At 40.2% G+C, this 57,500-nt stretch overlaps 5 protein-coding genes across 7 annotated transcripts in view; 4 read left to right on the top strand and 1 right to left on the bottom strand.

The window, feature by feature from the left end:
- Positions 1-9,624: 9,624 nt before the first annotated feature.
- arr3b (arrestin 3b, retinal (X-arrestin)) lies at positions 9,625-16,997 on the top strand (the record flags this gene model as incomplete). Its single annotated transcript, XM_080415599.1, has 14 exons — positions 9,625-9,729; positions 11,374-11,404; positions 11,548-11,608; positions 11,764-11,808; positions 12,502-12,695; positions 12,814-12,873; positions 12,975-13,051; positions 13,199-13,334; positions 13,487-13,571; positions 13,801-13,873; positions 14,144-14,281; positions 15,024-15,101; positions 16,062-16,111; positions 16,900-16,997. The coding sequence occupies exons 1-14, from the start codon at positions 9,722-9,724 to the stop codon at positions 16,995-16,997; spliced, it is 1,134 nt and encodes a 377-aa protein (XP_080271725.1). The 5' UTR covers positions 9,625-9,721.
- Positions 16,998-18,230: 1,233 nt separating this feature from the next.
- rab41 (RAB41, member RAS oncogene family) lies at positions 18,231-26,250 on the top strand. 2 transcript variants are annotated; one of them, XM_080416917.1, is made up of 8 exons: positions 18,231-18,419; positions 19,942-20,000; positions 20,231-20,284; positions 20,595-20,700; positions 21,697-21,808; positions 22,250-22,343; positions 23,831-23,897; positions 24,763-26,250. In XM_080416917.1, the coding sequence occupies exons 1-8, from the start codon at positions 18,341-18,343 to the stop codon at positions 24,825-24,827; spliced, it is 636 nt and encodes a 211-aa protein (XP_080273043.1). In that variant the 5' UTR covers positions 18,231-18,340; the 3' UTR covers positions 24,828-26,250. The 2 variants fall into 2 exon arrangements, with proteins under 2 accessions (XP_080273043.1, XP_080273042.1); XM_080416916.1 differs by lacking the exons at positions 18,231-18,419; positions 19,942-20,000; positions 20,231-20,284; positions 20,595-20,700 and adding an exon at positions 21,033-21,361.
- A 1,848-nt stretch (positions 26,251-28,098) lies between these two features.
- On the top strand, positions 28,099-33,363 carry stard14 (START domain containing 14). The gene is made up of 6 exons (XM_080415289.1): positions 28,099-28,480; positions 28,941-29,088; positions 29,544-29,647; positions 30,138-30,255; positions 30,362-30,414; positions 31,243-33,363. The coding sequence occupies exons 1-6, from the start codon at positions 28,313-28,315 to the stop codon at positions 31,447-31,449; spliced, it is 798 nt and encodes a 265-aa protein (XP_080271415.1). The 5' UTR covers positions 28,099-28,312; the 3' UTR covers positions 31,450-33,363.
- A 186-nt stretch (positions 33,364-33,549) lies between these two features.
- pdzd11 (PDZ domain containing 11) lies at positions 33,550-37,730 on the bottom strand. Its single transcript, XM_080415288.1, has 6 exons — positions 37,672-37,730; positions 37,138-37,241; positions 36,286-36,426; positions 35,828-35,926; positions 34,773-34,833; positions 33,550-34,603 (listed from the first exon to the last, which is right to left on the bottom strand). The coding sequence occupies exons 2-6, from the start codon at positions 37,228-37,230 to the stop codon at positions 34,569-34,571; spliced, it is 429 nt and encodes a 142-aa protein (XP_080271414.1). The 5' UTR covers positions 37,231-37,241; positions 37,672-37,730; the 3' UTR covers positions 33,550-34,568.
- A 12,390-nt stretch (positions 37,731-50,120) lies between these two features.
- gdpd2 (glycerophosphodiester phosphodiesterase domain containing 2) overlaps positions 50,121-57,500 on the top strand; it is a 16,795-nt gene continuing 9,415 nt past the window's right edge. The window contains exons 1-2 of one of the 2 annotated variants that reach the window (XM_080416106.1): positions 50,121-50,311; positions 55,162-57,500. The exon at positions 55,162-57,500 is cut by the window's right edge and continues 2,261 nt beyond it. The gene's annotated coding sequence lies outside the window, so the exon portion shown is untranslated. The remainder of the gene's footprint in view (positions 50,312-55,161) is intronic. The other variant, XM_080416107.1, reaches the window with a different exon arrangement.

The following is a 57,500-nucleotide window of genomic DNA, read 5'->3' as shown; positions in this document are numbered from 1 at the left end:
TTGCAGCAACACTTTCTTGTTGTTTCATGGTCACTGTGCTGCAGTTGATGAGTAGCATCTAAAACAGGGTTGAGCATGGGTCAAATGATGGCCTCGTACACAAGCCCCCTGTAGAGACATACAGATAACGATAAATAGATGCGTACAAAACAATTAAAACTAGACGCGTCGCAATTCAGGGCAATTGCAAAGTGTGGTTGCGCCGACGCCGGTCGCGGGTCGCGGCCGCCGGGACTCGAGCAATACGCCTGGAGGAATACCGTCGGAGGCTACGCCAATTACATTGTCACGTCACTCCTGAGATCGCTTGCGTTTCATTTTGAGAGGATTGATCCCCCCAAAATAATGTTTTTGCATCAAACGGTCACATTTTGCGCATTTGTGGCGCCCCCTATGGATCAAAGTGGAAATGCTTTTGGGGATTTGTTGAGTAAACCACCTTTGACATGTGATTCAAATTTGGGATTGATTGGACGTTTCGTTCGTGATTTTTGGCCTTTTTTGTAAAACGGGCCCGTCCCGCTAACTTCGGAAGCCATTTACGGACGAACGGTACGAACTATAAAATTTCCGCTTGGAGATGTTTATCGCATGGGTCCATAGATCACGTGTACCGATTTGTGTGAAAATTGGACAAAATTTGAAGGAAAAGGAGCAAAAAGTGTGTTTTGAAGAAAATTCAAAATGGCGGAAAATCTATCCTGACGCAAATGGCGTGGCCTATATGGGGAGATGCATCGTGACCCAAGGAATCCAGGGGTAAAGATGTTTTCATTTTACGACCTACGGTTCAAGAGTTATAGGCAAAAACGTAAAGAAGGCTGTTATAGCGCCACAATGAGGCCGAATGGTGTAATTATTTGTTTAATAATTTTGGACTAAATTATGAACCTCCCCTCCAAATCTGGTAACTCTAGCTGTTACGGTTTCTGAGAAAAAAATACTTGAATTTGACTTTTTTCACTTTTCCATTAAAGTGGATGGGGAAATTTAATGCACTAATAAATCAATATCAATTAAACTATGTAACCAATCTCTTAGCAAAGTACAAGCACACGATTCCCGGTGAAGCCGGTCATTTTGACATATGCCACTAAATTGGGAAAAATAAACTGTGGGAGGAGTAGCGATTGAAAAAAAAGTTTATCTAGAAAGTGGAATAATAAAGTCGGTAGAGTACTATAGTCTGGTTGCCCATTCGGGCAACCACACTAATTAAAATAACTGCAGCAGTGGGGCAGCCACTGAGTAGCCTGGGAGCCAGACGAATCTGCCATTGCAAAAAAATAGAAAATCCTGCTCTAGGCTATTGTCTCGGTCAAGGACTCTGGCTAGGGATGCATGACATAGGATTTTCCACCAATATCGACAAATATTGATATCAATACCTACAGTATATTTCAATGCCAGTTTCCACCAGTAGGGATTACCGTACACCTGTTATACTGTAACAGAATTACTTACAAACTTCTCCTCCTCACATATAAATGTGCTCTGGCTTCACTGTACCTATCAGACCTCCTCCATAAACATCCCCGCTCACAGAACCTGCAGTCGGACCGCATGTCTGAATAGGACCGCAGCGGTCCTATTCCCTGCACCGCAGCATGCAGACCTTTGAGGATATGGCCTTCAGTGTGGCAGCCCCCCAACCTCGAGATTTGCCATTCTTCAACTCTGCACTCTTTTAAGGCTATGTTATTTTTTTTACTGTGATGATTGGTGAAGATGCAGATACCAAACTAGAAAGTGGATCAGTGGAGTGCAAATCTCCGCTATAGGGGGCACGCCCCTACCTCCCTCCATTGTTGTGTCTGTGTGGTGCATGTGCATGTGTGTTCAACCTTTCAACTGTTTTGTTAAATCATGACCGATACAAATAAACTAACTAACTAACTAACACTGTTTTGGTGTTGTGTGCCAATGAAAAGGCACACGGCAATGGAGGGAATGGCAATGACAATCAAATAATGCTTATCAAAGAATGCTTATTATTATGTCTTGTGTCAGTTATGTTTGTACAGGGCAAAAATCAGGGCGGTAATGTAAGTGACAAATTCTGACAATGCCCCACATGTCTGTCCAAACTGACTTAAAATATGTAAGTAGTTAGAGCAGGCAGCCAGCCAATTTCTGCTAAACGGTATGGATCATCATGGGTCATCCCCCAGCTGACGAGCAGTCCATTTTATCAGCACCAGGACAGACAGACAGACAGACAGACAGACAGACAGACAGACAGACAGACAGACAGACAGACAGACAGACAGACAGACAGACACACACACACAGACACACACACACAGACACACAGATATAGACGGGGATGAAAACATAATCACCTGCCGCAATATGATTTTGTTCTCAAATATGTTGTCACTTTGAGAGACATCTGTCGTCTGTGTAGGTAGGTTAACACAAGCTGTTTTTCCACCAATACATCAATGTGGTTGGCACTTGGCACACATCGAGAATAATTTAGATATCTATCCAATATCGATAATGCTTTTTCGGCCAATACCGATATGATGTCCGAGATACTGTGCATCCCTAGCACTGGATACAGGGTACTCCATTATGTCCCCAAAACACATTATGGTTTATGGTTTCAAGAGTAAACTTTCAAAGCGTTTTGATTCTTTTATGCTTGTGAGCACTAACACGAATAGTAAATGGACTGCATTTCGACCCCTCTACAATGTACTTCACATTTACCCATTCACACACAGTGTCTAATAATATAATATTACAAAGAATTATACACATCCTGATCACCAATGGGAATTTCACCTTAATGATAAACACATTCCTTTATTCCATTATTTCAAAACAATGATACAGGTTATAAAACACCATAATTTGGACACTGAATGTAGCTGGAACCTTGCCCAATTCACCAACAGCCATATAGGAAAACTTTTGATTGGTTCAGAATCAAAATCCAGTTAGCACTGTTTCAGTTTGGTAACATATGGAGCACAACAAAGATGTGGTTATGTCATGATGCTGGACAGTCAGCAGACCAGCAGGAGGGCAATATGTCAATCCATGTCAATCCATGTAAAATGTATGTATGTCTAAACTGGTGCAGGCTTAACCGTAAGGGGATTATGTGACCACCCTAACCTCTCACTGCCAAAACCAGCATAATGAAAGAAACCAGAAAGTAAATCAGTTGGAAATATGAGAAAATTTGATTCATTTAATATTTCTTACTGTCTTTTCTCTAGATAGCATTACATTGTATAAAGCTATTGAAACGGTCTGCCTTTGCAATAACAAATCTGAAATAATTGATCTCCACGATCTTGCAGATCACATAAGATTGAAGTTATGAACAACCACCAATATACAACAGACACCCACTATATTCCGACAGTCTTGATTCATTGACAGCACATCTAGACTGTGTTTCGGTAAGCCCGTTAAAGGAGTGTATGTGTGTGAGGGAAGGCAATTTGAGTTGCTCTTACAGCAGCTCAGAGTGCAAAGACCTGTAACAGGACCTGTAAGAGGCTTATTCGTAAGACGCAACAGAAGCCATACATATAACACACTCCAGTCACTAAAGCAATTTCCGAGTTGGAAACCCTTACCTAACCCTTAAGGACAAAGGTTGGTGAAAACAAACAAATTACATTCTATCTTGGAATCCCCATTGATGACGTCATTGGTACTGAAGGCAGGTTTCTGAACTGTCCACAGCCCTCCCTCCTCTGAGACACAGAGCGAGTAGACAGAAATGGTGCTATCTTATAATGAGCATTAATGAGGACCAATTCTAAGAAGATAATATTGAAAATGGGGGAATTGCTCCTTAACTTAAAGGGGAATACCACTAATTTTCAACATTGAACCATGTCATAATATACCTTAGAGCTGTTGTGTGGAAATAAGAAAAAAGTCCCCCCCCCCTTCTATGTCGCCTAGAACTGGAGAATTGATTGTTGGGGTCATGTGATCAGTGACATACGGAAGGTGTACTCTTGTGTACTCTTCACTAGAAGGTGAATTTCCCTTCCAGCCAATTGATTTCTATTATCTACAAGTACAATGTCTTGTGAAATGTAATATATAACCATATGCCATTATAAACTACTACAAGTCGCACTGTTTCAGCTGGAAGTGAAATTCTAGTGAATGAGGCAGCCTAAAGGGCGGAGTGGAGCCAAAGAGTACACCTTCCGTATGTCACTGATCACATGACCCCAACAATCAATTTTCCAGTTCTAGGCAACATAGAGGGGGGGGGGGACTTTTTTATTATTTTTATATCAGCTCTGACATGGTTCAATGTTGAATGAGTGGTATTCCCCTTTAAAGGATATTTGTCACTGTAGTTAAACTGTATGGATGGAGGCTAGACCATTCTAACACAGATAGGCAGAAAGACAGGCAGACTTACAGACAGACAGAGAGTTAGCTCCACAGATGGCACCAGTAGCCAGTTTCCAAGAAGTGCTTAAAGGTATTACACGGGATAACTTTGCAGGTATTTCCCTTGTGACCTTTGGGTCACCCACCAGCTGATGAGCAGGCCATCTAATCAGCAGTCCTGATGCATGCCCTATTGGGCAGCTTTAAGGAGATCCCATGATCTCCATCATTAATTATAGCTGTCTGCAGAGGTGTCGAGACCTTCCGCAAGCCTCTGAACAGGGGACACCCCATTCTTTAGTCTGTAACATCTTAACACTCCAGAGGTGACAATGTTCTCCAAACATCAGATTTAAATACAGTACATCTCAATAACACACTCACGGAGGGTAACCTACCTGCGTTATTAAAGTAGATACACAAATATCCAAATTCAAGCCATGGTGACAATATTTCAATGAAGCGCCCCAGCTCATAGCATACTTCTTAGTAAGTATGAACACAATAACATTTTCTTCACGCCACCCCCCCCCCCCCCCCCACGCATTAGAATGTCCTTCTAATGCGTGGGGGGGGCGTGATTTTTCCATTACTTTTTTCAGTTTATTTTACTTGAAAGTGAAATATCCCTTTAACGTGTTTTAGCAAATATTTTTGGTCAGTTTGTCTTGTGTGATGAGATGTATCAGACACCTGCTGCTATTCACCTTTGAACCAATCTCTATCAACAATTGAACAGAATAATGCTTTAATCTGCTAATCGCATGACTCATCATCAATCATGAATTATCTAACCCCTGCTCATTTTGCTAGGGTGGGGTGGCTCAGGGTAGAGGACAGAGTACAGCAACTTGAAATGGGACTGGTCTACAAGATACACTACACCACAAAAACACCCATGTACCTGTCAAACTACTTCAAAAACACCAGAGGGAGCTCCACAAATCACGTTCAACCCAGATTTGGCTCTAACGAGAGGTTAAACTTGTTCTACTGCTATGCCACCAAAATGTGGAATGCCCTTGGCTACCAACATTCATAAAAAAGTGAGAATCCTTACTATACTCTCCTTCAAAACCGCTCTAAAAGAGCACTTACAGGTGGCTGCAATTCGGAACAGGCCCCTGTAAAAAGTCCAAGCCTATCACCAGAAATGGTGCCATAGCTTTTTTTGCAAACTGCTAAATAAAGTATTCAATCAATCAATCAATCAATCAATCGATAGTGATACACAGTGTACTTACTACCTTGTTACACTTTTTTATTTTTTTTTATTATTACTATTTTATTTAGAGTAGCCAATTATTTTTTACCCCCTTTTTCGCCCCAATTTTGTATGCCAATTGATTCCTCCCCACACACATTTCTTTGTTGTCACTGCTGTTGTATCCTATACTGGCTCACCTGCCAGTGAGGAACCCCCACCAGGAGAACTGGTGGAAGTCAAGAAATAACCTGCAAGCTCGCTGGTGCAAAATGGGGGGCGGCAGCCTCCACACTGCGCACCTTAGCACTGGCCCTTGCATATTCTGCAGCAGAATATTGTGCCCCTGTCTGGTCCTGGTCATCCCATACACACCACGTGGACACCCAGCTCAACACAACCATGACAACCATAACTGGGACTATTCGCTCAACACCACTCCCCTGGCAAACATAGCCCCTCCACATATCCGGTGAACAGCATTTACTCAAAGGATGCTTCAAAAGTCCAAAGACTCTCCCCATCTACCAATCCATGCAGACATCTACAACCCACCCACTGCTCGACTTCCCTCCAGACGACCAATTTGGAAGAACACCCCACCAGCTGACTTCACCATCCAATCAGCTTGGAAAAATTTACGGGAGTCCAAGGAGGTCCCAAACAAACATCTGGTGTCAGACCCCAACCAACAGGTCCCTGGCAGCAACCTCCCAAGGAGACAGTGGTTTACTCTACTCTACGCTTCAATCGATTCAGGACTGGACATGGCCCCTGCTTGGCCAGCCTTCACAAAAGGGGCAGTAGCCCAAACCCACTGTGTGCTTGTGGAGAGGAGCAAACTATGGAGCACATCATAGAAGTTTGTCCTCTCCAAAGACTGAAAGGAGGATTAGTGACCCTCCATACAGAAGACCAGGAGGCAACTGCTTGGCTTAAGGACTTTCGCTAAATAAAACCAGGAGGGCATAGAGCCTTCGGCCTACTCCTCCCACCCAACACTCCCTGGTGAAAGGTGCTGCCCCAGCCTGAGAGCCTTCGGCCTACTCCTCAAACCCAACACTCCCAGGTGAAAGGTGCCGCCCCAGCATGTAGGAGTACGTGCAATGACCAATATCACCCTCTCCACTCAGCTTCCCTCCCCCGAACACGGGCCAATTGTGTTTGTGTAGACGCCCGACAAAGCCGTTTGCACCACGGTGGATTTGAACCCAAAACCTCTGTAGTGGTGGGCAGGGACTTTACCACTGCGCCACCCGAGCGCCCGTTACGCATTTCCCCTGAAGCTGCCACGTGGATAGATTGCTACATGGCATGGCTGAGGAGCCATCTGTCATGCTGGCCACTAAAGCAACCACAATCCAACGAAGTACTTAGTGACTATAATAACATATTTACGCCACTGCTCGTTTAAAGTCTATAGGCATGAACCTCCCACCTTTATTGAGAACGAGCTAATCAGTTTTTGAGCGGTGTAGCCGCTCCTATAAGTGGGGTTGGGAATTCGTCTTTCCCTGTACTGTGATTGGCTGACTCTATTCACTCCCTTTTCGCCGTACCGTGATTGGCTGACTCTATTCAGACCCTTTGCTTTGATTGGCTAGCAAGACGCATGATGAAATAATAACCTATAAATAGCACCACGCACTTCAAAAAATATATTTTTTTAAAAGTGAGCTTCCATCACTGTGATGACCACTGTTGTTTCTAAATAACACCGCTCACTTCACACTGGGTGTGATTTTTTGTTTAATATTTTTATTAGGGAAAATTGTAAGTGCATGGTTACAGAGGTACATAGGTACATTTGTATTCTCTTTTTTTTTGCTTTTTTCCCCTTTATCTCTGTGTACATGGAGAAACGGTAATAGTGATAAAACAAAACATTTGCATGGTATGAGGGTTTAAACTTACTATGTTAAGCACAGTAAAACAGAACAAAATGAGAACGAGCTAATATTTTACAATAACCTCAGGACCAAGAAGTCAAATATGAGTTTTCAGTCAATTTCCTCCAACATGTCCACAACTATTCAATTTACTAGACCTGGCATTTCAACCACAAAATAAGGCTGAAAGGTTGGATTTATTTTATTTTATATAGATTCACACAAGAGGGTTAAAGTGGTAATTTGCGTCATCCATTGCGCATCCTTTAATGACTTTTTTATTACTTTTCCATAATAATATATATTTTTAAATCTATGTGTCAGAAGAATGCATACAATTATTTTCAAATATGCCCCTTGCATGGCCACATAGCACCCCCACGCAGGCTCCGATCCAGAGCCAGTTTTGTGCAGACAGTCGTGGCCCTCCAGACAACCAAACAAGCAGCAAGGACCAACATCTGGGAAGATGAATGGCAAAGAAACAACACACGAGCTCTTGAATGGCTGGACAGAGGGATCATACCAACGGAAAGCCTCGCTAGTGGCCACGACCTTGGCTGGACAACCTGGAAGTCACTTAATGGACTGCGTGTGGAACAGGGGAGGTGCAAAGCACTGATGAAAGCCTGGAATTACACAGCAGAAGACACGTGCAGCTGTGGATCAGAGCAGACAATGTCCCACCTGCTGGAATGTGCCGACGCCCCCCGGTGCAGCCCAGAAGACCTGGAAGAACCCACTCCATCAGCTGTGGCCTGTGCCCGATACTGGCAGAACGACATCTAAGATTGCTACGGACTCGAAGAAGTGAAGGAGAATTTACAAATAACATTTAACATAATAGTTTGCTTTGTTGACCAGGTCAACCACTGGTCGTTGATTGATTGATAAACACACTGTATTATAAACAGATAAACACAGTAAAATCTCTGTGTTCATTTCACAGGTCCATTTTAAAACTTTTAGAGATAAACACGTGTGTACTGTGCTGTGTAGATATACGTATAATGTGCGGTAAAGAGTAGTTATAGACTAAAAGTAGTGGTACAAGCGATAGCACCACTAGAGACTGATCTACGTGCCTAGTGCCTTGTTATCCGTTGCCCTATACTCCACTGTGTAAAGTCTCAGAGGTTAATTGGACCAAAAATGGACACAGACAAAATGGCTGCCATGTAACCAGGGATAATTAAGAGCTGTGTTTGCAACACATATGTAACCCAAACAAAAGCAATTCCTGTATTTTAAGCACTCCTCTTTTGGCTTTAATCCCTTCGAGTCCCATACTCTGATTATTTTTAAACTGGTTGTGGACCCAAAAAGGCAAGTGGGCTAATGAATTAATGAGATTGTCTCTAAAAGAAGCCTCCTCTGACAGGCTGTGTAAGCTGAAGGGCAGGGCTTACAAGGTTGAGAGGTCGCTGTATAAAGGCACAGGTGGCAGCAGTAACTAGCGCTCACACAATACTGTACTACCACACCAGAGTGTTGCGGTGACAGTGACACTTAACGGATTACACAGAATACAACACAGGGAAACTGAGGAAAAAGGTGAGTAGGGCTGACTCTAACAACATACCATGATGATGGTATCTCAAATAACTTTCATTTTTTTTAAATAAAAGTATCATTCAATAATGACTGCATATTTAATATCATATCACCATATGCTATGGCACAGGTGTGCTACTTTTTGAATGGTACAATGATTAATAATTATGTGCACTATACCATGGTGATATTATCTTACTACTGAGACAATGAGGATGGTCCTACACTCTGATGGTTACAGTACCAGTTCATTTAGGATCATTAACAGATAATCTACTGGGGCGTTGATTTCCACTCAAAGATGAGAACCAATCTGAGGTTCACATGTGCAATGAAACAGTTGTAATTCAGTTACAGGAAAAACATAAAACCCTGTCTAAAAACTAACCTAAGCAGACCGACTTGAACTTGAACTTGTATATCCAGTGTGTAACTTAATGTATCCAATTGTGTTCTTAATGTGGACTTTTCATTGCGAGGTCTCACGTGCGAAAATATGTTTTAATCTTCCAGTGACTTCCTGGTTAAAGGAAATTCACATTTCAATACAAATTATAGTTGTAATACTGTTGTTTACTGACAATTCCTATGATGTTCAGTAATTAATTATCAATTAATCAATTAATCAATTAAGTTTTGATAACCATGTTGTTTTTGTCTTTCATTCACAGCCACCCTCAGCAACTTAGTCACAGCCATGGCAAAGTGAGTATTGAACTGATTATTCTTTCAACTCCTCAAATGTATTAAGAAGCGTGTGTGTCATAGTTAAGGTGTCCATGCTATTCAGTTATCCTTTCTAATGGACATTAAATATCTCTAGCATTGAATGCTATTCAGTAATGATGTAACAACTCAAAACTGTCTGCTTTCAACATTTCTAGAAAACAGTTCTAGAAAACATCAAAACAATTACTGAACTGCAACAGAATTAGAAACTGGAGTGCCTATTTTTGATACTGTTATCACATATAGAGGATTATCTTTGTAAACTGATGTGATTTAAATTAGCTCAGTTGTACCCTGGGATCAAAGAGTACATTCATTCAGAAACACACAAAGAAGCTGACTTTACTGTGTGTTACTGTAACTGTACAATAGCAGTAACATGTAGGGTTTATGCCATGCCTTCAACACCTTGGTCTTACAGCACATGGATAAACCCTGATTAAGACGGATCATGTAGATTTGATCTTGGAAGCGCAGTTTAGAGAATCAAGAAAACTTTTAAAAGAGTTGATACTAAACACAGCAAAGTCCTACTTGATCATTTAACTTTAGAGTGTTCAATTAACACTGGGGGGGGGGGGGCACCCCGGTGGCTCACCTGGTAAGAGTGCATACTGTACCACATAAGTATGTGGTAGTCCTTCCCACAGTTTGCCTGGGTTCGAATCTGACAGAGGCTCTTTGCTGCATGTCATCCCCTTTGCTGCATGTCATCCCCTTTGCTGCATGTTATACCCTTTAAGCGAAACAAATGTCTTCACAACATCCACCAACCGCAGAAATTAATTACCCATATGAACACTGGCGCCCCTATTCTGGGCATGTCATACTAGGCAAAACATTCTGCGAAAATAGTCGATCCCCTCTCGCTCTGCCTCCTTTTTTTGATTGGATATTATTTTATTAGTCAGAAATGTAAACAGATGTGGTACAGTAAGACATTAAAGCTAAAAGGATAACACAAAAAGGGTCCTGGGGACCTGTTTCCATTGTGGTCCTATGTATTCAATTTTCATCAACAAAATTAACATAATAATACATATCAACAAATACAAACTCTATACTTTCCTATCTCTCCCTCGCTGTCACTCTCAAGAATAAATAGATGCAGAGGGGAAAACAATGAACACTTGGGATTTAAAGCGCAGGAAGCAGCAACCTCTACAAGGGATTACTGGCTTCGTTTTGTCAGATCATCCACAAAATAAATGGATTACAATACACAAGGCTGAGCCAGAATGGCAACACTATCAGCTAATATAATTCAATGTAAAACCAACAAACTTCCTACACCAGCAGTATGGAGTCAAGCATGGAATAAACGGTTGATGCACAGTGAGTGTGAAGACTAGTTTATACTTATCAGGCTTGACATAATACTCAATCAAAAGAACACAGGGACTTTTCTCCTTGAAATGTTACATAAGTGCTGAGTTGTGTACAGATTAGACAGCAGCAGGTGCCTTGCTAGGCCTAGGCACTAATCCATGTCCACAGAAATGGGTGGAGTGAGGGGTCATCCTGACCTTTAGTCCTAATTGGAAGTGAAGACTGGCAGCAGTGTAACAGGTGTCCCTGAGATGATGTTTTAATTCCTTGACTGTACTTTTTTCCTCACAGGGTTTACAAGAAGACCAGTGGCAATGGCGATGTAAGTGGCCTCTCTAATGTAATCACTTGAGGGAATTTCTCTGCTTTTGGAAGGGGTGCAATTTGTAGCTCTGGGCAGCAGCCTGAAATGCTAATGAATTTGACTCAGGAGTAATCTTTTTCTATGGCTTTATTTTCTTTTAGATCGCCTTGTACATGGGGAAGAGAGAGTTTTGTGACGATGTGGACAGTGTTGAAGTAGTCGGTAGGTAGCCCTATGCTTTGAATGTGTGTGTGTGTGTGTGTGTGTGTGTGTGTGTGTGTGTGTGTGTGTGTGTGTGTGTGTGTGTGTGTGTGTGTGTGTGTGTGTGTGCCTGTGTGCACGCGCGTGTGTAACATTCTCTCTTTTCTTATTGGCAGATGGGGTAGTTAAAATTGATCCTGCTAATCTCAATGGCAGAAAAGGTACGTATATCCAGTGATGGAAGTAAAAGTATCAATATCGCACTAAAAAGCTACAAGTAAAGGTCCTGTATTCAGAATTTACTTGTGTAAAAGTACAAAAGTAATGGCATCAAAATATACTTAAAGCTGCACTATGTAACATTCCGGATATGAAACCGGTTTCCAGCGAAAGTGCTGACATTTTTACCATTTATCAGAGCCTACCTGCTTGCTCAGGGGATAAATTGAATATTTGTGTCAGATCCTGTGTCTAGGTGAGACATGACCTTAAACACGATCTAAATGTCTCAATAGAAGAGCAGGGAGACAAACTACATCCACCCCAACCATACAGATTGAATAAGATTACATTATATTCATTAAAAAAAGTTAATAGTGCCACTTTAAAGTACCAAAAGTAAAAGTACTTTATATGCAGAATGTCCCATTTTTCAAAATGTATAAAGATCTTTAGAAAATAGTAGATCTACAAGCTCATAACATGTCACGATACAATTCTACCAAGTAACTTGTAATTAAAGTTTTCAAATAATTGTAGAACAATGTACATGTACTTGAGTACATGTACTTAGTTCCTTTCCACCCCTGCTTATATCCCATTCACTGATTTAGGACACAAACACGAGAAAAACAGGATTTGAACTCCAAATCCAAACCAAGACTAATGTGATCCTGTGTCCATTGCCTCTGCAGTATGGATATACCTCGCTTGTGCCTTCCGCTATGGCAGTGACGACTTGGACGTGATTGGCCTGTCCTTCAGAAGAGACATCTGGATTCTGCGCCAGCAGCTGTATCCATCCGAGGGTGGAACGCCACCTAAATCTCCAATGATTGATTCCCTGATGAAGAAAGTTGGGGAGACAGGAGTACCCTTTACATTCCAGGTGTCTGAAGATTATGCTCTCAACTGTATTGACATGTTAAACCTCTTGACACCCTTACTGTGCTCATATACTGTATATCCCTTTGTGGGCTTACTAATGGTTTTCCTGTCTGTCCCAGTTGCCAACAAATCTTCCGTGCTCGGTCTCCCTGCAGCCTGGGCCAGGAGATTCCGGCAAGGTAAGACTACAATTACATTCCTCTTTACTTGATCATTTACCTAATACTTAACTACTTTTAACTTTCAATAATACAAAAACTTTTGTTTTGTTTTTGTGTAGGCTTGCGGTGTTGACTTTGAGGTGAAAGCCTACATCGCCAAAGAAAGAGACAACCCAGATGAGGAAATTACAAAGAAGTATGTACGCTCACAGTCAAACTATATTCTGTATAAGCTTGCAACACCGACAATCATCATCCTTGTGCCCTATCATGAAATAAGTGAAGAAGTAGTAGTACGGGCTCTCCTCTGATTCTCTCTACCTGTCTTTCTTTCTGGTGTCAGGGACACTTGCCGCCTGATGATCCGTAAAGTCCAGTTTGCACCGCCAAACACCAAACCTGGACCCAAGGCTGAAGTCACAAAACAATTTATGATGACTGACAAACCAGTTCACCTGGAGATCGCCCTGGAAAAGGAGGTATACCATGGCCTAGAATGACTTTGCATAAACTGCATGCACACTGCATTGTCCATTGTGCTGTAAAATATATCCACATAATTATTATGAACGGTACTTGTTATAGTACGTATTAGATTCAATGTCATTCAACTTCTTGTTATCACTCTTAGCTTTACTACCACGGAGATCCAATCGGTGTGAAAGTAAAAGTCAACAATGAGACCGCCAAAGTTGTGAAGAAAATCAAAATCACGGGTGAGTAGTAAGAAGAAAACAGATCACTTGGATTTCAGTTTTTTTAAAGTGTGAGATTATGAGACAAAGACGAGACTGAAAGGAGTGGTGTGTGTGTGTGTGTGTGTGTGTGTGTGTGTGTGTGTGTGTGTGTGTGTGTGTGTGTGTGTGTGTGTGTGTGTGTGTGTGTGTGTGTGTGTGTGTGTTCAAGCAGCTCATGATTTTAACAGATTTGTTTCCTTCTGTTTAGTGGAGCAGGCTACATCTGTAGTACTTTACTCATCTGACACTTACTGCAAAGCTGTCCACACTGAGGAGTTTGGGTAAGTATTTTATTATTTTTATACTAATCAACTCCTATTCATGTAATTTAAAGTAAAAAGGGGGGTTTATAACTATAAAGAAATATTTGAGAATAAAGAGGCTGTTTGTTAGTAGTATTATATGAATTGCATTTAAGATCAAATAAAATATATCCAGTGTGAAATCAATGCAGGAAGTTAGACAACTCAAGAACTTGTATAATTAACCAAGTATGATTATCAATGTATCTTTAATCGCAAGTCATAACCTCTCCTCATTGTCATATGCAGGGAGACAATAAATGCCAACTCAACATTCGAGAAGGACTACAAAGTGCTTCCCAATCTGTCCAACAACACAGAGAAGCGTGGTCTTGCTGTGGACGGACAGTTGAAAAGTGAAGAAACCAACCTGGCTTCCTCCACCCTGTAAGCCAAGCAGGGTTGCCATGTCTGCTTATTATAAGCGACTTTGGGCTTGTTTTTCTATAAAGTCGCTTGTAAATATTGGTACTTAGTTGCAGGTTGCGTTTTTTTGGGCTTGTTTCTAAAGTGTAGATACTTATTTGGGCTTCCTTCCTAAATGTTGTTTAAACCAGTGGTTCTCAAACATTTTCATGTCAAGGACCCCCAAATTCATATGTATTATTCCGCGGACCCTGTCCCATCTGAAAATATTTTATGCCAAGGACCCCCATACCAGATTTGTGTTTTAAAATAGTTTTAAAAATATTCCACATTTGTCACTTTCTTTCCAAGAGTTTTTTTTTAAAATAGCAGATCTACAAGCTCACAACGCGTCGCATTACGGCGCGTTGTGAGCTTGTAGATCTGCTATTTTCAAAAAGCTGGTGTATGTAGGTTTAAAGTGCTCAGGTGGCCTATAGTCGCTTCTTTGGGGCTTGTTTTCATAGACCTTGTCGCTTATTTCTCTCGCAAAATCAGGCAACTGAAAGCTAAATCATAAGCCAAGGACACTGTTTCATTAAGCCCAATTTATGCGTGTCACTAGGTCACATTTATGGCTGGAAAATAAATTATTTTCAGTGAGGTACACCGTTGTGTGACAAAGCATAAATTGGGCTCTATTCTCTGACAGTCTGTGATATAAGTAATCGACTTAAAGCAACTTTCAAACAGCCAAAGTTAACCTATTCCTTTACTTTCACAGGAGCCAAGGGGATAACGAAATGCGGGGAATCGTCATCGCCTACAAAGTAAAGGTCAACTTGATGATTTCAGGTGGAGGGTAAGTCCTGTACCTGTATCAATAGACAGTACATCTGTATGATATCAGTGGTCTAAAGTAACTAAGTACTGTACTTAAGTACAATTTTAATGTATTTTTTACTTTACTGGAGTATTTCCAATTTTCATTACTTTTACTTCTACTCCTCTACATCTCAGAGGCAAATATTGAACTTTTTACTCCACTACAATTATTTGAAAAGTTTAGTTACTTGTTACTTTGTAGATTTTGATTATCATAACAAAACATACATTAACCACTTTAGCCGTGTATACATTTCGTCCTTTTGAAAATAGCCGATCTACAAGCTCACAATGCATTGCGACGCATTGTGAGCTTGTAGATCTGCGATTTTCTAAGATGTTTATACATTTTATGCATTTGAATTCTGCATAATGAGTACTTACTTTTGGTACTTCAAAAACATTTTGATGGCAATACTTTTGTTCTTCTACTCAAGTACATTTTGAATTCTGGACTTTCACTTGTAACAGAGTATTTCTACATTGCAGTATTGATACTTTTACTTAAGTAAGAATGTGAGTACTTTTTCCACCACTGGATAGCTGTATTATCTCTATTCTAGCATGTTTTGACTTGTTTTTTTGTTCTAACCACAGCCTTCTGGGTGGCCTAACAGCAAGGTGAGAGAGAATTTATTGATTCCATGCCAGCATTCACACCACCATACGCTATGTTTATGCACTAAACGTAGTACTTCAGTTTAACCTGTTAAGCCTCATCAACATTCTAAACAAAAATAGATGATCTACAAGCTCACAACATGTTGCATTGAGATGTGATGTGAGCTTGTAGATAATATGTTTAATAAATAGATTATTATTATCATAAATAATAATAATAACAACATTTTCATAACATTTAGCCTATAATGACATGCCAAATTAGGGACGCCAGGGTTAAAGTGGTTACAAATGTATGTTTTTTTTCTACTTACAGTGATGTCACTGCTGAGGTCCCCCTGATTCTGATGTCACCCAAACCTGCAGGTGAGTGCAATGCTTTGCAGGAACCTACAGTAGCAGACATAAGAAAGAGAGCGTTACGAAAACGAATTTAAACAAAACTAATTGAAGATTTGTCCCTTCTCCTCTTGTTTCATTCAATGCCTTGTCTCATTGCTGTCCATGGAGCAGAAGTGTAAGTATAACACTATGTGACAAACACAATATTTTGAACAGTGTAAAGCTTGATTTGTACTTCATTACGTATGTATGTGACACACAGTTGATTTTTTAAATATTTTTTTTGTATTTTATGAACTGCAGCAAATTGGACTAAAGGCTCTATAGTTCAGGTGAGCTCCCTTAAATACAGTGGCATGTGTTTCAGGCCATTTTCCTCTTCAGGCCATATACATGTATCTTTTTTTTGTTTAGTTTTTTTAATTCATGATGCATGGACTAGTATACTATGTTATGCATTGTTTTTGTGATATGATGAATAAAAACAATTGATAAAAAAACAAAAACAAAATTGCAGACATAAAATCATAAAATGTATCTTTAAGTAGTGTGGTGTTGTCATGCAGGTATGTATAGTCATATATATACATATATATATATATATATATATATATATCCACAGAGTTTGTTCTAGACATATGTGTGCATCTTGTATACTGGGGGAAAAAAGTGGCCACCATTTGCATTTGAACAACTTTGGTAATCAGCGCTAATCAATGCTATTACAGTGCAGTATATTGCACATCATAATTTGGGTTGATGTTCAAGGGCTATATAGATGAAACTGCTCTTTGATTGTTTCATATCCTCAGATCGGACATTAATCTTGAGTAGAAGCACCACCGGACGGTTCAGAGGAGACCAGAGAAGGGAAAACGACTGGTGGAGACAGCTACAGAGCTTCATCTGAAGACAGAAGAACATGCCATCAGAGTAGATACTACTATTCTCAAGCATTATTGTCAGAGCTATGTCACTGACAAAGCAGCTATAATCTTCTCCTGGCTCCATAGGTTGAACTACAGATAAATGTGTGCTCTAAAATGTTCTACAATTGTGGAAGTGTGTCATAGTTTACAATGTAGTGTTTTCTTCTTTTTTGCACGTTATACAGAAAGGGAAGAGATTTATATATTTATCATCTCTACTGCTGTGTCATTAGGACTTGGATATGATATGATGATGATGACCAGATGCAGAGCAATCTGTGAACACAACAGAAAAAATAAACACTTTGTTTCCCCCAATCTACTCCCTTATCTCTGATTATTTGTATCTGTATTTTTGTATATACAGTAATTAGTAATACTGTATCTTCAAACATGTATCATTAGCCCAGTCTGGCTAAACATAGATTAGGAAATATATCTCAAAGAACATAGAATAAACAGTCATATTTGCATATATCACCATACATCCTGTAGCCTACCCTGCATCATGTGACAACAACCCAATGATTAGTATCTGTAAAAATCTGTAAAAAAATGTGTTACCTACCTGTAACCTGTACATGGAATGAAACAGGATTCAAGGGAAGTTTGACCCAGTCTTGCTTCCACTTGCATGCAGTGTTAATTTCGTCACTAATACTATGACAAAAAAAAAAAAAAACCTAAGCTATGATGACTAAGACTAAATATATTGACAATTTCGTCAACAAATAAAAACTAGACTAAAATGTTAGGGAGGGACTAGTCGGAGAAGAGATCCAGTAGAACTAAAAGACAAGTCATAATATTATGTTTGGTTGCGCACTGAAGTGTGACGCATTGTGACTGTGAGCTTGTAGATCGGCTATTTTTGGCAAAGAGGTATAGGTGTAGAGGGAAAAAAGAGCAGACCACGTAAACAAAAAAAGTTGAATCTGAAACACAATTTTATACAATATGGGGATCCCTGCTTCATCTCTCTCTCAGCTAGGGGGTCCCTGCTTCATCTCTCTCTCAGCTAGGGGGTCCCTGCTTCATCTCTCTCTCAGCTAGGGGGTCCTTGGCCTGAAAACGTTGAAGACCCCTGGACTAAACAAAATCTAAAATGTGCTGTCAAAATGAACACTTGCTTGCATGCTGCTGCTGCTGCTGTAGTTCACGGTACCGTCCACTTTGCGGCGCTATTTCACTTTCCATACACAACACCCAACAACAGCGCTAGCTAGTAGGGAGGAGGAATAACGTCCACTACTATTATATCTGCAGCTCTACAGTGTCTAGACATCATTTAGCTTAGCTGTTTGTTTATATTCCTAGACAAAAAATGTCAACTACGACCGGCGGCGGAGAGTTTGGAAACCCTCTACGGAAATTCAAACTGGTCTTCTTGGGCGAGCAGAGTGGTAAATAATAATAATAATAATACTGCCTTCTTCACTTGGTCTGGGCGAAACCCTATGCATTGGGGGGTTAGTTAGCTTCCATTAGCTCGTATAGGGATAGTGTGTATTATTATATCAGGAGACAGTGTTGGCTGTAGTTCATATTATGTCAATATTATGTATTCATCATGTGTATGGAGCTATACGACCTTATAGAGATTGTTCTGGTTCTTTGATGAGGCTTCATTTATCTGGTTTAATTCCCCACCCTACGATCCTCAAAATGACGTCTATTTCAACTGAAATCAAACGGTCGACATTCAAGAAGACAATCAACAGACACTATTGATTTCAGTTGAAAACAGAACAGTCATTGTTTTTGTCAGTGTGGGGAATGGCTGGTGCTACGGGGGAAAAAAACAACTAAAAAGCCTTTAAATGTTGTCTCTCGTGATGATGTCACTGGCTAGCCAGCAGGCTAACTACTAACGTCGTACTGCTAAAGCTACACAGAAACACGTACCTCGCCGTTTAAAAAAAACCAAATATATATAAATAGGCTAACATTTGCATCAAGTCAGTCCCCTGTTCACTCTTTGTCCATCAAAGCCACTCGACAATAATGTTTCACATCATAAGCTGACTGGTTTGTTCTCATATAATGGATGTATAGAGAGTCCTGATCCCTGCCCTGGATGGCCCGATGCTGTACCGTGCATCAGCATCATCACCACTAGATATATAGACCCAACATTTCAACTAATGTGTTAAGTCAACGTGAGCTAGTATTAAAAGCAGTATCAAATGCTCGATGTTGATACACATCGTTGTTTCCAAAGCACCACAGAGGCTACATCATCTAGGAGAGTGTAGAAGGAGCTAGATGGTTTCATTGGTATTAGCAGTTAGCTTGTTTCGTGGCCGCAGCCTTACAGCTGCATCCTGGCTGCAAAAAAAAGCCACGTAGCCCAGTTGGATCATCAGGCCACTATTATGAATGATCCAACAACATAGTGTCATTTGTGTTACAGCCAGGGGGGCACATATACAACTTCCAACATGGACGTGGTGGTGTTGTTGTGTTGTACCTGCGTGGTTGATTTAGCAACGAAACAACGTCTGTCTTACGACATTTTCACATTTAAAAGTCAAACCACTACTTCCATCATCCACCAAAGGTTTTGGCTCCACCCTGTATCTGCCAGCTCAGCGTGTGGGTTCACTAGTCCAGTGACAGTCCACATTGCATCAATGATGGGAACATGACTAAACTCCTTTACTCTCTGTAACAACACTGCGCCATTTTAGTTATCCTAAACCATCATCAAAGTCATAATCATCAGTCATTGATTGATTGATTGAATACTTTATCAGTCCGAAATTTAAACAGCACGAGGTACAGTCAGACATTAAGGCTAAAAGGATGACACAAAAAAAGGTCCTGGGGACTTTTTCCATTGTGGTCCTATGTATTAATATCATAATGGGTGCATGGCAAAGAAAAAATAAGGATATATTTGTTTGTTCTTTCTTGTGTACACAGTTGGGAAGACATCTCTCATCACCAGGTTTATGTATGACAGTTTTGACAACACTTATCAGGTAAAAAGTCATTTCTGAAGTTATGATGGCATCATTATGTAATTACATACAGTAACGAACTGGGGATGCACATCCCACTGATTATGAGTGTGTGGGAATTTGAATATTACCCCAGTGATCAATAATTAAATTGTCATCCAAATATTTCCCTGGTGCTTTTTTTAAAAGTCATGTGGTGTCCATTATAATGCAGCAAACAATGCTTAAAAGCAATAATGATTGTCTTGCAGGCAACAATTGGCATTGACTTTTTGTCGAAAACCATGTACCTAGAAGATCGTACGGTAAGCTTTGTCTTTTGTTTTACTGTGCAATTTGGTCATTTAATATTTCCATTGCCTCTGTGCTGATTCATTAGCGTAGTCTACTTAGAGCATGCTTTTAGTATGCCTTCTACGTAGGGGCCTCCAATTGCTTTCATTTCTCCATTTCCATGTTGTGTTGTTGCTCTTTATTTTTTACCATTTATTGCATTAGACTTGTGATCTTTTTGGTTCCATTTCATCCTCATTTTAAGTTTGTTTTTTCCCTTCCATCCATTTGCTGGGTCATGACATCTACCCGTTCCTACGTTCATTGCGTGGTCGGCCACAGATTCGGCTGCAGCTCTGGGATACAGCCGGGCAGGAACGATTCCGCAGCCTCATCCCCAGTTACATCCGGGATTCTGCTGCTGCTGTGGTGGTTTATGACATAGCTAGTAGGTATCATGGCCTTGCTTTGCCTCCTTGCCCTTCTTCCTTTTGGTATGTGGAAGGGCAAAAGAAACAGCATTTTACTAACCTGGCAACCCTGCTGGACAGTATAACGAACGCTGTGTTTCAGGCTTTTTGTATTATTATTATTTTTTAGCTTTTGAACCAGTTTCTTCCCTTGTAAGATATCACAGGCTCTGGGTCTGTGTTTCAGAAATGCTGTTAAGACTTAAGAGTGGGGCTGTAAGGAATATCTGAAAATGCCTTCATTGTCATCTTATTGCGGGCAAATAATTATTCCTAATCATCTTCATAACCTTTCAGCACAGAGTCTTTTTGCATGTCTTGTCTTGTACAACATCATCAACTTCAAACTGATCTCCTGGCCTTGTTTGCATTCGAGCGACTTTCCCTTTTCCTCCCTAAAAGTACATTTTCTCCGCTGCTGCCTGGCTTGCAATTCCTTCATGTCTATCCTGTTCTCTGTTCTCTCGTTCTGCCTTTCCTTTCCTTTTCTCCACCTCCTCCTTGTCTCTCTCTTCTCCGTTTCCAATCCTCAGGTCCGGCTCCAGCTTTGGGACACTGCCGGACAGGAGCGTTTCCGTAGCCTTATTCCCAGCTACATCCGCGACTCTACCATCGCTGTGGTGGTTTATGACATCACCAGTGAGTCAGGGCCATCCTCTAACTGATCTGTAGAGATCTAGGACTCTGTTAGCATAGCGTGGCACACTTTTGCCATTTGTGACATCAACATCACATACTAGGGATGTTGAAATACTTTGCGATGCTTCTTTTTTTCCTCCTTCAAGCCTCTGCTACAGAATACTTTTGCTTACTAACACAGGGCTCATATGTACTCTTCTGAGTACCTCTAACAAAGACTAATAGTGTCTTGTGGCAGCTTTATTTGTAGCCAGAATAATAACGGATATTTGTCTTTGAGGACAACAGGATGTTGATGTATACACCGATTTCTCTTGTTTCCTGCTCTCCCTCAGATCTTAATTCGTTCCAGCAAACTTCAAAATGGATTGATGATGTCCGGACAGAGAGAGGAAGTGATGTCATCATCATGCTTGTCGGAAACAAAACGGACTTGGCCGACAAAAGGTACGCGGTCAGCTGGTTGTGTGTTCAATGTGTGAATGGTATAGATGATTATTTTCACCGTGAATGATGTTGCTTTTCGAAGATATATTGAGAATTACACAAACACATTGTATTATCTGTATGAGCTCTGCCAACGCCTGGTTCCCTGTTTCTTCCCTCTGTGTTTTGGGGTATTTCATCTGGTTTTGACTCATCACCTCTTGGAATAATGCATATAGCTTATAGCATATTATTTTTCCTTGTTTAATTCAGAGTTTTCCATTGGGATAATTTAACCAGATTTCTGTTCTGCATGTATTTAGATTTTGTTTGTTTTTTATGTTTTCTTTCCTGGTCCTGTCTATCCACATCACTTTAAATTATTATTATTATTTTTTTTGTGTGTGTTCTCCCCCAACCCCATGCCACCACACTACCCCTTCCCACCTGGGACCATGGCAGGCAAGTTTCTGTTGAAGCTGCAGAGAGGAAAGCTCGTGAACTGAATGTGATGTACATAGAGACCAGCGCCAAGGCTGGTTATAACGTCAAACAGGTTGGTGTCCAGTGATTGGCAGATGTCGATGGGCCCCTAAAGCTTTCACCAAAGGTCATCTCAGCTAGGTCATGTCAGCTAGGTCATGTCAGCTAGGTTAGCAAAGGCAAACATGTGTTTTCTGGACTGTTGTGTCTTTCGTTTCTTTTTGTTGTTTTTTCTTTAGTTTTTTCTTTTCTGTGGGTCAGAGTGTGGCTGTGGTGTGCAAGTGAACTGGGATCTCTCCCCAGCTGTTTTCCTGCCGTTTCATCTTTTCTCGGCACAGCGGACCCCTCTCTGTCCCCTCGTCTGTCTTCCTGTCCGTGGTATAATTAAACTAACCTATCTCTCTCTTTCTCTCTCTCGTTCTCACCAATACCAGTGAAATCTGTGTTGAGCTCTCTCTTTGTTTCTGTCCCCCCCCCCCCCATCTCTTCTTCCATTGGTTTTTGTTTTTATTTTTGGCCTCTCCTCTGCGATGTTTCTTCCCATATCTGTCTGTTCGTCCATCCCTCCCACCTTCCTGCTTTGACCTGAGCAGACAGATCACCACGGAGGAGGGCGAGCAGAGAGCTAAGGAACTGAATGTCATGTTCATTGAAACCAGCGCAAAGACTGGCTACAATGTCAAACAGGTAGAGATTCTGCTCTCTCAGGGTAGTTTAGTCGAGTCTGCCCGCCCACCCAAGTCCACGCTTGTCCGTTTTCGCCTCTCTTTCTATCACACCGTCTTTGTGCTGGAACTCACACTTCATACCGATTGACACAACTTTATTTTCTTTTTCTTTTAGACGTTTCAGCATCAGGTTCACATGTTAGGCAAAGATTAACTGCTATTGTGTTCGTTTTTTCCATACATGTTGGATTTTGCCTACGTTCACCTAAACTTATCCACTTGTCAATCTGTTTTGCATGATATTTTGGATGTATGCAATCTTGAAGGTTTACAGTGCAGCCTTCACTTTCATTGTCAAATTATGCTGGGATCAGACTACACAAATTCAGCCCAAAATTATCTTATCTATGTGGATTTCATTTGGATTGACTCTCAATTCTTCAGAGTGAGTGTTATGTTTGGAGACGTGCTTCCCCAAACTTCAATGGTCAGTGTCATACTTGTAGTGTTGCCAGTCTAGGCAAGAATTTGACACTATGATTGCATAATCTGACATAGTGACTATCATGAAAGACAAAAATATTGTGTAGACTGATCCCGGCATTAATCTATTATTAGATTTTATTATGATTTCACTGCCTGAACTACTGTTGTTTTGTTCTTTGCTATTGTTAAACAACACATGAATAGTAATTATTACTAAGCTATACTGTAGCTAAGTCATTTAATGACTTAGCTATACAGCATTCTATTAGAATGCTGTATAGCTAAGTCATTTTATCTTTTAATCTGTTTGACAATATTGTGATTCTATAGAGTAAACGTTCCACTGAGACTTGTTGTAAGCATGTTGAACTAGCTAGTTTGTCTCATTTTGCTTTTTGTTTGCTAGCTGTTCCGTCGTGTAGCTGCTGCCCTGCCTGGAATGGATAGCACACCAGAGAAAAGCAAAGAGGACAGTATCCTTTTCAAATGCTACTATGGATGGGTATACTATTGAGCAATTATGATTCCAGTGGCCTTATTATCATTTAATATGGATTTATTTTTAGTTTATAATTTAAGTCAGTTGCTAGTGTTCTACAGGCAAGATGAACTTGAAGATAAGGTAGCAATCAATTGGCCCCACAACTGAAGTTCCATCTCTGTATAGACTATAGACGGTTCTGGGTTGTATAGAGCATGTTGAAAAATGTTTGAACATCCGGTTTGTAAACATTGCTCTGGGAAATGGTCAGAGAAACGGCTATTGGTCAGCTAGCTAGCTAGCTAGCCCACAAAAGATTTATGTTTTCATTACCCACTCTGGGTCTACCTCTTCCCACTGTCGTAAACAGCTGCCCGGGTGTTGTCAACGGTTTTCACACGTCTATTAGCTAGCAACAATAGATATGCCTAATGCCCTAATCGCAATTATTTAAGATAATTGCATTTATTTTGCATAATAGTAATAATCGTTTCCATGTTGAAAAGGGTTTGTACATTTTAATTTTCTTATTTAAATAGCGGGAATAGCAGATCGGCAATTTAAAAAATAAAATAAAGTATACAATTATTAGATATATCAGTCATTTCTTTATATATGTACGTTTTTTGTCATATCTGCCCTGTGCAAGTTTTGTTTACAAAGCCTAAAAGGCAAACGGAAATGTCTATTCACATGTTCCAATGTTCAATGCCAAAAAACACAATTAAACGCGAATCGCAATTGTTTGTATGACAATTAATCGTTAAGTAAAACTTTGAGATCCCTAACAATAGACCATTGAAACCGTCTATGAATGTGATCATTTGTGGGTTTTTTCTTAACTTTGGTTCTACCAGTGATCGACATCAAACTGGAGAAGCAGCCAGAGATGACTGTGACCGAGAGCAGCTGCTCATGCTAGTGCTCCACACACCCTACCACCTGACCTGCCTCCTACCACACCAACAGCTTGTCTCTCAGTGGCCACTCTCTCCACCCATGGCACACTGCCACTGGGATGGAGGACCTGTCTTTTCCCTTTTCCACTCAGTGACTTTTCGGAAGTAACCGTGTGGATGTGCTATTCTGTATCAAAACCGGTTATCTGGAATGGATAACATAAATTAGACGGTTTAAAAGTTTAAAAAATTTAAGGAAATAGTTTAAAAGACTGCATGGCATTATATAGGATTGCAGACTGACATAGCTAACTGCTCTTTGAGTTATTGCACCGTTTGGAGCCTCTGTGCTGTCACACATGTTATTGTTGTAAAGTAATACTGCTTGGGAATATTTAAATGACTGCAAGGTTGAGGTCTAAGTTCCTTGATGTTTTGCTTTTTACTTCCAATGGAGAGTTTGGACTATGGTAATTGAAATTATGTATCTGCAGGATAAACTGTCTGTTACTGAATATTTCCCCTTTTTGATATGCTTAGATCAGGTAAAGGGTTCTTATTAGAGAATTTGCTATGTTGCAAGAACATTAGGCTCAAATCTAAGCTTGTTGTTGACGATGGTTTATGGGACCACAAGTTAGACATTATTTCAAAGACATCTCGAGGCACAAACAGCCAAAGACTACTGCAGTGAGTTAGATCAATATATACATCACTTGCAACTTTTTTTCTTTTTTCTTTAAAGCAGGTGTACCCTGGAGGGTGCTGCAAAGGGATGTACAGTATAACCACCCAGTAATAAGATGGATATACATTTTCATCAAAGGGAACCCATCCCAAAAATCCATTGTAATGGCTACTAACCTGAAACTATTTATGCCCACTTTAAAAACTATAACATCTGTCTTTGCAAATTTGCTCAATTGTCTGCACGCAAACTAACACGTCTGGGGAGAGGTGGCGTTTTAAGTGTTTGAAAGTATAAGGGGCGTAAGCCAGTTCTGATGCTTTTCTCCACACTAATGGTAACATGTCACTTGGGTCCATGGGACATCTTCTTTTCCTTCCCTCCCATCAATGTTTTGTGTTGTGTTGATCACAGTATCGCAGGAACATGCAGCATGCTCATCATGCAGGATTTGTACAAGGTTAAGAACACAGATGCCTTGCTTGTTTGTTCACCAACGTTGTGCACTGAATCAAGCCACAATATTGTAAAGAATACAGAAGCCTGCAGACAGGCTCACGGCTTCACTAGTTGTTTTGTAAAGCTGGTAGATAGGAGTGTGTCCTCGGATACAGCTGGCGCTTACTAACACCCTTTGCTGTAAAAAGTGCAGAGAAGTTGCAGTAGCCTATATTGCTATCGCCTGTGTAGGACTGTTTGGTCTAATATGTTTTTATTTATTTTGTAACTCGAAACAAGTGAATAACATTGTACGCTTGGAACAAAATTGCAGATACCGGCACGCATGTTGGACATTAGTTATTTTATTTATTGTTTGCGTGTCCATTTGGACACTGTAACTAAAAGCAACATTTAATGGCAAAGTGTTTTTCTCATCACACTGCTACAAACGCCCTTTGTGCAGTGTTTAGTCGCTATATCGGTTTACAGTCACAGGAGGGAGAAAAACCCCTGCACCCCAGTCTTTTGACGCACATACGTACAGTCTCACACACAAGCCAACTAACTAGCCATATCACACCACAATACAATTGTGCATTTGCTGTAGCTTGTTTTGAAATGTAAACATTTTAAAAAGGATTAAAAAATGTAAAGTATTTAATTACACCGAACAACCGTCTTAACCTTAGCAGCTCTTCTATTACTCGTCACTGACTGAATACTCAGCTCTGTGCTATTCTGAATTGTGTCTGTCCATTTGAAAAATGCTGTCTACTCGTGTTTAGCAACGTTTGTGTGAATAATGTACTATTACTATCTGCTGTATAAAAAGGAGAGTTAAAGAAACACAGAAGTGTAGACCTATCACATGGAATAAAATAAACATATTTCACCAAAACTCTTAACCACTCATTTCCTTTACTTTTGAACCATTAGTGCATGAGAATATTTAGGCTATGTCAGTTCCTTCAACTGACATGGTGGCGTAATCTAATGGGGTGTGTGACAATACAAATATATCAATGGAAGGCGTGACGATGTTTACATGTAAACTTCTGACAGACAAGTTATGTGCATAATGTGCTATTGTGCTTACAGTAGGAATTATTCATGCCTATGATAGTGACTTTCTCTATTCAGTGCTGCTCTAGTCTTGAGTCAAAGTCTCTTGACTGAGCAAGACCACTCTTTTATAGATGGTACATTTGGATATAGCCTACTTAGATCATTTAAATACAAAAAATAAACGTAGCCTACTATGCCCATAACAAATTAGCTTATTTCATAAGCCTGATACTGATATATAACTGCATTGTAGCAGGTAGATTAGCAAAACCTCAGTAAAATGACAAACTATGTGGGGCACCTTGGGAAATATCTCTGCAGCTGACAGTACTTGTCTTTATTTTGATTTGGGCATACACACTATTATAGGCCTACAGCATGTTGGTACTATAAACAATATCCATGTTGTTGAAATTATTAAAAGTAAAATCACAAGTGAACCATAAAATGAAGGAGCAGCAGTACCTGACCTTGGGCTTCATATCACACTGAATGAAGGTTGAAGTCCATTCAAGTCAGAAAAGAAACATGAGGAGTGCTCTCTCTCTCTCTCTCTCTCTCTCTCTCTCTCTCTCTCTCTCTCTCTCTCTCTCTCTCTCTCTCTCTCTCTCTCTCTCTCTCTCTCTCTCTCTCTCTCTCTCTCAAAACAACAAATACAGAACAACTTTATAATGATAGGCACAGACATTCGCAGTGTGGTTGGTTTGGTTGCCTGGTGACAACCAACACAGTGCGTCCGACAGTTTCGGGCTATGGGAAATTACCACCTGCGTGGCACACCTGTACCAGTGTTGCCAGGTCTATTTATTATAAGCGACTTTGGGCTTATTTTTCTGTGAAGTTGCTTGTAAATATTGGTTGTTGCGGGTTCCCACTTTGAGAACAGTGTGTGTCTGTATATAGGGTTAAAGTGCTCATAAATCGCCGAAGTGCCCTAGTTGCTTGTTTTGGGCTTGTTTCCCTAGACCTGGTTGCTTGTTTCTATCACAAAACCTGACAACACTGTCACCTGTACGCGTCCGGAAGTGTGCAGAGGAGGATCCACGCCGTAGAGGAGAGAGCAGTGAGGCAACAGGAATCCAGTCACAAAAATCCTGCTCAACTGGATCGGTGGTGATTTGTTGGTATATAAGTTAGTCTTGAGCATAGCCTGCTACTACAGAGCTGCTTCTTCAACCCAGTAGGCCTAAACACAGGACTGACCAAGGCTCTAGGGTTGTTTTTGGAGGATTTTAAATAAGCTATTTTATTTAACACAGGGGACATTTCATTTCACAGGACCGATCTGACCCACTTTGTAAGATAAAAAAAAGGATGTCGAGGAGTGTTCTACCTGATGATGGGGTGTTCTCTGACTTCAGGAGACAGTGCCTGGCCACAGAAAACTGGCACAAGAAGTATGACAAGAACGACATGCAAGTGTGGGTCGAGGTGCAACAAAAACAAGTCATCAAAGCAGCAACTAAAGTTCACAAGATCAAGGTAAGTCTATACTTTGTACACAAACTAAAAGATGACAAAGCCTTTCAGGCGGTAGCCCCTATAAGCTTTGGAATGCTCTTCCACAAGTTTTGAGAGATGCAGCATCTGTGGACATTTTTAAGAACAACCTTAAAACGCTACTATTTGAACTGGCTTTTGTTGATGGTACCTGATTAAAATTTCCATGCTTGTGGTGTTGTCCTGCTTTAGATAAATTGTACAGCCTTTCCGGCTTTAATACTGCTTTAATGTAGTTTTTATCACTGTTTGTAGAGCACTTTGTTAGATCTCTCTGTCGTGCTATATAAATAAGATGTACTTACTTTGCACTTCATTTTAAGAAAATAGACACTGTCTTAACCTTTGAAATCATCTTTAATTTCCAAGTTTCACAGTACTTATGTTGTGTCATCTTGGCCTGTGTGTGTGTGTGTGTGTGTGTGTGTGTGTGTGTGTTTAGTGTAAGATGACAATAAAGGATGTGTCAGCAGCCACCATGTACGACGTCCTTCACGATTCCCAGTATCGTAAGAAGTGGGATCCTACCATGTTGGAGAGTTTTGATATCGCCCGTCTATCTGCCAATGCTGATGTGGGCTACTACTCATGTGAGCACCATTATTTGATGCAACCTATCACACTGCACATTCCTTTGTTTTGTCTCTCATATGTGTGGAACACTACTGGCCAATAACTAGTAGAATATAAAACATAATGCGTATAAAAATATAATATAAAAAAAAGAAACTGTACAGATGTACTGTAGCCTACTGTAATAGCCTTGGATCGAGACTATCATAGATGTATTTTATCGAGTCTGACTTTTCGTAGTTGCAAATGTCAGAATCAATAAATATACATAATAATACATCTATGCCTTGATCCAAGGCTAGTACTGTAACATGGGAATACATATTTCCAAGCTGTGGGCAGAATAGTTTTATATATTTTGTTTTGTAAATACTGGAACAAAATGCACCTGTATTTTGGGTTACAGGTGTAGGCTATGTGGACGTAGTAGGCGTATTGGTACTGTCCTAAACTTGTTTGTTTTGCTTTGTAGGGATTTGTCCGAAACCTCTCAAGAACAGAGATGTGGTTACGCTGCGTTCGTGGCAGGTGACGGATGATGAGTACGTTATTGTTAACTACTCTGTCAAACACCCGGTAAGTTAGTCACACCCTGTCACTGGCACACAGCAACCTCTCTATCTCAAACATACCATTCCTATGGTGCACGTCACTGAACCTATTATCACCATTAGGGGCGGCCATAGCTGAGTGGTTAGTGAGCCCGCCTAGGGAGCCAGAGGCCCTGGTTGCCCCAGGTACGATTCCAGGCCAGGCCAGCAAATGTGTCGATTAAATGAAATTTGTCCCTGAGCAAGACTTTTAACCCCTAATTGCTCACAGGCTCTCATTGGAAACAAGACCGCAAGGAATTTCATGAACGGACCTGTTATAGGAATTATCCTTATCCTTACCATGTTCTGCATGCCCTGATCTTATAACAGTGTTTTATATTGTCTACAAACAGTCCGTTTATCTTCATGTTGCATGCCTCAAACATGTGGCATATTTAATCTTGCTTGTGTAGTTAAGGACTATAACTACTGTGTATAAAAACCTAACAAGCTGTTTTTGTTTAAAATTCCAGAAATACCCTCCTCGTAAGGACCTTGTGAGAGCCATCTCCATTCTAACAGGTTACTTGATCAAGCCCATAGGACCTAACAGCTGTTCTTTCACATACCTTTCCCAGGCCGACCCCAAAGGTGAGACCAAAACCAGTAACCACTGACCTCAGTCACTTCACCAAAGTATAAAGAGCATTTGCGAAGTAGAGCAGCATTTTAATTTTATCCCACCTTCTGACTTCAGGTTCTCTTCCCACCTGGGTGGTGAACAAAGCATCTCAAGTTTTAGCTCCAAAGGTAAGTAACATAACTCATCACTGATAGCATTGTTCCACTCTTTTCAACAAGCATGATCGATTCCCTGGTGCTTGATGGCATGGCTGGACATTTGTGTTCCTGCTTGTGAATGTGAGGGCAATTTATACGAAAGTGGCTAACAAGTGTGTATGTGTGTGTGCATAAGCAAGGGTTTCAAGTCTCTTAAGTAACAATGGTTACCATAGGAACCCAGCATGGGGGCCTGTCCTGGGTAGGTTCTTAACAAAGGAGTGTCACAAAGCTGTCGCTCTCTGCCCTTGTAGAACCTGTTCTTCTGGTTTCATACCATTCCATTGCTTGCAACTATTTAGATGCAATTGTATCGACATGTGCGAAACCGAGATTGTGTGACTCCCATCCTCTGAGCAAGAATAGTGACCTATTTATAAATTAACAGCTTTCACAACCCCTCCCCCCCCCAACACACCACAAACACACACACACACACACACACACACACACACACACACACACACACACACACACACACACACACACAAACCATGGAATAATTTCAAAACCAATACGAAAGACATTATATGTACTGGCTTTAACTCAGTTTGTCTTGTTAATCAGTCCCTTGATTTCATCAGTTAAGACACCTGAACTGTTGTGCAGACTGTGTCAGTGCAGTACATGATATGATCGATTCCTCCGAACCGTTGACCACATAACTTGATAACACGGCACTTGTGTGCAGTTTTATCTTCAGCTTTTGTTGACTGAACATGAAGGCGTGGTGAGATTCCATTTGTTGACTTGTGTGACCTCTGACCCTCCCTTTCTATCTGGGCCTTCTCTTTCTAGGTGATGAAGTGTGTGCACACAGCGGGCAAGGACTATACTGCGTGGAAGGAACAGAACTCTCCCGACCAAAAGCCCTGGCTGTTCCCAGAACAGAACACCCTGCCCATGATGGACCCGGAGGAATTATCACTGCAGAGAGCAGATTCACTTGAAAATGTGGACGAGACTTCAAAGATGGAGGTTCAGGAGAATGAGGACAGTAACTGAGCGGCTCAATGAGGGGATGAAGGTAGCTAGTGGATGCACTATTACTCAATATTTAGGATTCATAATTCTTTGTTAAATCCCATTATAGATACATATAGAGACTAAGATTCTTGTGTTTCGGCCCCTCAACATTGCAGCAACTAGATCAATGGCACAAAATGTCAATACAATAGCAGTGAAAATAGCACTTAAAAAATAAAATCATGCAATTGTTCAGGTGCTGTAGGTATGGGTCCTACCCCCCCCCCTCTTTGTGTGAGAGAGTGCACGCGTATGTACACTCACAAGTACACCAGAAAGCTTAAGTCCCATGTCTATACAGAATTTGCTCCTGATCCGTTGTATCTAACCTATCCCCATAAATATTTTTTCGGTTATTCGGTTTTCCCTTCCCTATCAATGTGCCTTTTGGGATGCTCAAGGGAATGAATGAAGTGTTTACAGCAGGTTATTTTCCAGATGGAACTGAGCACAGTGCAAGTTGCCATTCTGGTCAATCAACCTTGAACAAAGCTAAAACTCTCCAGTGTTTAGCCATATAACTACGCTTTCTTTATATACTGTGCAACAGTGTTGATTTTGACAGCAAATTTTTATTTAGTTTTAGCCATAGTCTTTTGAATTTCGTTTTAATCATATTTTCGTTTTAATCATATTTTAATCATCTGATGTTTTAGTTTTTGTCGACTAAATATCATAAGATTTTAGTCGACTAAGTCTACAGTTGATTTAGTCGACTAAAATGTATTTTGGCGGTGCCTTGATGGCGTCGTATGGCTGATTTTACACTTGGTTGCATGCTGAAAATAGCCGATCTACAAGCTCACATGTCGCAGCGTGACGCGTTGTGAGCTTGTAGATCTGCTATTTTCAGAGCGCAACCAAACATAAAATAACGCGTCCTTAAGTTCTACTGGATCTCTTCTCCACTAGTCCCTCACTAACATTTTAGTCTAGTTTTTATTTGTTGACAAAATTGTCAATATATTAGTTTTAGTCATCACAGCTTAGTTTTTATTCAGTTTTTATTTATATTTCGTCAGTGAAAAAAGGTAGTCGACAAAATCAACACTGCTGTGCAAGTATAGAAGACTGTGGCATACTTAAAAAGAATTGTTTTGTATTTGTAGCCATGTAAATACATTGTAAATACATAATGAATAAGGCTTGCATGGAAGGAAAAGTAAGCATGTCTATCACGCAAGAACATCGGTCAGTCAATAATTTGACTGACCGATTTGACTCTCACCATACTGATTTAAAGTATGGTGAGAGTGAATTGAAATAATTTATTCCTTCTGTTTTCTTGATATTTGTATTTCTACTCAAAAGATGCAAAGCAGGGAAATTCTATAGGCTGTCATCAGGTTATTTCAATTTATTTGTGTGTTAAGACAGCAGAAAGTATGAGCTGCTATTGCTAGCCTCTTGTTGAACATACAGTAAATTACCATTACTTACTAACATTGTAAGCCACTGACCGTATACTGTGTAGTATATTTATATATAAGAAAAAGATAACTTACTTGTTAATATTTCATGATTACTAACCAACTCTTTTAGTTTGGTCTTCGACACAGGATTGTCACTGAAGGTTCTTACAACAATGTTTGTATTTATTAAGGTGTGCTGCCTTTAAGAAGTAGTAGTGTATGGAAATTATTTAACTTCAGTGTAGTAAGCCGTAACATGTAGGGTAGGCACTGAGTGAAAGATCTGTTGAACTCAATGAAGGAACATATCATGTTTGTTTAGGACATTTTTCATTATACTGGATTGAAGATATCCATTGGTTTATTCATTTTAAGTGTGTTTGTCAAGCCAGAGTAATAGGGGCCCTGGCAGTGGAGTTGAACTGTTTTCTGAAGCCTTTGTTTTGTATTGACATTTTTTAATAAACCTCAATGCTTCAGTTATCACTGTGATTTACTGTACTTGCAAGTGTGAAACTCCTTACAGAAACCCAGGTTCGAAGTGGAACAACAAGTTGAACTACTGTCATTACTGCAGTAAATCATCCGGTCTTACTGTACTGTTGGTCTTAAGCTGTCACTCAGATAAACTGATGTGTTCATAGACTCATTGCTTCAAGATGTTTTGTACAAGCAGGCTCACACTAAATCAGATTACGTACACAAATGACACGGGTCAAAACCATTTTTGTTATGCCATCTTTACTTGCTGACAGAAGTAGATGCATATGACAATATGGTGTTTCGATGCATGTATTTCATGGCTTCAAATTACTTTAAAATTAATTACACATCTTGTGAAGATACTTCAAATGACAACATATACTGTACGATACACTGCAAAGTGATTACGCTCACTGTTGGCACATCAAAAACATTTTCATTTCATACAACAAATAGTGTGAGTATCAGTAGTCTGTTATAAAACAATGTTATTTACTGCACAGTAAGGCAATACTTGAGCCCTACTGCATCATAACGCTCTTTAAAAATCCCTTAAATCAGTTCATAGCTTCATATTTACACAGGCATATTCATATATTTTATGCACAACGGACGAGAAAGTCAGGGTTTGGGAATAAACAGATTTTGTGTTTTGACGCTATTAAAAGACAAGGGTTGAATCGATTGATAGCTTTAGTGATGTATCATGTGAATAATTTAAATGTGCTATTTACAAATTCACCAAAATGTGAACCCTTGTCTTTGTTCCATATTGTAAAATGTCATTGACTGACTAACATTAAGTAATTTCAAGACGTGTTTTCAGATAAGTTGCGATCATTTTGTCCTTAATTACATTATCATCACAGATTAATTTGATTATGAAAATATTAATAATCATCGGTTGTAGCCCAAAAAGCGGTTGTGAAATCTATGGCTCCTCTTCATCCATATCAGAGTGGTGGAGAGCAAGCTTAGTTATTTCTGTCAGAGAGAAAGCTAAAGTGTGCATGGTCCCAAATATGTTAGCTGTGAGTGGAACCGTTTAGTCATAGATCAGTCCTCCTTAAGTCGAAACAGAATGAGGGCTAAAGTCTGTGGAGGGGACATGACGAGTCTATCCGCTGAAGAACGTCAGACCCACTGAGGTTGGCAAATCCCTTCGTCTTTTTTTCTCTCCCCCTCTGGATGATCTGCTGCCATCTAGTGCACCGTCCTCTCTTTCTGTCTCTGGTAGTCTGATGGAAGCACACATGGCCAAACAAACATTTAGAACCCATACAAATAATTCAGGAGTACTACACACATATGACATAATATGATCAGCCAGCCTGGCTACATGTACAGCAGTAGCTTGTATTATCTTTGAATTCTGATTAAGTGGAGCAGGTGAGATGCAGTACTTACTATAAGGAAAGAAGCGAACTCTCATCAGAATTTCTCGAGCAGTCTTCAAAATCTCTACAGCCTAAAAAAGGGGGGGAAAACAGTCCAGCCGAAATTTTTGTTAGACATAATTAAATAATTATGTGTTCTGCACATTGTCCGCCTTGTTTATGAAGACTTTAAATTGTTATATTTTTGCAGTTTTGTATTTATAAAGATTGCCAAAGGCCCAATAATTTGATGACCGGCTGAGTCTCCGGAAGGAGACCCAATTAACCTGCAATTGAGTCTCCTACAGCAATACTAGGAGACTCTGCCGGTCATCAAATTATTGGCTCAGGAATGCGACAAAACAAAACAAAAAAATCTCCATGAATTCTCCTTTAACCAGCACGTCCCAGTGAGATGTGAGCAATAAAATATAATGGCTGGCAACACTTTGTGCCATTATTATATAGACCTTCCACCTGTGCAAGGTGGTTTTGCAATGTGCCAGTAATTCATGGATGCACTTGTTTGCATAGTATGTCTTTACTTGAAAACATCCCATATGCTCTTGTCCTTTTAACCTCAATTCCAAGACAAACACCAATTAATCCCATCATCCACCATTCTTAAAGTAAACCATAGGACCCACTTTTGCGGACAGTCGATTCACTCGTATCCAAACGCCTCACTCTTTTGCTTTCAGCAGGCACAGGAAGAAAGTCTATGTTGTCATATGTAGCCAGCGTAGGGGCGGCCATAGCTGAATCATGGGTTCAAGGGTTCACTTTGAGTAGACAGAAACGCATCACTCTTTCGCTTTGATAGGCACACGGTCTTTAGCTTGAGTACTCTGGTTCTCCATGAATAAATTTTTTTCTGATTCATAATGGATCATTTTGATGCAAAGTGACAAGTTTGCATGCCTGCGATAGCATGCTTGATGAAGGTAATACATCAATTTCAATGGGGACCCAATCTACAGAAAACAACACTCTTCTGGCAAAGTGTTCTGTGTCAGTGAGTTACAAATTCACCAAGCAACATATTAAGGAGACATCCTATTGGATGTAATACCACTTTTCCCTTACCCTTGAGTGTTCTATGTCCTGAAAATCCACCTCGTTGACAGAAAGCACCTGGTCTCCCTCTTGCAGCCCAGCCCTGTGAGCGTCTGAGTCTGGAACCACCTACCAACACAAAACAAAACTCAGTGAACGAGAAGCTACAATACTGAGTCTAAAAAGTACAAAAACAATCGTGATTCCAGGTTAACCCATCTAGACCGGGAAATAATCTGTGTCATTTTTAGATTTCTTTGGCTATCCAAAAATAGCAGATCTACAAGCTCATAGCGCGCGCTATGAGCTTGTAGATCTGCTATTTTTGAATAGCCAAAGAAATCTAAAAATGACAGAGATGCGTCTCCGGATGGAATGGGTTAACATACACATAGGCCTGTCACAATTATTACATGATCGCATAGTCGCAATTATTTAGCATAATGGTAAAACTGTCATGATCGTGACAGTCCTACATACATACACACCTTAGATATGAAGATTCCCAGCTGGGAGGCCTTGCCTCCACGGATGTTGAAGCCAAGCTGAGCCCCCGGAGGTTTCTTCAGTACGACGGTACGTGGCAGGAACTGGGTGAGCTCATTGTTGTAGTCAGGGTGGTGCACTCGCTACACACAGCAGCACAAAGAAAACATTACTGATAACAGTTGAATAACAAATTGAATGGCTTGAAATTGCCATGATTTTTGTTTTTTCAGTTAAGACATTCTAAATGATGCATTATTTTGTATCTAATGGCATTTTTAGGTTTACATTTATTTTGACACAAGCAGCACTTAAAGAATGATTGCACTTTAGGCTTAAGTTAGGTACTTGCATTGTGCACTTTTTAGTTACATTTAATTCATTATAATTTTGTGTTATTACTTTGGATCATTATTTTTGCCAGTTAAACCCATGTGTTGTGATATGATCTACTGGACAAAGATTTCAACACAAGGTTCGTTAAAAAGAAATTACAGCTTCCGCAACTTAGTCATACTTCTCTTTTTTTCAAAACTTTTTTTCCAAGTTCCTCCCAAAAACTGCAAGTACTTATATGAGATTGTTTAATAAGCTGTGTGGTACTAAACAGACAGGAGGGGTCTGGACTGGTCCCATAGAGTATCATAATTGGGGGCCTTTATTTTCTATTTATTTGATAGGCTGACAGATAAGCTGATTGGTGTGCTTTATTCATAACTTTGTCATTGTATGTAATAATATTACGAGGACCCCTGTCACTTAAAATTCCTAGGTTGATTTGATTTTTATCTATTTATAAATGATCATTTTCTTTACTGTAATTATGCTGTGACAAACAAGGTGGCAATGCAGACCTCCTGCGGGGCTATCCATGCTGGTGGGCTCTCATAGGAAGGCAGGAACACCACTGGGAGCTGGTAATCATCATATGGAATCTTCTGGTCCATGCCGAGGGTCTCTGCATTATTCAACAAAACAGCACAATGCCATTAACAACACGTTACATTCACAACGCTGTTAAGTTACCATATGACTGCAAGTTGGTCACACTCACTAGCCACTCAAATACACCTGAAAACGCCATACAAAGAATAAAACATGCACAGACAATTAATTCAAATGTTCATTGTTATTATTAGCTGCGAGCTAGGTGCTAGCTGCTGTTAGCTTGCTAGATCTGCTGTAGCATTGGATGCAGTAACTGCATCCAATGCTACAGCAGAGCTAGCAAGCTAACAGCTATAAGCTGTCTAGTATAAGCTATACTAGAATGTTAAGTCGCTATTATTATCTGCATGTTTTGGGCGATAAAGCATCAGATTCTATCATTTCTCCACTGCTATCGTACAGGGATAATAAATAACCAAAGGATAAAACAACAAATTCACCAGTATTGTGGAACCACAGCTGAGCTGGCTGCTAACGTCACGACTTGCGCATGCGTAACTAAAGACCAATGAAGTGACGTCTTCTTCCTGTTATTTTTGTTGTAATTTTTTTTATGGATGATGCTCCGATATATTTTATCTCTATGACGATACTGCCTCCTACAGTCCAAAACACAATGTGCAAATTGCCCCAATAATGCACTAGTAGTAGGCAGGCTACACCAGTGGTTCTCAACCTGTGAGTCAGGACCCACAGTCCCCACAAGAATGGGGGGGGGGACTTTTTTAATTACAAAAATTACTGCAATTTCTGCATCAAAAGTAATCAACAAACAAGCTATACTATAAAAACTGGTCAAACATTGGCCAAATTTAACTGTCAAATAATATAAGAATGAGGCAAACATTTTGAAAAGGCATTGTGAGTTTGCAGATCTGCTAATTTCACAATATTTATCTGTGTAACCGAGTCAAACTATGTAATGCCTCAACTCCTACAATTCCAAGTGCTTGTCAGGGTGGGGGCCCTGGGGGGGGGGGGGTCCCCAGTTCAAATATGATTATTTTGGGGGGTTGCGGCCTGAAAAGTTTGAGAACCAATGGGCTACACAATCAAATAAACAATTTAAATCAAATCGAACAGCTTCCTGATCAGCTCGTCTCTTTCCCTCACAATCTACCATAGCCAGCAAAACACGTGAAAATTATTAATTAATTATTAACTCATATATTAATTCATCATTAATTCCTGTAAATGAATGGTGAAGTCACTATATGACCTTAGTGGACATGTATACATTCATTACATGTCTAAAATACAACCAAGAAAACATGAGAGAACTTAATACAATAAGTTGAATTCTCTCTGTGTCAGTGGGAAGCTGTACATTTGTACTCCTTTCTCTGAGTGAAAAGCAGTGGTGGCAAAAGGTAGTCAAAATCTTTAGTTTTAGTAGGGTAAGTGATCTTTTTTTGTTAAAATAAGTGTTGAATAGCTCCCTATCTCTGGTTGGCCACTCTAACCACAAGGCCACTGCCTCTAACCTATCTGCCATGCAGCTAGCGGACTTGGCAACACTGATGACAACTTGTTTTTATTGGCGGGTGGCTGTATATGTGTCTCCTCTGCCCCTCTGCAGTTTGTCCCTGTGTAGCCCCTGCCCCCTCTTCAGTTTTGTCTTCATCCACCAATCCCCTGCAATCAACCCCATCCCCCTGGGACCACGTTCCTACCTTACTCCCTGCCCTGATCGCCCTCAGTGGACTCACCTGCAGGTGCCAGCTTAGCTGTGCTGTGTTCTCAAACAAGCTCAAGAGTAAGACTAGAGTTCATTCCTTGCCGGTTCATTGTCGTTTGTTGCCTGTTATGTTTGCCGTTCTGTGTTTGCTTTAGCTCTTCTGATCTAAATTTAGAGTGATGTTTGTATTCCCATAGTCCTTGTGTGTGCTTGTGTTGTGTTTTGTATTGTGTTTAAAGTCTTTGAAGACTTTAAACACAAGAAACGAAACCAAGTAATAATAATAAAAATAATAATAATAGTTTGAATGTATATAGCGCCTTTCATGAACCCAAGGATGCTTTACATCAAAAAGTAGGACATTAAACAATCGTTTAATGTTCTAGTTGGTTTCCTGCGTTTGTCTGAGTCCTGAGTTCTTGCAATTGGGTCCTGTCCTCGTGACAGTGTAATGGCAATTAGTTGTATTGAAAATATAGTATATGAAAGATTTATCTGATTTAACTCATTTAATAAACATGGGATAAATTGTCCATAAGCCATATCAACAGTATTTTATTCAGTAGGCTACCCCTAGAGGGGGCTACCCCGAAGTACCCATTTCTTACAATAACCATTCGTTTCTAGGAATGGTCTTACAATAACCATTCATAGAAACACTATGGACTAATCCTCCACAGCACCTTATGCATTCAAGTTCAAGTTCAAGTTCAAGTTTATTATGTCCCAAATTGGGCAATTTATGTTACAGCAGATAGTAAAGAAAGTAAGAAACTCCAACACACAGTAAACATACATACACAAGACACACATAGACATAGACTAGACTTCAGTACAGCCCCAACCAATTGATTGATTGATTGAATTGATTGATTGAAATTTTTATTAGGCAAAAGAATGTAAAACAACACAGTTACATTTATAATGCTTTTGTCTAAAAGGTCCGGCCAAAAAAGTCCTTGCGGACTTGTTTCCGTTGGGGTCCTTGAATTAATTTAATATATAGTTATATATATATAGTATATATAGTTGCTATATAGTAGCAACCAAACAGTTCAAAAATCAACATGAAAGAAAATACAGATAATACAGAAAAAAATACCACTATGTACAAAAAAAAGCATGAAAAAATAAAAAAAATATGTACAAAAAAAATGGGGGGGGAGCATGGAAAAATAAAAATTATATACAAAAAAAGCATAAGGAAATAAAAAATCACACCCTGTGTGAAGTGGGCGGTGTCTTGCTAGCTAATCACAATACTGAATGGAGTCAACCAATCATGTACAAAAAATAAATACATTTATTGAAACACTCTTTATGATGGAAGAAACCATAACTTAAAAAAAACAAATGTATAGTTTTTTTAAGTTATGGTTTCTTATATAGGACTATGCACATGTGTCATGTGACACTGGCCAATCACAGTCCTGAATAGACTGTGATTGGCCAATCACGGTGCAGGGTTAGGCGGGGTACATTTTTGGCCAATCACAGCGCAGGATTTGTTGTACAAATATCCAAACCTCACTTATAGGGGCGGTTTCACCGCCCAAAAATATGTACAAAAAAGAGGAGGGGGGGGTCGTCTGTCTACAGGGAAACTGGTACTAGCTCCTCTTTAGGCCTCCAGAAAGATGAGTTTTTAGGGCTGTTTTGAATGAGCCCAGCGAACTGCATTTTTTGAGGGATGGGGTTAGACTATTCCATTCCTTGGTGGCTGTGCTATAGAAGGAGAATTTGCCCATGTTTGTTTTATGGGTGGGTGGTACCAGATTGTTGTTTACGCTCCCTATAGTTTTGTGGCTGTGGGTGTCACTAACTTTTTCGAGGTATTTATACAGATATACGGGTATAGGGGGCATTTCGGGCAAATCTGCATTTACAATTTTGAAGACCAGTCCCATTTTTAGTTGTTTAACCCTGTCTTCCACCCTGAGCCAGCCTAGGCTGGCAAAGTGAGTGGGAGAGAGGTGGGTCATGGGCCCCAGTCCGAGAAGTAGTCGAATCAGTTTGTTTTGGGAGGTTTGAAGCTTAGTCTTCAGTGACACTGAGGTGTTGGAGTACCAAGAGGAGCTAGCATAGTCAAAAAGGGGCTGAATCAGGGCCCCTGAGGGGGTCCTGAGGGCCTGAGGGTTGACAAAAGAGGAAACTCTGCCCATAAATCTGGTTCTCTGGTTTATTCCTTTGATCACCTTTGTTGCCATGCTTTCACCTGTCAGGTATTTGTCAAGAATACATCCCAAATAGGTAATCTCTTCTTTGCTAGTGATGATTGTGTCATCGACTTTGACCTTGAAGTCATTTACCTTCATTTTACTGAGGGAATGTTTGGTCCCAAATAGAATGGATTCAGTTTTCCCAAGGTGTAGTGACAGTTTGTTATCGGTAAGCCAGGTACGGATTTTTGAGAGTTCAGAGCTGAGAGCTTCCTCAACTTGCAACTTGTCCTCACCCGAGATCAGGAGTGCCGAGTCATCAGCGAACAGGAACAGTTTGCAGTTACAGGCAGCATTCATGTCGTTAATGTTAATTAATGATAAGAATTCATCAGTCAGACAGCACGTGCAGTCCAACCACCAGTAGATGTTATCTAATTTTAACGGATTTTTGTACAAGTGTGAGCATGTCTGTCTGTGACAGTTACTAGGCGTGAGATGAGTTTCCCAGAAGTGTCACAAGTTTCACTGTGACTGTCCCTAAAAATTGCAGTTCGGATGAATGTTCACCATCATGAAGTTCAGTGATAGAAACCTACAGCTGTCCTCTGATTATGAGTCAAGGACACCTGGGCATGGACATGTAAAAGGCCCCCACGTCCCTGGCATGGCAGGTAAACTGACTTTTAACCAACTAACAGCGCAATAATTCACCTGTACCTCAACAGGATTTACAGTACACATACATACAATTAATATATTATTTAAGATTTGCCTTCACCTGCATCTCAACAGGATATACAGCACAGGAACACTCAAAGCCAACAGCACCATGATTAGAAATAAACAGACAGAGCTTCTAATGATGTTGTTATACACTTGCTCTTTGGATTTCTCCCCACAGAGTTGAAGGGCCCATGTCATAGATGCTGAGAGCACTCACTTATTTATTTTTTTTCTGCAATAAACCTGCTTCCACATAAAGTCCTTGTCCTGATCATGTTTCCTTCGAGATTCGAAGGAAGGACTAAGGAAGCATGTGGAAGCAGGTTTTATTTGACTGGTTTTAAAGAGTGAAAGTTGTTAGAGAATTTTGGCTACAATGAAACTTGCTTCTGCATAGAATTTGTCATGATGCTTCCTTCGAATCTCAAAGGAAATGCCAGGACTCTTTTTAAAATATATTTTTGGGCTTTATTTGATAGTACAGTGGAGATTGACAGGAAATGGGGAAAGAGTCGGAGAGTTACACGTAGCAAAGGTCCACGGGGCTGGGGAATGGAACCTGGGACTCGCTGTCAGGTTGCATCAGTGCCTATATGGCCTATAATAATAATAATAACTTTATTTATATAGCGCCTTTCTAGAACAAGTTACAAAGTACTTTACAATAACAACAGTTAATATACGATACAAATCAGAAATGAATTGCATAAATAGTACAACAGTTCATCATATAAGAAAAAGCTGTGCGATTGAGGTGAGTTTTTAGTAGAGACTTGAAAGACGACACTGAGTTTGCCAGCAAAAGCCTGGTCGCCCTTTCTGACAAGGCGAGACTTAAGTACCGTCAATAAGGCCCCTTTTTTGCACTGGCAGATTCGTCTGGTTTCCAGGCTATGCCTTAACCACTCTGCCATCGGCACCCCTTTTTGCAGTCACATTTTATAAACAAAACTCACTGATGAGCAACAGAAGAGAGGGGGTGCTGACAATAAAACACACACAAAACAACAACAACAATAAAACAATAAACGTGTGAGGTGAGCACCCCAAGGCATGTAGGAAAGTCTTGTCGTTCCAGCTGAGGTGCTGGCCCAAATATGTGGTCCACTGGGATCCGTAGCTCTGTGGTCCATGGCTCTCTCCCAAACATGAGAGCGAGTGGAACTGAATATTTAGACTCTCTACCAGTGGTCAGAGAGGATGGTGAACTGTATACCAAGGTGAGATTAAAACCCTTTCTACCAGCCGTTGCTCTGGTGTGCAGAGGGGAAGTCCTCATCTTTTCTACTCTCTCTGCGAGTCTGCGACAAACCTCCCGGAACACTTGGACCTCGAAGTATATACTGTTAGATAGTGTTTATGTAGACGTCATATAGCATTGTGTGTTTGGACCCTAAAATATGAAGTGTTTACCAAATGTCGTGGGAGAAAAAGGTCTGTGGCATGTATCACGTTTGGGTTGGAGTGCCCGGCCAAGCCAGATGCATTATCAAACCCCTAAGCTCTGAAATAGTGGTCAGGAACTGATTCCCTGGTAGAGTATTTTATTTGCAGTTTCTTCTCTGACTGCCAGCAGAGAGACTGTGATGTCCACTTGCCCTGAACCTATGATCAGATAGAACTGTGATACAGAGGTCTACACATTGCAATGCAGTCGCTCTCATGTTCAGGAGAGAACTTCGTAACAAATGGACAGGGCCGTGCTGTGCTTGTGAAACTGTCCAACATGGATGGTATCCTTCCTTATATCGGATAAGAAGAAGAAAGTCTGCACACTGTTCTCAAGCTCTAAAAAAACATACATTTTATTTATGCAACGTTTCGACCTTCTAATAATAAAAAGATATTTGCCTGATGAAGACCTAGAAGGTCGAAACGTTGCATAAATAAAAAGTACGTTTTTTGGAGCTTGAGAACAGTGTGCAGACTTTCTTCTTGTTATCCTTGATTCTTCCCTTGATGTCCAGCACCTGGCCTAAATGCAAGCGTGGGATGTGCACACAATTCTCTCTGTGAACTGAATCCTTCCTTATATCAAAATTGGCTTAAGGGCGGACCGGCGGGCCGTGGGCGGACGTGTGGACCACGTTGTCACGCTCATGTCACCATGACTCAGCAATAACCATATTCCCAATGCAGCTACGCCCAAATATGGAGTGTGTTGTCTAACCTCAATGTGTCGTCATGGCATCAGGCACAAACAAATCAGTCTGTATATGGGCGCAAAAGGGGGCATGCCCATATATGGGCATATACTGATGACATCAGGGATCTCCATATGGGCATAAAAGGGACAAGGACTGATAGATAAAGAGATCTTCGTATGGTCATATCAGTCGGATCGGTGGTGCAACGTAGGTGTAAGGGCCCGTAGCGGTCTGAATCTCTAGTATTATAAACTTTGGCAATTATAATAACCGGGGCACTTCAGGGGCCAATAAGACTTCAGCTGGGGCTGATGCCCACTGGCAGGCCAATATTAATCATGAAAAGTATGATATAACATTTTTCTTTTCTCCAGTGGACATTTTTCATACATTTGCTTCTAGTCTGGAGTTTTTGTGTTGTTACAAATATATAAGTTTTTCAATACATCTGAATATTTGCAACACATTTGCTGCACTATTGATACTGTACCAGCCATGCCTCCTTCTACGTTATTCTATCTTCTTAGGGGTGGCAGTGGCTCAGGGGTAGAGTGGCCGGTAGAGCGGCCGGATGGAAGCCGTGAGGTTTCCAGTTCGACACCGGGCTCCCCCAGAAGAGTTAGTGTCGAAGTGTCCTTGAGCAAGGCACTGAACCCCTAATTGCTCCCGATGAGCAGGTTGGTGCCTTGCATGGTTTCCTCCGCCATGTGTGCGTGAATGGGTGAATGTAATGCACAGTCTTTGTAAAGAAAGCGCTTTGGATAAAAGCGCTATATAAATGCACCATTTACCATTTTCTGCATAGTGGGCACGCGCGCGCACACACACAGCAGAGAACTACTTTTACTGCTATTTAGCACTGTTTATATTTAGTGTGAGATATGATCTACTGGTCCACAGATTTCAACATAAAGTTGATGATAAAATGTACCACTTCTGTAACTTGGTCACTTCTCTCTTACTTTATATTTTGTAATCAGTTTCCTCTTTGTAATCAGTTTCCTCCCATTACGTGAAAAAAGGCAAGTACTATTCAGACAAAATCTACAAACATTTGCATTATCTCAAGTGGCTCGCTCATTACCGACAAGCAATTGGTAGCGGACTGTTTTTTTTTTTAAAACTCTTTATTTTTCAGGGTTTTATCAGACATACATGCATACATACATAAAATCAAAAAGTACAAAAAAACAATAGAAAAACATCAGTAAAAATAAAAATATAAACATACAAAAAAAGAACAAGAGAAAATAAAAAGAGGTCGTGGGAGCATTTGGTACCAGTAACAAGATTGAAATATGAGGACAACCAGGATCATCAGAGATCTGGCACGCTATCTAAATAGTCCAGCCATTTCCCCCATCTTTTTTCACCCAACTCCTTTTGGAGCCTCAAAGAGTAGGTCGGTAGCGGACTGTTTTAACAGTTTCTTCACCACAGTTGCAACCCAGTTGGTAAACAAACTCCCCCAGCATTCAGGTCTGTATGGCCCAGACCACATTCAAGCTCACTAACTAGGGGCTAAAAAAGATTCCTTCTCATTCAAACCTGTAATGATTGATGATGTGCAAAACAAACTCCTCGCCCTACAGCCCAACAAGGCCACCGGCCTTGACAACATCCCCACCAGATTCCTCAGAAACGCAGCCCACGTTACAAACTTATCCATCAGTCAGTGTCACGTCCCACAAGAATTCAAGTTGGCAAGAGTAATCCCTCTATATAAAAAAGGAAGCAAACTAGATCCTGGCAACTATAGGCCTGTTTCCATCCTTTGTTCCATCTCAAAGGTTATAGAGCGATCAATCCAAGAACAAATCAACAGCTACCTCGGCGAGCGTGAACTGTTGTTTGAATTCCAATCGGGCTTCAGAACATCCCACTCCACTGACACATGCCTACTGTATTTGACCGACTACATCAAACGTGAGGTAGACTCGGGCGGGCAAGGTCATGCTGGACCTCCAAAAGGCGTTTGACACTGTAAACCACTCAATTCTACTTGATAAGCTGAGGGCGATTGGTTTTGATTGCACATCACTAAATTGGATGAGATCTTACTTGGAGGGAAGAGAGCAAGTGGTTGACATCAACGGAACCATGTCCTCATCCCTCCCGGTGAGCTGCGGGGTTCCTCAAGGCAGCATTCTAGGGCCGTTACTGTTCCTACTATACATTAACGACATGAATACTGCCTGTAACTGCAAGCAAACTGTTCCTGTTCGCTGATGACTCGGCACTCCTGATCTCAGGTGAGGACAAGATGCAATTTGAGGAAGCTCTCAGCTCTGAACTTTCCAAAATCCGTACCTGGCTTACCGATAACAAACTGTCACTACACCTTGGGAAAACTGAATCCATTCTCTTTGGGACCAAACATTCCCTCAGTAAGATGAAGGTTAATGACTTCAAGGTCAAAGTCGATGACACAATCATCTCTAGCAAAGAAGAGATTACCTATTTGGGATGTATTCTTGACAAATACCTCACAGGAGAAAGCATGGCAACAAAGGTGGTCAAAGGAGTAAACCAGAGAACCAGATTTATGGGCAGAGTTTCCCATTTTGTCAACCCTCAGGCCCTCAGGACCCTCTCAGGGGCCCTGATTCAGCCCCTTTTTGACTATGCTACCCCTCTTGGTACTCCAACACCTCAGTGTCACTGAAGACTAAGCTTCAAACCTCCCAAAACAAACTGATTCGACTACTTCTCGGACTGGGGCCCATGACCCACCTCACTCCCACTCACTTTACCAGCCTAGGCTGGCTCAGGGTGGAAGACAGGGTTAAACAACTAAAAATGGGACTGGTCTTCAAAATTGTAATTGCAGATTTGTCCGAAATGCCCCCTATACCCGCTTATCTGTCAAAATACCTCCAAAAAGTTAGTGACACCCACAGTCACGAAACTAGAGGGAGCATAAACAACAATCTGGTACCACCCACCCATAAAACAAACATGGGCAAATTCTCCTTCTACACCACGGCCACCGAGGTATGGAATAGCCTAACCCCATCCCTCAAAAAATGCAGTTCGCTGGGCTCATTCAAAACAGCCCTAAAAACTCATCTTTCTGGAGGCCATAAGAGGAGGTAGTACCAGTTTCCCTGTAGACAGATGACCCCCCTCCCCCTTTTTTTGCCAGACCCAGAGGGTCGGCCAACATGAGGCTTTGTCCCTATTTCGTCCATATATGGGGATAAATGTCTGTCCATTTGTCCCCCTTTCGTCCATACATGGGCATAGACACAGGCTGACACGTCATGTGAAGTCCGGCTTAGCCGTGACGTAGTGCTCTGATCTTATAAAGTACTTATTCTGGGTCTGGCAGAACCAGGTCTCCTGGTCTTGTTTGTATATACTTTTATTTTATTTTTCATGATGCTTTTTTTGTACATCTTTTTTCTCTGTTTCTTATGTTGATTTGAACTGTTTGGTTGCTACTATATATGTCTATGAAATTAATTCAAGGACCCCAACGGAAACTAGTCCGCAAGGACATTTTTGGTTGGACCTTTTAGACAAAAGTATTATAAATGTAACTGTGCTGTTTTACATTCTTTTGCCTAATAAAATTTTCAATCAATCAATCAAACTATCAAAATATGAGAGTTTCATAAGCCATGTACAATACTGGTTTGTAAAACAGACCTTAGGGGTCTTGCCCTTTAATTTGTATTTATTTTATTGTTTTTATTTGTATTTATTTGATTGACAATTATGAGCTTTCACTACAAATGGGCCGCTGTAATATGCCCTGGCTGACTTTTGTGTCCAGTCCACCCATAACCTGAAGTTGGTGATAAAATGTACCACTTCTGTAACTTGGTCATACACAGCAGTTTCATAAGCCCGTGCAGGCACATACTGAATGGTTTGCAAAACGAATAACCTAATTTACAATTTAGGCATTTAGCAGACGCTCTTAATCCAGAGCGATTTACAATAAGCAAGGTAAACAAACACATACCTGTACATCAAATGCACAGTGTAGTGCCTCAGTAATCTAGGATCATACTGTATAGGTCAACCAAGAACCTAGCACCAGTCTAAGTAAACTCAAAAAAGATTCTTAGGGATTATCTATAAATCATTATCATTCCTATTTTTAAGTACCATATACATTATGTAAACTTTTGCTTGAATGGGTCGACATTGTTTAATTCGCTGTTTTCTAAATTTGCTACTGTCCTCCATGCAGTGGGGGTGGTTGTGTTGGGTGGTAGTTTTTCTTTGCTAATAATATGTCGGAACTTCATGCCTATTTTCAGTCCAAATAAAGATATCAACAATATCTTGTGACTCTGAGGACCCCCTAGGGGTCACGGACCAACTGTTGAATACCCATGTATTAGGGAGTCCCTGCTTCATCTCTGTCAGCTAAGGGGTCCTTGGCCTGAAAACCGTTGGAAGACCCCTGCTCTTTACCAATGATAACTATCAGAATAAAGAGTCATTTTACATTTATTTTAACAAAAAATAAAATATAATAAAAACTTACACCACCTTTAACTTTATGGAAAAGTTTTTCATAGGCTAAGGAAGAACTGATTAAAATGTTATGCTAATTTGGCCAAAAGGGGCATGGCCTATTACAAAAAGGTGAATAACTTCAAAAATAACCAAAAAACGTATTACTTAACTCCACGTTACACCACAACTTTGACACAAGGTTTGTCATAAGGCCAACGGATAACCACCCACATTTTAAAAAATCGGGCGTGACCTATGATCCTACATTAAAATTGCGTCAACGGTGGATGGTGGGACAACGTCACAAACGTAATATCCGGACTTGTGAGGCGCACCATTGCACCTCCCTTCAGAGGACCCCAACAGGTAACATCACCAACACATTATCGAAGGGACCGCAATGGAAACAAGCTGTAAGCTTTTTTGCGTTATCGTTGGGTCAGATGTATGTTACATTTCATGATCAATAAAGAAAGAAAGAAATCAATCAATCAATCAATCAAAGGGCCATATGAGATCCTGAAGGAACATAGGGCTGACTGAGGGAACATCGGGTCTAATTTGGGATGGGGGAACATAGGGCTGCATGAGGGTACATAGGACCTAATTCGGATGAATTTTTACCAGCTAGCTCGAAGAGCGGCTGGTCTCTGAAGAGACAGAGCACTAGATCATTGGCTGTCCTTTAAGCCAATGGGGAGACAGCCCATACTCTGAACAGCGGTCTCGTCCTCCCATGCTATATGGCATTATAACTAGAGATGGTCACCCCTCCCCCTCTACACACACACGGTGCAGGTGCAGGAGGAGAACTACTGGTCTCAAAGTGAAGTTGTTAACGGATTGGGGCAAAACAAAGCCTAACGGATCGGGGCAAAACAAAGCGTGCAGCTAGCTGATACACATGACGTGTCATGTCTTGTTTTTTTAGGCATTGATGGAACATAGCCAGGGCTGAGGGAACATAAGGCTGAGGGAACATAGGCATGGTGACCCCATTTTGACGGCCCTTTGTCATAGATGCTTACTTAATTTCAATGAATTGATTGATTGATTGAATACTTTATTAGCAGTTTGCAACAAAAAAAAGCACAGGAAAGTAGGCTACAGTTCAATACAAGGTCTGCATTGCAAAGAGGATTATACCCAAGAAAGCACTATGGCTTGTTTCCATTGGGAAACCTGAATGTCTTCTATAATTAATATAGAAGACATCCTGAAATAATGGTAGATGTTTAGATTTTACTGCTATCTCATTTTTCCTTGCTTCCTTCCAGGACAACTTAAGTGAAAAGTGTCTCATCTTACCCACTCTGATGATTTGAGTACAATGGACCACAATGGAATTCAAGCCCATGGGGCTTTTTGTGTTATCCTTAGCCATGGTTCACATGACGCTAGTCTGTCACAAGCATGTTTCAGGGCTACATGTTATCCTTTAAGCATCACGTTTTGACTGTAGTACTTGTACTGTTACCAATCATCTGGTTAATAGTATCCAATCAATCAATCATTATCAACCAAACAATCAACCAATCAACCAACCAATCAACCAATCAATCAACCAATCAACCAAACAATCAATCAAATTGCATCATTATTTTCAACCATTCCATCAGTTACTCAGTAGACTTCCCCTTTCTTGCTAACTAGGTTTTGCCTCCGCCCCTCCCCCGTGCACTGGCTGCACCTCGTGAACTGAACGCACACTCAGTCGCACACCCATTCATCAGAGCCATTCACATGCCGTGCACGGATTTACTTTTCAAAAGAGTAGAATGGATATGAGAAAGTGAAGGCAAAGACCGTTCTGGATCCACAGGCTCAAGGCGAAGAAATATCTGTGGTTGGATAGAAGCTGCACCTGAAGGACATCAAAGCGACGCGGCGTTTTCAGGTCAATTGATATTAAGCCTTCATTTGGTTGTTTCTGCCAGGCATATATATTTAGAAACAGAATGTCAAAAACAGATGGAGAGAGCGAGTCAGGCCGATGCAGACACACACAGTGGTGGAAAAAGTAATAAAGAAGAATTCTTAAGTAAAAGTATCAATTCTGCAATGTATAAATACTCTGTTACAAGTAAAGTCCGAAATTAAAAATGCACTTGAGTAAAAATAGAAAAGTATTGGCATCAAAATGTACTTAAAGTACCAAAAGTAAAAGTACTCAGAATGTTCCTTTTCACAAGTGTTCAAAAATGTATATTTGTACACATTGTATATTTGTGTATTTGAAAATAGCAGATCTATAATAGCCGAAGTAGCGTACATGCTTATGCATGTTTTGTAATAATCAAAATCTACATTGTAACTAGTAACTCAAGCTTTCAAATAATTGTAGTGGAGTAAAAGTACAATATTTGCCTCTGAGATGTAGTGAAGTAGAAGTAAAAGTGCTGAACATTTAAAATAATCCAGTAAAGTGAGAGAGAGAGAGAGAGAGAGAGAGAGAGAGAGAGAGAGAGAGAGAGAGAGAGAGAGAGAGAGAGAGAGAGAGAGAGAGAGAGAGAGAGAGAGAGAGAGCAATTAAACTGAATAGAAAATCTGTTGCACTGTAACTTAATTTAGAATATTAATGTTAATATATTATTTTCCATTCAGGGGGAAATGTATGATTGATTATGTATGATCATGTCCATTGTCTCAGTCTATCTTATCAGCTTGTGTTTAAAATGAAATTATGAGGGTTTTTTTTGCCCTTGTGGCAAAAGGTCACCATGGATGCAAGTGCATAGGATGACAATGCTGGTATAAAAAGAAAGCACACTTTTGATTGATTGATTGATTGATTGATTGATTGAATACTTAATTAGTCAGAAATGTAAACAGCACGTGCTACAGTAAGACATTAAGGCTAAAAGGATAACACAAAAAAGTCCTGGAGACTTTCTTCCATTGTGGTCCTTGACGTCAACCAACTCACAATCACAACGCTGATAATGAGTTGGGTGAGGTCAAAGTAAAGATACACATTCATTTCATGAAAAAAGAACAATGATAATTTGTTAAAGCCTTGGGCTAAGGCTGTCAAACACTGTATGCAGAACACTTTGCAATGTGTTTCCGTGTTAACTTTCTCCAAGTCAGCAACACATAGATAGATTAATTATTCATTCATCAAGTATTTGATTAACTTAGCTTTTCTCATTTTGCAAGCCATTGACATTCATAATGTAGGAAATGTTTTGGCAAAAATATGAATTTTGGGAGTAAAATGGCTATTATATTTCAAATCTTGACCTGGCCTGTTTCTTCTTTGTTTTCTTCAGATATCAGTGTGCCTTGCCAAATAGCAACTAGAGTAGGCTACTGCGTCATGCATTGCAATTTAACTGACTTTCTAATGATTCAGAGTGCAGAATGTCTGCATCCATTTCTGTTGTGCAGTGGTGGAAGATTTATACTTGGGCTTAATTAAGTAGCACTACAACAGTGTAAACACACTTGTTACAAGTACATTTTGCATACAAAATCTTACTTACGTAAATGTTAAAATCAAAATATACTTATGGTAAAGTATTAGGCTATTTATGCATTTCAGAATATGTTATTGGCATTAATTAATCATTATGGTGTTCATCACTTTAATATTGAAGCTGTAGATGGAGCTCATTTGAATTAATAGCCTATATAATGCTGGGTAGCTTAACCTATAAATATTTTATACTTTATTAGTTGATATATAATTTGTATTAATAATCAATATCTGCAAATTAGCAAGAAACTAAAGCTGTCATGTAAATATAGTGGGGTAAAAAGTATAATATTTGCCTCTGAGATGTAATGGAATGTAGCACTCTAGCACAGTATAAAGTAGCCTATAAAAATGGAAATACTCAAGTAAAGTAAAAGTGCCTCAAAATTTTGTATAGTAGTACTCGAGTAAAAGTAGAGTTACTTTTCATTACTGGTAGTGTATGCCACATGAAATCTGTAAGAAAGGGGAAGACTTGTGTTTGTGTGACCTCCTCATTTTGCATGACTGCAAAGCCAAGCAAGTGTGTACAGGCCACCGCAAAACCACAGCAAGACCACAACAAAACCACAGCAAAGCCTTTGCAAATAGGTTTTTAGCCCTACATTGAACCCTATTGCAGTAAGTTACATCTTAAGCTTACGTGGGAGATTTTCACTTCACATGATTGTGTCACAACCCCAGTATCAGGATGAATGTTTACCACTGAGTCATCATTACTGTATCACATGTGACATGTGATACAGTAATGATGACTCAGTGGTCTTCTTAGAAGTCCAGGTGGCACTGGCAACTAAACTAACCTGTAGTGAGCCAAGCTTCAATCAGTTTTATCCATGTTCTTCCACTCCTACACACTACAGTTCATGTTTAGTCCTGTTCAAACATGCACTGATTTTGGTCACTAGTAGTCAGTCACCTAATCTTAATGTAATTATTTTCAGAAACCCCATAGTTTATTACACGCACGCACGCACGCACGCACGCACGCACGCACGCACGCACGCACGCACGCACGCACGCACGCACGCACGCACGCACGCACGCACGCACGCACGCACACAGACAGACAGACAGACAGACAGACAGACAGACAGACAGACAGACAGACAGACAGACAGACAGACAGACAGACAGACAGATACACCTGAACAGATCAAATCAAACTTTATTGACCAAAGTCAATAGATAGATATACCTGTACAAATAGCAGTAATACTAGACAAAAACATTTCCCCTTTAAGTTATTGTCTCAATCTAATAACAATACTTAGCTTTGAATTTAACTTTGTATACCTGCAGGCCTGGTTGAGTCTTAAAGAAACTCACTTATCCTTAGGCTTAGGTGTTGTCAAATAGAGTGCTGGCTGAAAGCCATATCATATCAAGTCAAACAAGAAGTTGAAGTTTCAATATTTCAACACTTTTTTATATGTTGCAACAGGTGATGAATGGAAAATACATTTATCTTCCCTGTTCCTGTTAATTGACGCAAACTATGCAACTGGGATTCTTTTAAGCCTCAACCTGTTTATCAAGCCTTCATGCTAGCCTATCACTTAGTTACAATGGCAATAGTTTCTTTTTCAAATGTATGCACAATTAATTGTCATTTTCTCCAACTAACATGTTAAATGTCCTTTCGTAACTGCAGTGGTGGAAAAGGTACTCACATCAATACTGCCATGTAGAAATACTTTGTTACAGGTAAAAGTACAAAAGTATTGGTATCAAAATGTACTAAGTACAAAAGTAAAAGTACTCATTATGCAGAATGTTCCATTTCACAAGTTTTCAAAATTTATAAAAAATTTGAAAAAAGCAGATCTACAAGCTCACGATGCAACGCATCGTGAGCTTGTAGATCGGCTATTTTCAAAAGGCCGAAATGTATATAGGGCTGAAGTGGGTATAATGCATGTTTTGTAATAATAATCAAAACCTACAAAGTAACTAAAGTTTTCAAATAATTGTAGTGGAGTAAAAGTACAATATTTACCTCTGAGATGTTGTGGAGTAGAAGTAAAAGTACAGAAAATTTGAAATACTCCAGTAAAGTAAAAGTACCTCAATAATGTACTTAAGTACTGTACTTGAGTAAATGTACTTAGTTACTTTACACCGCTGCGTAACTGTGTGTACAAATGGAACCATATGGACCCTTACGTGTCGATTTAGTTCCACTGAGGATGTTATTGTGTAATGACACGCCCCATACCCCAACTCCACCCCTCCACCCCCCTCCAACGAGGTACCCCTCCTCATTACCCCCACTCTTCTCGTGCCTGTCTCTGTGTGTGACCATCCGCTGTGAGGGAAAGGCTCCATTAGTGTGACTTAACACTCTGGCCTGTCTACACTTTCCTCTCAAAGACCCTGTGGTGTCAGCCATTGTAACATGTGCCAGTGGCTAAACCCCACCCTCGCACAGAGACTACAGATGGATTTGTATTGAGCAGGGACTGCCCTGGTAAGCCAAGGCAAGACAAGGCTGTTTGTATAGCACAATGGCAATTCTATGTGCTTTAAAATAGGCATAATATTAGCATTTTGTACCATATTTGTGGTGGCTATGGCAGACTATTTCCTTCCCACTAATGTATTTGTTTGTTTGTTTCAGATTATTATGCACATTGTTGATAAGATGTTAATTATTGGTGTCATTCTAAATGTTGTATTTTGAATGCATTAAAAAATATCTCGATAGTTGGTAGGAGTGCTTGAATAATAATAATAGCTCAGATTTATATAGCGCTTTTCCAAGTACCCAAAGTCGCTTTACATAAAGAAAAGGAAGGAACCAACTTTATTAAAGTGCATGAAATCTAAAATAGGGTAACTGCCTAGAATGAAAGGTACATCAATGAATCAGATGCCTTTTAGAGTACAGAGTTCCCTGCATTAATTATGGATATTGAAATCTTTGAGAGAGAGAGACAAATCGGGTGATAGCGACCTATCAGTCTTCCTGTTCTCCAAAATATCAAAATCGGTGCCTTTAAAAAAAACATATAGAATGACCTCTAATTGAACTTCAGAGCAGAGGAGAGCAGGAACCTCTTTCCTCACACAAAGTTTTCAGAGAAAAGTGTTCCCCACACGCACGCTGTGATTTTGACCTCATCCACCGGCAACCTGAGCCTATCAGGTGTCCAGGCTACACAAGACACTCTGTAAAATCCTGCTCTAAGCGTGTACAAACAGAGCCTTTTTTGTCCACTATCGGAGTTAAATTAACACTGAGGATCTACTGTGCTCTTTCTTAACAGTGAATTAGGAGAGAAGAAGCGATGTCAACAGACAGCAGCTATTGCATGGATTGCTGCAGGGGTCTATGTAGGGGTCTATATAGCTGCAGCTGGAGGCAGAGTGAAAAGGAGAAAACAGGGACTGAAACGGAGACTGAGAAGAGAAGGGTAAGTATTTATTGCCATGAATGTGTCCGGGGTCAGATTACTTTGAAATGTAGTCGGTTAATGAATACAATTATATGGCAATGTTAGTAATTATTAATGTAATCCCTTGGATTACAAAGACAATTTGAGGCTACTTCACAACTATTTCAAAGTAAACCATTTTTTATTTTAATCAAATATGTAATAGTGAAACTGGGCAGAAGTCGGCCATCCCACCCATGACCCAAAATTGCGTTATAAAACAAAACGCCAGACGCCAGAGGTTAAATTCAAACATTTTATTTGGTCAGTTCCATCTTGCCCTCATCTTCTCATCATTACGTAAGGGTTATTTTAACCAGAACATTATACCACCCATCTCCACTTCCATCAGGCTCACAGAGGCACAATAAAATCACAGAGAAGGCCATTACATATTGCATGAAGATATGGCACCGCTAAGCACAATGAGCAATAAAGACAGAGTATGATATAAAACATATTTTTCCACCACAAATCATCATGAATAATGGTGATGAATAATCGTGATCACAATATTACGTCCAACGACGACGAGTCAAATCACCGACACTGGTGCCAGGAGAACAACCTGGCAACAAGACCAAGATGCTGATTGTGGACTTCAGCAGGTCGAGGCGAGAGCCCAGACATTTTGCTGATGAAGGCCTGAGTAGCCGAAACGCGTCCGTTTGTCAGAGACTGCAGCTGCGGTAAATACAAAAATTAAAAGAAAAATGATCTTGTGAGCGCAGACTGTTCCTTTATAGACAATTCTATAACAGCACCACTGAGAGCATCCTGACAAGCAACACCACCGCCTGGGAACTGCACATCTCTCGACCGCAAAGCACTACAGAGGCTGGCGCGGACAGCCCAGCACATCGCAGGAGGTCGGTTTCCCTCCCTCCAGAAATATACTCGAGAAAAGGTGTGTAGCCATGGCTGAGACAATCATCAAGGACACTCATCACCCCAGCCACAATCTGTTCATAACTGCTGCAACCACGGCCAGAGCGATACTGGATAATCAGAAGCCACAACACCAGAGTCCAGACTTCTGAACAGTTTGTACCTGCAGCAATCAGACTGCTGAATAAGCACTACGCCTAGTTGCCATGCAGTATTGCCTTTTAATCAGACTGTGATTTTATTTTATATAAACATGCTACTTTTGTATATGTTCCCCCTTTCTTTTCTATTTTCTCTTCCCTTTTTACTGCAATGTTGATAGCTCGCACAAAGAATTTAACCCACTCTTTTACTTTAGCACTTAGAGATTTGTTTCAAATGTAAAGTGCAATATAATTGTATTATTATTATTATTACTTTGTACCTGATTACATTTTTTCATTTGGTTAAGCAAAATAATTGGTATTATCATTCTAGCCAAAATCGTGCAGTCCTATGTCAAAGGTCAAAATATTTTATCAAAGAACATACTGCACATATTAAAAGACGAGAATTAATAAAATGCTTTATTATTCAAAGTATAGAACAAATTTGTACTTAATTATTGCGGGAAAAAAACTAAATTGACCCTGCTGAGGATTCAACTATTTAATTATGCTCTTTAAGAATGTGTGAGATACACTACAACTATTCAAGTCCTGTGTGAGTCCTCTCTCATTATGTTTCTGTCTTTAAGGTTGTCCTGAATATGTAAATTATAACTACTGTATTATTCAAGAGAGAGCCATTTAGTCATTCCTCTGAGTTTATCAGCTCACACCAGTTATAGCTATTATATGGAATGTAAACTCTAAATGTTAGACTTCACCGTTGGAATATATGTAAACTTCAAAACTTTACATTTTTATGAACACTTTATTGCATATTTTTCTGAATAGGTTACGCTGTGATATACTCATTGATATTCAGAGTACATTTATTTTTAGTGTGAAAAAAGATGATCTGTCGATGTGTTGTCAGTTACCACCCAACCTTGAATGTTTATCTGATTGTACTGTGACAGGATGAAATGTTAATTTTATCTGCTGCTGCTCTGTGTAGAAGTAAACACTTGTATCTGGTGTTTGTTCAGCAACCTATTCCAGATGGTTCACAACTCAGACAATAGATCTGAAGCCCTCACTGAATAGGGGCGGCTTCAGGGTTTTCAGTTTTTCATGCCCTAGAAACTTTACAAAGCCCCTGTAATTGGGAATTAACATTCCGCCGGACTAAATGCAGTG

Source organism: Gymnoscopelus braueri (genome assembly GCF_963280865.1).
Source record: "Gymnoscopelus braueri genome assembly, chromosome: 20".
NCBI classification, from domain to species: domain Eukaryota; kingdom Metazoa; phylum Chordata; class Actinopteri; order Myctophiformes; family Myctophidae; genus Gymnoscopelus; species Gymnoscopelus braueri.
Note: the sequence above shows the minus strand (reverse complement) of the source record. Positions and strands in the feature narration are given on the sequence as shown.

What these genes read in the sequence shown, in the direction of transcription:
- rab41 (XM_080416917.1), top strand. Translation starts at nt 18,341, where the DNA reads ATGTCAACTACGACCGGCGGCGGAGAGTTTGGAAACCCTCTACGGAAA. An exon ending in GTTTTGACAACACTTATCAG is followed by an intron (nt 20,001 to 20,230) that starts GTAAAAAGTCAT and finishes ATTGTCTTGCAG; the next exon opens with GCAACAATTGGCATTGACTT. An exon ending in GGTGGTTTATGACATAGCTA is followed by an intron (nt 20,701 to 21,696) that starts GTAGGTATCATG and finishes GCTCTCCCTCAG; the next exon opens with ATCTTAATTCGTTCCAGCAA.
- stard14 (XM_080415289.1), top strand. Translation starts at nt 28,313, where the DNA reads ATGTCGAGGAGTGTTCTACCTGATGATGGGGTGTTCTCTGACTTCAGG. An exon ending in ACTACTCTGTCAAACACCCG is followed by an intron (nt 29,648 to 30,137) that starts GTAAGTTAGTCA and finishes TTAAAATTCCAG; the next exon opens with AAATACCCTCCTCGTAAGGA. An exon ending in CTCAAGTTTTAGCTCCAAAG is followed by an intron (nt 30,415 to 31,242) that starts GTAAGTAACATA and finishes TTCTCTTTCTAG; the next exon opens with GTGATGAAGTGTGTGCACAC.
- pdzd11 (XM_080415288.1), bottom strand. Translation starts at nt 37,230, where the DNA reads ATGGACCAGAAGATTCCATATGATGATTACCAGCTCCCAGTGGTGTTC. An exon ending in CATGGATAGCCCCGCAGGAG is followed by an intron (nt 36,427 to 37,137) that starts GTCTGCATTGCC and finishes TGCTGTGTGTAG; the next exon opens with CGAGTGCACCACCCTGACTA. An exon ending in TGGGAATCTTCATATCTAAG is followed by an intron (nt 35,927 to 36,285) that starts GTGTGTATGTAT and finishes TTGTGTTGGTAG; the next exon opens with GTGGTTCCAGACTCAGACGC.